Source organism: Schistocerca cancellata, chromosome 4 (assembly GCF_023864275.1).
Source record: "Schistocerca cancellata isolate TAMUIC-IGC-003103 chromosome 4, iqSchCanc2.1, whole genome shotgun sequence".
Classification (NCBI taxonomy): Eukaryota; Metazoa; Arthropoda; class Insecta; order Orthoptera; family Acrididae; genus Schistocerca; species Schistocerca cancellata.
In genome coordinates this window covers 24,640,651-24,712,739 of record NC_064629.1, presented here as the reverse complement: position 1 = coordinate 24,712,739, position 72,089 = coordinate 24,640,651, and positions in this window count along the sequence as shown.

The window sequence follows — 72,089 nt, the reverse complement described above, 5'->3', positions numbered from 1 at the left end:
TCAATGAATCTTGTCTGTATTCGTTAATTTTATCTTCTAAAAAAGAAGAAGCAAAAAAATTTAGAAAATGGGTTACTCATGAAGTTTTACCAGCAATTCGCAAACATGGTGAATATAAGATTAGAAAGGAGATGATTGACGCTTATAAATATCAAATAGAATCTATACATGAAATATGTAAATTGGATAATAAACAAATCGAAAATTTAAGAGAAACAGTTAATATGGCTTTTGATGTAATAAACACATGAAATAGAGCAACAGATACACTATTACCTCACGTTGTTCCACAAACAAACAATAAAAATGTAAGACCAACTTTTGTAATTTTGAAGATATTTGATGATGAATGTGATTATACTTACTATGTCATTAGAACACAGTGAAAATATTTGCAGAAACAACTATATAAAATTGAAAATAGACATCCAAATTGTGAAGAAATGTTAAGATTGAATTATAAACCTAACTCAATAAATTTCTATCAACGAATGAAAGAAAATTTGAAAATTGCTAGCTATCGAAATTAGTTCAATACTTTGGATACCCATACACAAGATGAATTGGTTAATGATAGCAGCCTAAGACTACTTTAGCTGTCGCTCTTCAGACTGAATTGATATAATTTTAATTTACTAATGTTGATAATGAAGATAAAGTAAAATATGGAGATTTTTTAAGACCCGACTTGGAGGTGGGTCTAACTTATAATGAAAAATGAACTAAAACAATGTAAAAGCAGTAAAGAACGGATTACACATAAAGAAATTAAAATTACAATTTCTTATTGATTTACAAAAGTCGATGGTCGGAAAATCTGACCACCAATTTTCGGCCTTTTAAAGTATTCGTAGACAATACAAATTTCATCACCTTTAAAATTATATAAATAAGTTACAGCCTCAACAGTATATTGATTTATGAAATTAGAGACTGATCTTCATCATCAAGATAACATACATTTATAAAATGTGAAATGGTTAATTTTCGCATTCGTACTGTACAAAACATTTATATAGAAATAATTTTTAATACAAGTTACACTTATTGCCTGGTCTAACTTATAAAATAACTTTATCGTTATTTACCTAACTATTGTCTGAATTATGAAAACCTATCCATTTAACATAAACTTTATTATCTTTCTTTTTTAAAACTTTTTCAACTAAGTATACAACTGGATATTTTGTTTTCGGTAGCTCTTGTTCATAAAACTTACCTTTGACATTTTTTAATTTATATGTAATTGGATTAGAATGAATAACAATTTCAAATATTTCTGTTGAGCAATTTGCTGTATATCCTTTTTCTAAAAGACCTTTAAGTTTACTAATTCTGACTTTATCACCTTTTTTAAATTTATCCTTATCATTAGGGATAATGATGTCTATCTTATAGTTCTTTTCATTAACTTATATTGGTTTCATTTTTATAGTGTTATTGCATTCATCAATTAGATGATTAACTAAATGTAACCATTTATAATTTTCTTGTAAAGTCAATTTCTTCCACATCTTATCTTTAAGTGTTCTGTTAAATGCTTTTAATTCTTAAAAAGATGAATATTGGTTAATGTTATATTTTTCATTAATTCTTTAAATTATTTGTTATAAAATTCTTTACCATTATATGTCTGTAGATTTTTTGGATTCCTAGGGGTAAATATTTCTTTGAATGCATCAGCCACATTCTTACGTGTTTTATCTTTAACTGGAACAGCCCAAGCAAATTTCGAAAATACATCGATAACAGTCAATAATTATTTGTATCGTCTATTTATCTTCGAAATTCCTTTCAACTTGCCCGAATCCATTTTGACTAAGTCGGCTTGCCATAAACCATCTATACCAAGAGAAATTACATTTCTTCATGTAACATTTTTCTCATTGGTTTATGCAATTTCTTCACGAATAATACCACTTACAAATTTTTTTTGCCAAATTTACTTTTCTTCGTTTTACAAATTGTAAAAATGCCTTCAATTCTTTGTCTTTCATTGTTAGTTGTTACTCTATGTGGATTATGTGTCTCAGTAATTTTTTTACATTTCAAGCAATAAATGTGATAGTCACGTGAAGTGTGGTTGTCCATTTATATATACTTAAAATTTATTAAACATTTAAATTATTTCACCAAATACAATTATATTTACAGCCATAGGAACAGTTTTAACAGAATATTTCAATCTTACAGTTAGAAAATTTGATTTGTGAACCTTTTTGATGGATTATTATTATTTATTTGATATAGCTTATCAGCTACACTTACCCTAATATCAAAATTCAAGTTTCTCTTTATATTCTTACAATTAATTACTTATCATATACTTTATCTTTAAGATTGCTTAACTGTTGTAAGTATGGAGTTAAATTTGTTTTTGAGAAATAATCAGAAAAAGCTTTTTCTTTTTCCTTTTTTGAGAAACAATCTGAAAAAGCTTTTTCTACTTTCATGAAATTCTTAATAGTTATGTCGTTATTTTGATTAATCTGATTCATTTTTTCATTAAACTGCATATTGGTAACATAGTTACAAACTTGTGTTAAAATGCTTGTATGTCCTGGTTTTATAACAAAATCTCATAGTCCATTATCAAAATAATGTTTGTTAACTACATCTTTGGCATCAATTAGATCATTTACATTCTACATTTAAAGCCAATATAACCTTTAGTTACTTTAAAAATAGCATTAAAATCTTTTTGAAATTTTTTAATTGCATTAGTTATCTTTGGATCAAATTGTTTAATCATATTTTCAATTTTTTCTAGATCGAATGTAAATATATTAACTACTTGTTCATTTTGATGTAGCTTATGTCCAAAAATGACCATTTATTAAGTCTCAAATATTATTAAAATCAAAATTATCACAGAATAGTTTCAAAACAAACAGACACAAATGGCCACATATTACTTCATCGAAATTTTGTATTCTATTGCTATTATAGTACAGATCAGTTTTTCCTAAATAGTTAACTAATTAGTTTGGTATATTGCCACCAAATGAATCAAAAACAAATTTCAAATGTTTAGCTTTATGATAACAAATCCAATGAGTACTAACATCATCAGAAGTATCTAAATTTACTATGCCACATTCATATTCTCTTGGATGATTTGGTATTTCATCAATTATGTATACTCCACGAAAGTGTTAATTTTTAATTGTTAGTAAATTCTTCTATTTCAAAATTACTTTATGCATTAGGATATTTATCAATTATTTTTTTGGAATTTTTCTTGTTTTCTTTATTCCACTATCAACAGCTTTTTTCTCCATTTCCAAGTTGTGTCCTTTTGTTCTTCTAATTCTTAATCAGCTTTCTTCTTATGTATAACTGCATTTTCAATTGGTGCAGATCCACCAGCTAAAGAACCAATTGTTGCTAAATAAGGTAATGCAGCTAATAATAATAGAAGAGATCCTCCTTCATGTTGTGTTAATCCTTTGCCTTCTTTCTTTTTTGTCAGATATTCAATATTTTTTAACAACAGGAATACCTAATGTAATAAGTAAATTTCCACCAGTTTTTTTATCTTTCTTATGTTTTTGTGGCTCAGTTAAAAATGGTTCAATTGCATTTAATTGTTCATTATTAACTTTAATTTAATTGATTTTGGTTTAGTTTTGCCACTAGGTAGCAAACTATAATCAAATTTAAAGTTATTCATCTATATAGATTAAAAATTTAATAAATTATAAACTCCCCATCCATTGTCATCCACGCCTAAGCCCATTCCTAATTTTCGTTTCCCATACATTATTCCTCTAACTGCTGTTTTTCACCTAAAGAAGCATCACTTGCATGCATTCTTTCTTTTGCAACTAATGGAAGGTCTTTATCAGCTCTATGTCCATTTTATAAATCTTTATTATTTCTGTAAGCAATGTTTTTGCAAGCTTCATCTAATGGATTTGTACCTTTGTCACCTTTAGCTAATCTTTCTTCAAGTTTAGTAAATGGCCCAAAGTAATTAAATCTTGGTAGATGCATCTCAGGCCTTGGAACATTATTTAAATTCAAATTAACTGATCCTTTACCATGTTTTTCGCTCTTCCAAAATACATGAGGAAGATTATTCAAAATTCTAATCAAGTATGGAATTCCTTTTGGATTGTTGACAACGAAATCACTAAATTTATTAGTCAGCATTTGCATTATTCCAACTTTTTCATTGTGATAATTCTTATTTCCAGCTAATTCTTCACCATGAATTACAGCTAATCTATCAATTAATTGTCTAACATCATTCATCCAGACATATTCAACTGATTTTTCATACATTTTTTAACTAAGCCCTCACTACTTTTTTCAACTGAATCTCTTTTATCAAATGTTTATATTTATTACCATTACTTGATTTTGTTTGCATTTTTTTAGTTAAAAGATTCATTAATCAATCAGTTCCTTCATATGTCCTATCACCAATTGTTAATTTATCACCTTCAAAATTTACAGGCAATCTAACAACAAATTTAAATGTACCAACAGGCTGTAATCCAAAAACTTTATCTTCACTACGATTGATGTAATCTAACATTCTTTCACTTATGTTTATTTTTTTAAATATTTGTCTTTTAACTGTTTTCTTTCTTCATGATAATTATCTAACAACTTTGTTATTTGTGACTGGCTTAATGTATAATCTCTTCTATCACTTTCATAATGTTTAATTGCTACAATATCGTTATATTGATCAAAATAATAAGGAACTATTTGTTTTACAATTTCTCTATTTTCTTCAATTGCTTTCAATACATTGTCACCTAATCCTTCAATCTCTTGATTTACTTGTTAAATGGCATCGATAACTTGTTGATCTTCTTTTTTAAAATTTTTATACTATGTTCTTGATTGTTTGTTTTTCCATTTTCTAAACTCTTCTTTTAACTCTTCTTTTACTCTCCGGTTCTGTCTGGCCTTTATTAACAATTTCTAGATCGTACTTTTCAAACATTTATTTAAGGATATAAACATTAATTTATGTTATGTTGTTAAGAAATTATGTATTTTATTTTTAAACTTACCTACATTTGATTTTCTAGTCATGTCTATTGTGAAAAAACCAAACTCATCATTCCAACATTTACTACACATTTTTTTTAAATTATTAAACCATAAATCTCCACCAACGAATTCGTGATAAATATGATTTAAATTTGTATCATCTTGTCTAAATATATTTAAAAAATTTACATTATCTCTTACTAATTGATTTGGTAAATTTGAATAAGTTTGAGCTATGTGAAAACAATCTATAGCTTTGTGTCTGCCGCTAGTAAAATATTCTCTTACAATATCTTGATTATCTAGAATATAATCATCAAATACAACAACTGAATTATCTCACATTTATCTAATGCAATGATTTCTTCAGTATTTCCGATGAATGTAGCTATTTTTTCATTATGCTTATCTTCAATTTTTTCACATCTTTTCATAATTTCCAAGTATTAATCTAAAGTTTTTGAATAAACATACAAGTGATTAATTTTATTCCAGGTCAGCCATCCTGGATCTAGAATATAATTATCAATCATTAATGATGTTTTTCCACATCCACTTGGTCCAATTATTGCACATCTAATAGAATTTGGTAAAAGTTTACCATGTTTGTTTTTCAACTTCTTTTCTGGAAGTCTTATATTTGGTTCCCAATCGGTTTTGATCATTTATTAATTAAAATTTTAATAGTAAATAAGTGGATTGACGCATTCTAAAAACAGATTTGGCTGCCGGCTGTTTCATCGTAGTGATAAATCATCTATTCTCGAAAAAAGATTATCTATTCTTATACGGGACTGTTTTAGTAGTGTTTCATTAGTTGTTTTTTATTCAACTTTCCTAACTCCAAATATTACATTGAGAAATAATAAACTTTATTGTGATGGAGAAACAATAGAAATTCCTGTAGGTCAGTATAGTTTGAAAAACTTGGAAAAATTTATTCATTCGAAGAAACCAAATATCCATATTAAAGCCAATAAAATTTTAAATAGAATTGTTATTGAAAGTGACATAAAATTGTATATGGATATAAAAGATAGTATTGGTAGTGTGCTTGGATTTAGTAATCAAGTTGTTGAAGCTAAAGAAAAGGCTATGGCTAAAGATGTTCCTAAAATTATTCCATTTGAACTAATCAAAATAAATTTCAATCTTGCTGATGGAATGTATGTAAAACATAGTGATCATTTTCACAGAGAAACTATTATTATTGCTTCATTCAAGCCTAATGCAGAATTTGGTGGACGAATAATTCATGAACCGAATTATCCCATAAATATACCAAATTTTGACATCATTCAAGACTTAGAAATTACTAAAACTGACGAAAACGATAATTTAATTGACTTTAATGTTAGTTGTGTGATAGTTATTTTAGAAATTTGCTGATGCTAATATTTTTTATTCTTATATAAATCAGCGATAGCTAAAACAATCTTGGACTGCGTCATGTACAAAATCGAAAGTTATCAGTTTTATCCATTCCCTGTGAATGAAAAGACTAAAATATATTTGAATCTCCCCCACAAGAACACGGACATTAATATAAATATTGAAGATGTTTGGTTCATCCAAATCATGCTCAATTGTACATGAAATTTAGTATTATTGGAACTGATGGTACAGACTATCCAACTTATGATGGTAAATCCAATAAGAAATTAATTCATAATTATGTAGCAAAACTGTTCGATGCTATCATCATAAAGAAAGGTAACAATATTTTGTCTAGAATGGAATTGCCTTTTATTTCTTCATCGGCTCTTCTTCGATTGAGTTCGACTATAGCAAATGAGTTAACCATGGAAGGGCATAATCTTAATAATGGAAAGATAAAAAGTAAGAAAAATGAAGTACTTTATCCATTAGAATTATTTGGTGGATTTTTTAAAGATTATAAAGAAACGATGTGGGAAGGAGATTAAACAATTATTTTTACATGGTCATCTAGTGCTGGAGATTATATTTTTCGTTGGTCAGATCAGAACCAAGCTGGAGTTGAAGATGTAATTACACTTCCAAAAGAGGGAAATCTTGTTGTAGAATCAATGGAAATTCGTGTTCCTGTTGTTAAATTTGAACCAAAATATTCGAGTGAATTATAACAAGATAGACTTAAATATCCAAAAATTCTCATATCTTTCTTTGAACCACAGAGTGTAGAGATTGCTGGATTAGATGGAAAAAGAAATTTTGAGTTAGATATTACAAATTTCTATAACTCTACAGAATTCGATATGCCTTATTTCATCTTCGTGGTTTTCCAGACAAAAAGCAGAAATAATCAGTTAGTTGACTCTTCCTTATTCCACCATGTTAAATTCCAGAGTATCTATACTAAAAATGGAAGAAACGAGACATTTCCACAAGAAATGAGGAATCCAGATCTACCACATAATTATTTAAAAGCTTATGACACTTTCTTAAATTTTAAGAGAACTACACAATTGAATGGATATGTTAATGTGAGTCCATTCAGCTTAATTGAAAATTATCCTGCCTATGTTATAAATATGTCTAGAAGAATGAATGTGTTAGCTACACAGAAAACTACAATGAAGCTGTGTGCAAATTATAATGATAAAATTCCGAAAGATACGCTTATGTATGTGGTAATGAATGGTAAAAGTAATTTGACATATGATTCACAGCATAGAATTTTAGTTCAAAATTTTTAATTGGCTTGCAGCCATTTAAAAAAAATTTTAGTGGCTAGTGTGCACAGATTGGCAATTTATAAGATGATGAAACACGTGAATATTGAATAACCTGCAACTGCGCTGAAGTGGCAAAGTTACTACTCACTGCAGGGTTACTGTAACCCTTCGATTGCACTTTGAATATGAAACACAGAAATTTTATAGGGCTTGAATACAAAAGGCACAATGCCGACTACTGTCCAGGGGGAAGTACCGCATCAAACAGTGTGTGTTGGAACATTTCCTGGGAGATCAGTAGTAGATTCCGATGCAGCACTGCAGGTTTCCTGTAACCCTTGGACCTTCAAATAGATGATAAAACACAGAAATTGCATTGGGGATTAAATAAAAAAAGGTACAATGCCGACTTCTGTCCAGGGGGACTAATGCTTCAAACATTCTGTGTTGGAAACTTACCTGGTAAGGCCAGTATTAGATTCCGATGCATTACAGCAGGTTTGCTGCATCCCTAGGACCATCACATTGAGGATGAAATACAGAAATTGCATCGGGATTGAATACAAAACACATAATGCCGACCACTGTCTAGGGGGAGTAACGCTTCAAGCGGTCTGTGTTGGAACCTTTCTTACGAGTTCAGTAGTAAATTCCGATTCACTACAGCTGGTTTACTGTAACCCTTGGTAATTCACGTTGACGATAAAACTCAGAAATTCTGTCGGGATTGAATACAATAGGCACAATACTGACTTCTGTCCAGGGGGTGTAACGCTTCAAACAGTCTGTGAATTGAACCTTTCCTGGGAGTCCAGCAGTAGGTTTCGATGTACTGCTGCAGGTTTACTGTAAGCCTTGGACCTTCACATTGCCGACAAAACACAGAAATTGCATCGGGATTGAATAGAAAAGGCACAATGCCGACTTGTGTCCAGTGGGGAGTAACGCTTTAAACAGTCTGTGTTGGAACCTTTCCTGCGAGTTCAGTAGTAGATTCCGATGAACCACTGCAGGTTTACTGTAACCCTTCGATCTTCACATTAACGATGAAACACAGAAATGGCTTAGGGACTGAATACTAAAGGCCCAATGCCCACTTATTTCTAGGGGGAGTAACGCTTAAAACAGTTTATGCCTTTTATCTTTTCCTTGGAGACAAGTAGTAGATTCCGATGTACCACTGGAGGTTTACTGTAAACCTTTGACATTCACGTGGACGATGAAAGACAGAAATTGCATCGGCATTGAAAACAAAAGATCCAGTGCCGACTTCTGCCTGAGGGAGTACCGCTTCAAACAGTCTGTGTTGGAACATTTCCTGGGAGATCAGTAGTAGATTCCAGTGCAGCACTGCCGGTTTACTGTAAACCTTGGAACTTTACATTGACGATGAAACACGGACATTGCATCCGAATTACATAGAAAAGGTATAATGGCGACTTTTGCCCAGAGGGAGTAAAGCCACAAACAGTATGTGTTGAAACATTTAGTAGAGGATACCGATACACCACTGCAGTTTTACGGTAACCCTTGGACCTCCACATTGACGATGAAATACAGAAATGTGAATTGAATACTAAAGGCCCAATGCCGACTTCTGAACAGGGGGAGTAACGCCACAAACAGTCTGTGTTGGAACATTTCCTGGGAGATGAGTAGTAGTTTCTGATGCACCACTGCACGTTTACTGTAACCCTTAGACGTTCACTTTGAAGATGAATCACAGATATTGCATCGGGATTGAATACGAAAGGCACCAAGCCGACTTGTGTCCAGGAGGAGTAACGCCTCAAACAGTCTCTGTTATGAACCTTTCCTGGGAGTCCAATAGCAGATTCCGATGCACCACTGCAGGTTTACTGTAACCATTGGACCCTTACTTTGACCATGAAACACAGAAATTGCATCGGGGTTGAATACAAAAGGCACAATGCCGACGACTGTTCAGGGGAAGTAACGCCTCATACAGTGTGTGGTTCGAGCCTTTCCTGGGACTCCAGTAGTATAATCCGATGCGCCAATGTAGGCTTACTGTAACTCTTAGAGCTTTACATTGTCGATGAAACACAGAAATGGCATCGGGATTGAATAGAAATGGTATAATGCCGACTTTTGTCCAGAGGGAGTAACGTCACAAACAGTACGTGTTGGAACATTTGCTGGGGGACAAGTAGTGGATTCCAATACACCACTGCAGGTTCACTGTAACTCTTGGACCATCACATTCACAATGAAACACAGAAATTGAATCTGAATTGAATACTAAAGGCCCAATGCTGACTTCTCTCCAGGGGGAGTAAAGCTACAAACAGTCTTAGTTGGAACATTTCCTGGGAGACGAGTAGTAGACCCCGATCACCACTGCAGGTTTACTGTAACCCTTGGACCTTCACATTGGCGATGAATCACAGAAATTGGATCGGGATTGAACACAAAAGGCACAAAGCCGATTTCTGTCCAGGGAGAATAACGGCTCAAACAGTCTGTGGTTTGAATCTTTCTTGGGAGGCCAGTAGTAGTTTTCAATGCACTGCTACAGGTCTACTGCCACACTTTGTCGTTCAAATTGACGACGAAACACAGAAGTTGCATCGAGATTGAATACAAAAGGCACAATGCCGACATCCGTCCAGTGGAAGTAACGCTTCAAACAGTCAGTGTTGGAAACATTCCTGGGAAACCAGTATTACATTCTACATCTACATCTACATTTATACTCCGCAAGCCACCCAACAGTGTGTGGGGGAGGGCACTTTACGTGCCACTGTCATTACCTCCCTTTTCTGTTCCAGTCGCGTATGGTTCGCGGGAAGAACGACTGTCTGAAAACCTCCGTGCGCACTCGAATCTCTCTAATTTTACACTCGTGATCTCCTCGAGAGGTATAAGTAGGGGGAAGCAATACATTCGATACCTCATCCAGAAACGCACCCTCTCGAAACCTGGCGAGCAAGCTACACCCCGATGCAGAGCGCCTGTCTTGCAGAGTCTGCCACTTGAGTTTGCTAAACATTTCCGTAACGCTATCACGGTTACCAAATAACCCTGTGACGAAACGCGCCGCTGTTCTTTGGATCTTCTCTATCTCCTCCGTCAACCCGATCTGGTACCGATCCCACACTGATGCGCAATACTCAAGTATAGGTCGAACGAGTGTTTTATAAGCCACCTCCTTTGTTGATGGACTACATTTTCTAAGGACTCTCCCAACGAATCTCAACCTGGTTTCCGCCTTACCAACAATTAATTTTATACGCATGATCTTTCCACTTCAAATCATTCCGCACGCATACTACCAGATATTTTACAGAAGTAACTGCTACCAGTGTTTGTTCCGCTATCATGTAATCATGCAATAAAGCATCCTTCTTTCTATGCATTCGCAATACATTACATTTGTCTATGTTAAGGGTCAGTTGCCATTCCCTGTACCAAGTGCCTATCCGCTGCAGATCTTCCTGCATTTCGCTACAATTCTCTGATGCTGCAACTTCTCTGTATACTACTGCATCATCCGCGAAAAGCCGCATGGAACTTCCGACACTATCTACTAGGTCATTTATATATATTGTGAAAAGCATGGCACGCCAGAGGTTACTTTAACGTCTGTAGACGTCTCTCCATTGATAAAAACATGCTGTGTTCTGTTTGCTAAAAATTCTTCAATCCAGCCACACAGCTGGTCTGATATTCCGTAGGCTCTTACTTTGTTTATCAGGCGACAGTGCGGAACTGTATCTAACGCAATCCGGAAGTCAAGGTAAATGGCATCTACCTGGGAGCCTGTATCTAATATTTTCTGGGTCTCATGAACAAGTAAAGCGAGTTGGGTCTCACACGATCGCTGTTTCCGGAATCCATGTTGATTCCTACAGAGTAGACTCTGGGTTTCCAAAAACAACATGAGACTCGAGCAAAAAACATGTTCTAAAATTCTACAACAGATCGACGTCAGAGATATCGGTCTATAGTTTTGCGCATCTGCTCGACGACCCTTCTTGAAGACTGGGACTACCTGTGCTCTTTTCCAATTATTTGGAACCTTCCGTTCTTCCAGAAACTTGCGGTACACGACTGTTAGAAGGGTGGCAAGTTCTTTCGCGTACTCTGTGTAGAATCGAATTGGTATCCCGTCAGGTCCAGTGGACATTCCTCTGTTGAGCGATTCCAGTTGCTTTTCTATTCCTTGGACACTTATTTCGATGTCAGCCATTTTTTCGTTTGTGCGAGGATTTAGAGAAGGAACTGCAGTGCGGTATTCCTCTGTGAAACAGCTTTGGAAAAAGGTGTTTAGTATTTCAGCTTTACGCGTGTCATCCTCTGTTTCAATGCCGTCATCATCCCGGAGTGTCTGGATATGCTGTTTCGAGCCACTTACTGATTTAACGTAAGACCAGAACTTCCTAGGATTTTCTGTCAAGTCGGTACATAGAATTTTACTTTCTAATTCACCGAACGCTTCACGCATAGCCCTCCTTACGCTAACTTTGACAGCGCCTAGCTTCTGTTTGTCTGAGAGGTTTTGGCTGCGTTTCAACTTGGAGTGAAGCTCTCTTTGCTTTCGCAGTACTTTCCTAACTTTGTTGTTGAACCACGGTGGGTTTTTCCCATCCCTCACAGTTTTATTCGGCACGTACCTGTCTAAAACGCATTTTACGATTGCCTTGAACTTTTTTCATAAACACTCAACATTGTCAGTGTCGGAACAGAAATTTTCGTTTTGATCTGTTAGGTAGTCTGAAATCTGCCTTCTATTACTCTATCTAAACAGATAAACCTTCCTCCCTTTTTTTATATTCCTATTAACTTCCATATTCAGGGATGCTGCAACGGCCTTATGGTCACTGATTACAGGGAATCAGTACTGTACTTACAGAGTCGGAAAGTTCGGGTCTGTTTGTTATCAGTAGGTCCAAGATGTTATCTCCACGAGTCGGTATCTGTTTCATTGCTCGAGGTAAGTTTCGGATGTGCACTCAGTATAATGTCACTCGATGCTCTGTCCCTACCACCCGTCCTAAACATCTGAGTGTCCCAGTCTATATCAGGTAAATTGAAATTTATGTGAAATGTATTCCAAAGTTTCTCTCAGTTGTTCTGCCACTAATGCTGCTGAGTCGGGAGGTCGGTAAAAGGAGCCAAATATTAACCTAGCTCGGTTGTTGAGTGTAACCTCCACCCATAATAATTCACAGGAACTATCCACTTCTACTTCACTACAGGATAAACTACTACTAACAGCGACAAACACGCCACCACCGGTTGCATGCAATCTATCCTTTCTAAACACCGTCTGCGCCTTTGTAAAAATTTCGGCAGAATTTATCTCTGGCTTCAGCCAGCTTTCCGTACCTATAACGATTTCAGCTTCGGTGCTTCCTATCAGCGCTTGAAGTTCCGGTACTTTACCATTGCAGCTTCGACAGTTTACAATTACAATACCGATTGCTGCTTGTTCCCCGCATGTCCTGACTTTGCCCCGCACCCTTTGAGGCTGTTGCCCTTTCTGTAATTGCCCGAGGCCATCTAACCTAAAAAACCGCCCAGTCCACGCCACACAACCCCTGCTACCCGTGTAGCCGCTTTCTGCGTGTAGTGGACTCCTGACCTATCGAGCAGAACCCGAAACCCCACCACGCTATGGCGCAAGTCGAGGAATCTGCAGCCCACACGGTCGCAGAACCGTCTCAGCCTCTGATTCAGACACTCCACTGGGCTCTGTCCCAAAGGTCCGCAGTCATTCCTGTCGACGATGCTGCAGGTGGTGAGATCTGCTTTCATCCCGCTAGCGAGACTGGCAGTCTTCACCAAATCAGATAGCCGCCGGAAGCCAGAGAGGATTTCCTCCTATCCATAGCGACACACATCATTGGTGCCGACATGAGCGACCACCTGCAGATGGGTGCACCCTGTACCCTTCATGCCATCCGGAAGGGCCTTTTCCACATCTGGAATGACTCCCCCCGGTATGCACACGGAGTGTGCATTGGTTTTCTTCCCCCGTCTTGCTGCCATATCCCTAAGGGGCCCCATTACGCGCCTGACGTTGGAGCTCCCAACCACCAGTAAGCCCACCCTCTGCGACCGCCCGGATCTTGCAGGCTGAGGGGCAACCTCTGGAACAGGACAAGCAGCCATGTGCGGCCGAAGATCAGTATCAGCCTGAGACAGAGCCTGAAACCGGTTCGTCAGACAAACGGGAGAGGTCTTCCGTTCAGCCCTCCGGAATGTCTTTCGCCCCCTGCCACACCTCGAGACGACCTCCCACTCTACCACAGGTAGGGGATCAGCCCCAATGTGGGCAGTACCCCGGGCAGCCACAGTCGTAGTCCGATCGGGGGATGCGTGGGACGAGCTGGCCGTCCCCGACAAACCCTCATCCGGACCCCCACAGTGATGCCCATTGGCAACAGCCTCAAGCTGTGTGACCAAAGCCAACACTGCCTGAAGCTGGGAGCGAAGGGATGCCAACTCAGCCTACATCCGAACACAGCAGTTGCAGTCCCTATCCATGCTAAAAACTGTTGTGCAAAGAACGTCTGAACTAATCTACAGAGAGCACAAACAAATCGACACAAAATTTAAACGGTTATTAAAATACAAGATTGCCTAGTAAATGCAGTAATACTGCTACTTGCGCACTGCTGACACACTGGTTGGCGGCGGAAGGAGACTACGCGATTTTACACTATTCAGGTACTAAAAACGCGATGCTACAACTCTCAAATACTATAATACGCCCGAAATTTATGAATTAAACAATGCAAGTACCAAAAACATGCAAAGAAATTAGGAATTAAACTATGTAACAAATAAGTGAGCTAGGAGTATACGACTTTCTGCTGGCAGCTGCTTATCCAACGGCGGCAGGGAGCACACAGGTGCTTCCGATGCACCAAGCCAGGTTTACTGTAACCTTTGGACCCTCACTTTCAGGATGAAACACAGAAATTGCATAGGGGTTGAATACAAAAGGCACTATGCCGACTACAGTCCTGTGGGAAGTACAGCTTCAAACAGTCTGTGTTCGAAAATATACTGAGTGATCGGTAGTAAATTCCCATGCATCACTGCAGGTTTACTGTAATCTTTGGACCTTCACATTGACGATGAAACACAGAAATTGCATCGGGATTGAATACAAAAGGCAAAATGATAACTTCTGTCCAGGGGGAGTAACGCTTCAAATATTCTGTGCTTTTGAACCTTTCCTGGGAGGCCAGTAGCAGATTTCGATGCACTGCTGCAGGTCTACTGTAACACTTGGACCTTCACATTGACGATGAAACACAGAAATTGCATTGGGATTGAATACAAAAGGCACAATGCTGACCACTGACCAGGGGGAGAAACGGCTCAAACAGTCTATGATTTGTTCCTTTCCTGGGAGTCTAGTAACTGATTGCGATGCACCACTGCAGGTTTACTGTAGGCCTTGGACCTTCGCATTGAAGATGAATCACATTAATCGCATCGGGATTGAATACAAAAGGCACAATGCTGACTTGTGTCCAGGAGGGGTAACGCATAAAACAGTTTGTGGTTCGAACCTTTCCTTCGAGTCAAGTAGTAGATACCGACAAGCCACTGCAGATTTACTGTAAACCTTTGACCTTCACATTGACGATGAAACACTGAAATTGGATCTTGATTGACTACAAAGGGCCAAATGCCGACTTCTGCCTGAGGGAGTAACGCTTCAAACAGCCTGTGTTGGAAATATTACTGGGAGACCTGTTTAAATTCCGATTCACCAAGGTATGTTTACTGTAAACCTTGGACCTTCACCTTGAGGATGAAACAAAAATTTCATCGGGATTGAATACAAAAGGCACTATGCCGACAACAGTCCAGGGGAAGTACCGCATCAAACGGTCTGTGTTGGAACATTTCCTGGGAGATCAGTAGCAGATTCCCATGCAGAACCGAAGGTTTACTGTAACAGTACGACCTTCACATTGACGATTGATTACAAAAGGCACAATGCCGACATCCGTCCAGGGGTGGTAACGCTTCAAACAGTCTGTGTTGGAAACTTTACTGGGATACCAGTATTAGATTCCGATGCACCAATACAGCTTTACTGCAGCTCTTGGACCTTCGCATTGACGATGAAAGACACAAATTGCATCGGGATTGAATAGAAAAAGCACAATGCCGGCCACTGTCCGGGAAGAGTAACGCTTCAAACGGTCTGTGTTGGAATCTTTCCTGCGAGTACAGTAGTACATTCCGATGCACCACTACAGGTTTACTGTAACCCTTCGACCTTCACATTGACGATGAAACACCGAAATTGCATCGGGATTGAATATAAAAAGCACAATGCCGACTTCTGTTCAGGGGAAGTAACGCCTCAAACAGCCTGTGGTTTAAACCTTTCCTGTTTGTCCAGTAGTATATTCCGATGCACCACTGCAGGTTTACTGTAACCCTTAATCCTTCACATTGACGACGGAACACAGAAGTTGCATCGGGGTTGAATACAAAAGGCACAACTCCGACTACTGTCCAGGGGGTGTCTGTCTTTAAACAGTCTGTGGTGGAACTATTCCCGCGAGTTCAGTAGTAGTTTCCGATGCACCACTTCAGGTTTACTGTAACCACTGGACCTTCACATTGACGATGAAACACAGAAATTGAATCTGAATTGAATACTTAAGGCACAATGCCGACTTATGGCCAGGGGGAATAACGCTACAAACAGTCTGTGTTCGAACATTTCCTGGGAGACGAATAAGAGATTCTGATGCAAAACTTCATGTTTACTGTAACCGTTGGACCTTCACTTTGAAGATGAATCACAGATTGAGTAAGAACGGCATAATGCCGACTTGTGCGCAGCAGGTGTAACGCCTCAAACAGTCTGTGGTTTGAACCTTTCCTGGGAGTCCTGTAGTAGATTCCGATGCACCACTGCAGGTTTACTGTAAAGCCTGGAACTGGACATTGATGACGAATTACAGAAATTCCCTCGGGATTGAATACAAAAGGCACAATACCGACTTCTGTCCAGAGGGAGTAACGTTTTAGACAGTCTGTGCTTTGAACCTTTCTTGGGAGGCCAGTAGTAGATTTCGATGCACTGCTGCAGGTTTACTGTAACATTTTGACCTTCACGTAGACGACGAAACACTAAAAATGGCATCGGGATTGATTACAAGAAGAACAATGAAGACTTCTGTCCAGGGAAAAACTACCGCTTCAAACAGTCTGTGTTGGAACATTTCCTGGGAGATCAGTAGTAGATTCCAATGCAGCGCAGCAGATTTACTGTAACCTGTGGACCTTCACATTGACGAAGAAACGCAGAAAATGCATTGGGGATTGAATACAAGGGGACCATGCCGACTTCCGTTCAGGGGGAGGAACGCTTCAAATTGTCTGTGTCGGAAACTTCACTGGGAGACCAGTATTAGATTCCGATGCACCAAGACAGGTTTACTGTAACCCTTGGACTTTCATCTTGACGATGAAAAACAGAAATTGCATTGGGATTGAATACAAAGGCACAATGCCGACCACTGTCCAGGAAAAAGAAAGCTTCAAACGGTCTGTGTTGGAACCTCTCCTGCGATTTCAGTAGTAGATTCAGATGCACCACTGCAGATTAACTGTAACCCTCTGACCTTCACATTGACGATGAAACACAGAAATTTCATTGAATGGAAAAGGCACAATATCGACTTCTGTCCAGGGGGAGTAACAATTTAAACAGCTTGTTTAGGAACATTTACTGCGCGTTCAGTAGTAGATTCCGATGCACCAATGCAGGTTTACTGTAACCCTTGGACCCTCACTTCGACCACGATACATAGAAATAGTATTGGGATTGAATACAAAAGGCACAATGCCGACGTCTGTCCAGGGGGAGTCTGGCTTCAAATAGTCTGTGCTTAGAACTTTTGCTGGGAGACCAGTATTCGTTTCCGATTCAACACGGCAGGTATACTGAAACACTTTGACCTTCACTTATATGATGAAACACAGAAATTGAATCGGGATTGATTACAAAAGGCAAAATGCCGACATCCGTCCAGGTGGAGTAACGCTTCATACAGTCTGTGTTGGAAACATTCCTGGGACACCAGTTTTAGACTTCCATACACCAGGCAGGTTTACTGTAACCCTTCGACCTTCACTTTCAAGATGAAACACAGAAATTGTATCGGGATTGAATACAAAAGGCACAATGCTGACTACAGTTCTGGGGGAAGTACGGCTTCAAACAGTCCACGTTGGAACATTTCCTGGGACACAAGTAGTTGATTCAGATACACCACTGCAGGCTTACTGTAACCCTTGTACCTTCACATTGACAATGAAACACAGATATTTAATCTGAATTGAATACTAAAGGGGCAATGCCGACTTCTGTCCAGGGGGAGTAACGCTACAAACAGTCAGTGTTGGAACATTTCCTGGGAGACGAATAGTAGATTCCGATGCGATACTGCAGGTTTACTGTATCCCTTGGACCTTCACTTTGAAGATGAATCACAGATATTACATAGGGATTGAATAAGAAAGGCACAATGCCGACTTGTGAGCAGGAGGAGTAACGCCTCAAACAGTCTCTGCTATGAACCTTTGCTGGGAGTCCAATAGTAGATTCCGATGCACCGAGGCAGGTTTACTGTACCCTTTGGGCCTTGACTTTGAGGTTGAAACACAGAAATTGCATCGGGATTGAATACAAAGAGCACATTGCTCACTACAGTCCAGGGGGACGTAACGCTTCAAACAGTCTGTGTTGGTACATTGCCTGGGAGATCAGTAGTAGATTCTGATGCAGCACTGCAGGTTTACTGTAACCCTTTGACCTTCACATTTACGATGAAACAGAGAAACTGCATTGTGATTCAATACAAAAGGCACAGTGCTAACTACTGTCCAGGGAGAGTAACGCGTCAAACATTCTTTGCTTTGAACCATTCCTCGGAGTACAGTAGTAGATTGCGATGCTCCACTGCAGGTATACTGTAAACCCGTAGACCTTCAAATTGACGACGACACACAGATATTGCATCGGGATTGATTACAAAAGGAACAATGCCGACTTGTGTCCAGGGGTACTAACGCTTCAAACAGTCTGTGTTGAAAATTGTCCTGGAAGAGCAGTACTAGATTCCGGTGCACCAAGGCAGGTTTACTGAAACACTTTGACCTTCACATGGACAAGGAAACACATAAATTGCATCGAGATTGAATACAAAAGGACCAATGATGACTTCTGTCCAGAGGGAGTAACGCTCCAAACAGTCTGTGTTGGAAACTTTCCTGGGAGACCAGTATTAGATTCCGATGTACCAAGAAAGGTTTACTGTAACCCTCGCACTTTTACATTGACGATGAAACACAGAAATTGCATCTGGATTCAATAAAAAAGGCGCAATGACGACCACTGTCCAGGAAGAGTAACGCTTCAAACGGTCTGTGTTTGAACCTTTCCTGCGATTTCAGTAGTAGATTCCGATTCACCACACCAGGTTTACTGTATCCCTTGGACCTTCACTTTGACGAAAAAGCACAGAAATGCCATCGGATTAAATACAAAAGGCACAATGCCGACTTCTGTCCAGTTCGAGTAACGCCTCAAACAGTGTATGCTTTGAAACTTTCCTGGGAGTCCGGTAGAAGATTTCCACGCACCACTGCAGGCTTACTGTAACCCTTGGACATTCACATTGACGATGAAGCAGAGAAATTGCATCGGGATTGAATACACAAGTCACAATGTCGACTTCAGCCCAGTGAGAAGTAACGCCTGAATCAGTCTGTGCTTTGAACCTTTGCTGTGAGACCAGTATTAGATTCCGATTCAACACGGCAGGTTTGCTGAAACCCTTGGACCTTCACACTGACGATCATACACAGATATTACATCGGCACTAAATACAAAATGCACAATGCCGACATCCGTCCAGGGTACTAACGCTTCAAACAATCTGTGTTTGAACCTTTCCTGGGAGACCAGTATTACATTCCGAAGCACCTCTGCGTCCGCAGCTCGTGGTCGTGCGGTAGCGTTCTCGCTTCCCACGCCCGGGTTCCCGGGTTCCATTCCCGGCGGGGTTAGGGCTTTTCTCTGCCTCGTGATGACTGGGTATTGTGTGCTGTCCTTAGGTTAGTTAGGTTTAAGTAGTTCTAAGTTCTAGGGGACTGATGACCATAGATGTTAAGTCCCATAGTGCTCAGAGCCATTTGAAGCACCTCTGCAGGTTTACTGTAACGCTTCGACCTTCACGTTGACTACGAAGCACAGAAATTGCATCGGGTTTGACACAAAAGGCACAATGTCGACATGTGTCCAGGTGGAGTAACGCATCAAACAGTCTGTGCTTTGAACATTTGGTGGGAGATCAGTATTAGAATCCGATTCAATACCGCATGTTTACTGAAACCTTTGGAACTTCGCATTGACGATCATACACAGATATTGCATCGGGAATGAATAAAAAATGCACAATGCCGACTTCTGTTTAGGGGAATAACGCTTAAACAGTCTGTGCTTTGAACCTTACCTTGGAGTCATGTAGTAGATTCCGAAGCACAACAGCAGGTTTACTGTAACCCTTGGACCTTCACATTGACGACGAAACACAGAAATTCGATCGTGATTGAACACAAAAGGCACATTGCCATCTTCTGTCCAGGGGGAGTAACACCTCAAACATTGTATGTCTTGACCTTTCTCCTGTGAGTCCACTAGATGATTCCAATCCGCCACTGCATGATTACTGTAACCGGCTGACCTTCACATGGACGATGAAACACAGAATTTACATCGGGATTTAACACAAAATGTCCCATGCTGATTTCTGTCCGGGGGAAGTAACGCTCCAAGGAGACTGAGCTTTGAACCTTTCCTAGTAGACCAGTATTAAATTCCGATCACCACGGCTGGTGTACTGCAACTATTGGACCTTCACATTCACGATGAAACACAGAAATTTAATCGGAAATGAATACCAAAGCTCCAATGTCGGCTTCTGTTCAGGTTGGTTAACGCAAGAAACATTGTATGCTTTGAACCTTTCCTTGGAGTCAAGTAGTTGATTGCAAATAACTACTGCAGCCTTACTGCAACCCTTGGACCTTCACATGGACGATGAAACACAGAAATTGCATCGGGATTGAATAGAAAAGGCATAATTCCGACTTCTGTCCAGAGGGAGTAACGCATCAAACAATATGTGTTTTTCCATTTCCTGGGAGTCAAGTAGGGGATTTCTATGCACCACTGCAGATTTTCTATCACCCTTTTACCTTCACATTGGCGATGAAACACAGAAATTGAATCGGAATTGAATACTAAAGGCCCAGTGCTGACCTCTGTCCAGGGGGAGTAACGCAACAAACAGTCTGTGCTTTGAACTATTCTCCTGAGTCAAGTAGTAGATTCCGATGCACCATTGCAGGATTACTGTAACACTTGAATCTTCATATGGACGATGAAACACAGAAACTGCATCGGGATTTAACACAAAATGCAAGATGCCGACTTCAGTCCAGGGGTTGTAACGCTTTAAACAGTGTGTTTTGGAACCTTTCCTGCGAGTTCAGTAGTAAATTCCTATGCACCACTGCAGGTCTAGTGTAACCCTTAGATCTTGACATTGACAATGAAATACAGATATTGTACCGGGTTTGAATACAGATGGCACATTGCCGACTACGGCCAAGGGGGAGTAACGCTTCAATCTGTGTGTGCTTTGAACCTTTGCTGTGAAACCAATATTATATTCCGATTCAACACGGCAGGTTTACTGAAACCCTTGAACCTTCACACTGACGATCACACACAAATATTGCATCGGGATTGAATACAAAATGACCAGTGCCGACGTCTGTCCAGGGTACTAACGCTTCAAACATTGCGTGCTTTGAATCTTTCCTCGGAGTCCAGTAGTAGTTTTCGGTGGACTGCTGCAGGTATACTGTAACCACGCCTACCTTCACACTGAAGAAAAAAAACTGAAATTGCGCGGGGATTGAATACAAAAGGCATAAGACGACTTCTGTCCATAGGGAGTAACGCCTATGTCTTCGAACAATTCCTAGGAGACAAGTAGATGATTACGATGCACCACTGCAGGTTTACTGTAACCCTTGGACCTTCACATTGGCAATGAAACACAGAAATTGAATCCGAATTGAATACCAAAACCCAAATGCTGACCTCCGTCCAGGGGGAGTAACGCATCAAACAGTCTGTGCTTTGAAACTTTCCTTGCAGCCACGTAGAAGATTCCAATGCAACACTGCAGGTTTACTGTAACCCTTGGACCTCCCATTAACGATGAAACACAGAGATTGCTTCGGGGTTGAATACAAAAGGCACAATGGTGACTTGTGTCAAGTGGGAGTAACGCCTGAAACACTGTATGCTTTGAACCTTTTCTGGGAGTCCGGTAGAAGATTCCGAAGCACCACTGCAGGTTTACTGTAACCCTTGGACCTTCACATGGCCGATGAAGCACAGAAATTGGATCGGGATTGAATACAAAATGGACAAGTGCGACTTCTGTCCACGGGGAGTAACGCTTCAAATCGTCTGTGTTGGAAATTGTTCTGGGTGACAAGTATTAGATTCCGGTGCACCAAGGTAGGTGTACTGTAACACTTGGATATTCACTTTGACGATGAATCACAGAAATAGCATCGGTTTGAATACAAAAGGCACAATTCCTTCCATTGTCCAGTGGTAGTAACGCCTCAAACAGAGTATGCTTTGAACCTTTCCTGGAATTCCGGTAGAAGATTCCGATGCACCACTGCGTCTTTACTGTAACCCTTGAAACTTCACATGAACGATGAAACACAGAAATTGCATCGCGATTGATTACAAAAGGAACAATGCCGACTTCTGTCCAGGGGGGGTAACGCTTCAACAGCCTGTGATCTGAACCTTTCCTGAGAGCCCAGTACTAGATTCCGAAGCACCACTACAGGTTTGCTGCAACCCTTCAACCTTCACATTGACGATGAAACACAGATATGTAATCGGAAATGTATATTAAAGGCCCAATTTGGACTTCTGTCAAGGTGGAGTAATGCATGAAACAGTCTGTGCTTTGAACCTTTTCCTTAAGTTGTAGATTCCATAGCACCACTGCACGTTTACTGTAACACTTGGACCTTCACATTGACCCTGAAACACATAAATTATATCGGGATTTAACACAAAAGTTACATGTCGACTTCTGACCAGGTGTTGTAACGCTTTAAACAGTGTGTTATGCAGCCTTTCCTGCGAGTTCAGTAGTAAATTCCGGTGCACCACTGCAGGTTTACTGTAACCCTCGGACCTTACACTGACGATCAAACACAGATATCGCATCGGGATTGAATATAAAATGCCGACTTCTTCCCAGGGGAATTACGCATCAAACATTCTGTGTTTGAACCTTTCCTGGGAAACGAGTATTATATTCCGATGCACCACGGTAGGTTTACTGTAATCCTTGGACCTTCACATTGACGATGAAACATAGAAATTGTATCCGGAATAAAACCAAAGGCTCAACGGCCACTTCCGTACAGGGGGAGTAACACTTCAAATAGCCTGAATTGGAACACTTCCTGGGAGACCAGTAGTAGATTCCAATGCGCCACTTCAGGTTTAATGTAACCCTTTGACTTTCACGTGGACGATGAAACACAGATATTGCATCAGGATTGAATACAAAAGGCCCAGTTCCGACTTCTGTCCAGGGGGAGTAACACATCAAACATACTTTCGTTTGAACCTTTCCTTACAGCCACGTAGAAGATTCCGATGCAACATTCAGGTTTACTGTAAGCCTTGGACCTCCCATTAACGATGAAACACAGAATTTGCTTCGGGATTGAATAAAAAATGGACAATGGCAACTTGTGTCCAGGTGGTGTAACGTTTAAAACAGTCAGTGTTGGAACCTCTCCTTGGAGTCCATTAGTGGATTCCGAGGCACAAAGACAGGTTTACTGTAACCCTGGAAACTTCTCTTTGGCGATGAATCACAGAAATTGCATCGGGATTAAATACACAAGCCACAATACCGACCTATGTCCAGGGGAGAAACGCCTCAAACTGTCTCTGGTTTGTACCTCTCCTTGGAGTCCAGTAGCACATTCCGGTGCACCACTGCAGGTTTACTGTAATCCTTGGATCTTCACATTGACGATGAAACACAGAAATTGCATCGGGATTGAATATAAAAGGCACAAAGTTGACTTCTGTCCAGGGGGAGGAACGCTTCAAACATTCTGTGTTTCGAACCATTTATGGAAGTCCTGTAGTAGTTTCCGAAGCACCACTGCAGGTTTATGTAACCCTTGGAACTTCACATGGACCATGGAACACAGATATTGCATAGGGATTAAATACAAAATTCACAATGCCGACTTCTGTCCTGGGGACTAACAATTCAGACATTCGGTGTTGGAACATCCGCTGGCAGACTAGTGTTAGATTCCAGTGCACCATGGCAGGTTTACTGCAAGTGTTGGACCTTTACATGGGCGATCAAACAAAGATATAGCATCAGGATTGAATACGAAATTCACAATGCCGACTTCTGTCCAGGGGACTATCAGTTCAAACATTCTGTATTACAACCATTCCTGGGAGACTAGTACTAGATTGCGATGCACCACTGCAGGTTTACAGTAACACTTGGACCTTCACATTGACCAAGAAACATCGAAATTGCATAGGTATTAAATAGAAATGCAATTCCGATTTCTGTAAAGGGGGAGCATCGCTTGAAACAGTCTGCGCTTAAAACATTTGCTGGGAGACCAGTATTAGATTCCGATTCAACGCGGCAGGTCAACTGAAACCCTTTGACCTTCACATAGACGATGATACACAGAAATTGCATCGGAATTGAATACAAAATGCACAATGCTCACTTCTGTCCAGGGGGAGTAACTCTTCAAACCCTCTGTGTTGGAACCTTTTCTGGGATACCTGTAGTAGATTCCGAGGCACCTCAGCAGGATTACTGTAACAATTTTACTTTCACTTTGACGACGAAGCAGGGAAATTGCATGGGGACTGAATACAAAAGGCACAATGCCGACTTCTGTCCAGGGGACTAGCGCTTCAAACAATGTGTTGGAACCTTCTCTGGGAGACCAGTATAAGATTCCAATGAACCACGGCTGGTTTACTGTATCGCTTCGACCTTTAGCTATACGATGAAACAAAGCTATTGCATCGGGATTGAATACAAAGGCACAAGGCCGACTTCTGTGCATGGAGTGTAACGCTTTAAACAACTCTGTGTTGGAACATTTATTGGAAGACAAGTAATTGATTTCAATGCACCAATTCTGGTTTACTGTATCCGTTCGACATTCAAATTGACAATGAAACAAAAAAAATGCGCCGGAATTGAATACTAAAGGCCCAATGCTGTCTTCAGTCCAGGGGGAGTAACACATCAAATAGTTTGTGCTTTGAACCTTTCCTTGGAGTGAAGTAGAAGATTCCGATGCGTCACTGAAGGTTTGATGTAACCCTTTGAATTTCACATGGACGATGAAACACAGAAATTGTATCGGGGTTGAATACAAAACGCCAAATACCGACTTCTGTCCAGGGGGAGTAATGCGTCAAACGGTCTGTGTAAGAACGTTTCCTGGGAGACATGTAGAATGTTCTGATGCACCATTGCTAATTTACTGTAACCCTTGGATCTTCAGATGGACGATGAAACACAAAAATTGCACCGGGATTGAATACAAAAAGCACTAGGGCGACTACTGCCCAGGGGGAGTAACGCTTCAATTAATCTGTGTAGGAACATTTCATGGGAGACTAGTAGTAGATTCGGATGCACAACTGCAGGTTTACTCTAACCCTTGGACCTTCATGGTGACGATGAAACACAGATATTGAATCGGGATGGAATACAAAATGCACAATGCCGACTAATGTCCAAGGGGAGTAAGGCTTCAGACAGTCTGCGATAGAACAATCCTGCGAGTTCTGTAGTGAATTACGATGCACCACTGCAGAATTACTGTTACCCTTTGTCCTCAAAATTGACGATGAAACACAGAAATTGCATCGGGACTGAATATAATAGGCCAAATGCCGACTTCTGTACAGGAGGAGTAATGCTTTTAAACAGTCAGTGTAAGAACATTTCCTGGGAGATCAGTAGTATATTCTGAGGCACCACTGCAGAATTACTGTAACCCTTGGACCTTCTCATTGACGATGAAACACAGTAATTGCATCGGAATTAAATGATAAAGGCCCAATGCCGACTTCTGTCCAGGGGGAGTAACGCATCAAACACTCTGTTCCTTGAAACTTTCCTTGGAGTCAAGTAGAAGATTCCGATGCGTCACTGAAGGTTTGATGTAACCCTTGGACCTTCTCATTGGCGATGAATCACAGAAATTGCATCGGGATTAAATACGCAAGGCACAAAGCCGACCACTGTCCAGGAGGAGTAACGCCTCAAAAAGTCTATGTTTATACATTTCCTGGGACTCCAGTAGGAGTTTCCGATGCACCACTGCAGTTTTACTCTGACACTTGGACCTTCAAACTGACGATGAAACACAGAAATTGCCGACTTCTGTCCAGGGCGAGTAACGATTTAAACAGTTTGTGTAGTAACCTTTGGTGCGCGTTCAATAGTAGATTCCGATACACCACTGCAGGTATACTGTAACCCTCGGACCTTCACATTGACCACGAAACATCGAAATTGCATCGGGACTGAATACAAACGTCACAATGCCGTCTTCTGTCTAGAAGGGGTATCCAACTGTCTGTGCTTAGAACGTTTTCTGGGAGACCAGTATTAGATTCCGATTCAACACGGCAGGTCAGTTGAAACCCTTTGACATTCACATTGACGATGAAACACAGAAATTGCATCGGAATTGCATACAAAATACACAAAGCTAACTTCTCTCCAGGGGGTGTAACGTTTCAAACACTGTGGGTTGGAACCTTTTCTGGGAGTCCTGTAGTAGATTCCGAGGCACCTCAGCAGGATTACTGTAACAATTTTACTTTCATTTTGACGACGAAGCAGGGAAATTGCATGGGGACTGAATACAAAAGGCACAATGCCGACTTCTGTCCAGGGGACTAGCGCTTCAAACAATGTGTTGGAACCTTCTCTGGGAGACCAGTATAAGATTCCAATGAACCACGGCAGGTTTACTGTATCGCTTCGACCTTCAGCTATACGATGAAACAAAGCTATTGCATCGGGATTGAATACAAAGGCACACGGCCGACTTCTGTGCATGGAGTGTAACGCTTTAAACAACTCTGTGTTGGAACATTTATTGGGAGACAAGTAATTGATTTCAATGCACCAATGCTGGTTTACTGTATCCCTTCGACATTCAAAATAGGGGTGAGCCCATAGCTACACCGTCGATTTGTTCATAAAAGCATCCTAGAAGAACGCGTGGCACCTGATATATGTGAGCTTGTGCGCCACTGTCTGACGACCACCTATTTCAAGTGGAGAGGTCAATTTTATGAACAAATCGACGGTGTAGCTATGGGCTCACCCCTATCGCCTATCGCAGCAGAAATCTTCATGGAGGCATTTGAGGAAACAGCCCTCCAGTCCTCACCATTACGTCCAAATTGTTGGCTTCGATATGTCGATGATACTTTCGTCATTTGGCCCCACGGAGAAGAGGAGTTACAGAACTTCCACAAGCACCTTAACCAACAGCATAGGAAAATTCAGTTTACAATGGAAACAGAGAAGAATGGGGTGCTGCCTTTTCTCGACGTGGAAGTTTATCGAAAACCTGATGGTAAACTTGGCCACAAAGTGTACAGGAAACCAACCAGTACGGACAGGTACCTTCACGCCTCCTCCCACCATCACCCCACGCAGAAGAAGTCCGCCCTGCACACGCTAACGAAGAGAGCGTACAGGATAAGCGACGAAGAACATCTGAAGACAGAACTTGAACGCCTCAGGTCCATCTTCGGAACTAATGGCTATGGGAAGCAGATGATAGACAGCACCATGTCGACAAGGGAGAAGACTAATAGGGAAGAGGAGAAGGAGGCACAGAGCATTGCTGTGTTACCATATGTACAAGGGGTCACCGAACGTATTGGCAAAATTCTACGAAAAGCCGACATCAAACCAATTTTCCGAAGCAGAAACAAAATATCAGACATGCTCGGTTCTACCAAGGATGCAGTTGACAAACTACACACAGCTGGCGTGTATGAAATTGGTTGTGCGTGTGGATTAGTCTACATAGGTGAGAAGGGACGTCCGATTAGCACAAGGCTCTCGGAACATGAAAGATATATCCGCCTGAAACAACACACTAAGTCAGCAGTGGCGGAACACCAAGACGAGTGCGGGAAACCAATATTTTTTCAAGAAGCCCGCGTCCTGGCGAAACAGCCTCTCACTTTCAAAAGAAAGATTAGAGAGGCGATAGAAATAGCCAAAAGACCCGTCAACATGAATAGAGAGGACGGGTACAAGCTTCCGAGGTCTTGGCTGCCTGCAATAGCAGGGCTAGGGTGCGGCGGCAGAGCCGTGGCGGCTCATGCAGACACGCGGAGAGCCGCAGTAGTGGTCGCGAGCACACAAAGCAATGACACGCCGCAGCCGGCTTCTGGACAGCATGTAAACAGTGTGACGTCACAGCCATCACCTGTTCGCTATTCGTCCGTCTCCTCCAATGGGATGGATTAATATAAAGACCAATAGAAAACAGCTATTTCAGCCAATGACAGATAATAAAGGAAACACCAATGAAGCATACCTTTCACCCCTCCTCCTCCTCCTTTTACAGCCAATCAAGTAACGACACGGTTTTCTCGTGCAGCTATTTAAGGAACCAAGTGTGTTTCATTGAGCAGTTTAACGCAAGGCCCTGATGAAGGCTAGCTGCAACGCTGGCCGAAACGTTGGCGCATTTTAAATTATGACGATGCGGTCTGATACCCTGAAGAATTTTATTGAAGCATGAAACATTGTATGCTTTGAACCTTTCCTTGGAGTCAAGTAGTAGATTGCAAATAACCACTGCAGGCTTAATGCAACCCTTGGACCTTCACATGGACGATGACACGCAGAAATTGCATCGGGATTGAATCCAAAGGTCCAATGCCGACTTTTGTCCAGAGGGAGTAATACTTCAAACAGACTGTGTTTTGAACCTTTCCTGGAAGTCCTGTAGTAGATTCCGATGCAGTACTGTACGTTTACTGTAACCTTTTGACCTTCACATGGACGATGAAACACAGAAATTGAATCGGAATTGAATACTAAAGGCCCAGTGCTGACCTCTGTCCAGGGGGAGTAACGCAACAAACAGTCTGTGCTTTGAACTATTCCCCTGAGTCAAGTAGTAGATTCCGATGCACCATTGCAGGATTACTGTAACCCTTGAATCTTCATATGGACGATGAAACACAGAAACTGCATCGGGATTTAACACAAAATGCAAGATGCCGACTTCAGTCCAGGGGTTGTAACGCTTTAAACAGTGTGTTTTGGAACCTTTCCTGCGAGTTCAGTAGTAAATTCCTATGCACCACTGCAGGTCTAGTGTAACCCTTAGATCTTGACATTGACAATGAAATACAGATATTGTACCGGGTTTGAATACAGATGACACATTGCCGACTACGGCCAAGGGGGAGTAACGCTTCAATCTGTGTGTGCTTTGAACCTTTGCTGTGAAACCAGTATTAGATTCCGATTCAACACGGCAGGTTTCCTGAAACCCTTGGACCTTCACACTGACGATCATACACAGATATTGCATCGGGATTGAATACAAAATGACCAGTGCCGACGTCTGTCCAGGGGACTAACGCTTCAAACATTGTGTGCTTTGAATCTTTCCTCGGAGTCCAGTAGTAGTTTTCGGTGGACTGCTGCAGGTATACTGTAACCCCGCCTACCTTCACACTGAAGACAAAAAACAGAAATTGCGCGGGGATTGAATACAAACGGCATAATGACGACTTCTGTCCATAGGGAGTAACGCCTGTGTCTTCGAACAATTTCTAGGAGACAAGTAGATGATTCCGATGCACCACTGCAGGTTTACTGTAACCCTTGGACCTTCACATTGGCAATGAAACACAGAAATTGAATCCGAATTGAATACCAAAACCCAAATGCTGACCTCCGTCCAGGGGGAGTAACGCATCAAACAGTCTGTGCTTTGAAACTTTCCTTGAAGCCACGTAGAAGATTCCGATGCAACACTGCAGGTTTACTGTAACCCTTGGACCTCCCATTAACGATGAAACACAGAGATTGCTTCGGGATTGAATACAAAAGGCACAATGGTGACTTGTGTCAAGTGGGAGTAACGCCTCAAACAGTGTATGCTTTGAACCATTCCTGGGAGTCCGGTAGAAGATTCCGAAGCACCACTGCAGGTTTACTGCAATCCTTGGACCTTCACATGGCCGATGAAGCACAGAAATTGGATCGGGATTGAATACAAAAAGGACAAGTGCGACTTCCGTCCAGGGGGAGTAACGCCTCAAACAGTGTATGTCTTAAACTTTCTCCTGGGAGTCCACTAGATGATTCCGATGAGCCACTGCAGGTTTACTATAACCCTTTAACCTGCACATGGACAATGAAACACAAAAATTGCATGAGGAGTGAACACAGAAGGTTCTATACTGATTTCTGTCCGGGGAAAGTAACGCTTCAAACATACTGAGATATCAACATTTTCTAGGAGACCAGTATTAAATTTCATTCCACCTCTTGACGTTTCCCTGTAACCCTTGGACCTTCACATTGACGATGAAACATAGAAATTGCATCGGGATTAAAACAAAAGGCTCAACGGCCACTCCTGCAGAGGGGGAGTAACACTTCAAACAGCCTGAATTGGAACACTTCCTGGGAGACCAGTAGTAGATTCCGGTGCGCCACTGCAAGTTTAATCTAACCCTTTGACTTTCACGTGGACGATGAAACACAGATATTGCATCAGGATTGAATACAAAATGTCCAATTCCGACTTCTGTCCAGGGGGAGTAACACATCAAACATTCTTTCCTTTGAACCTTTCCTTGCAGCCACGTAGAAGATTCCGATGCAACATTCAGGTTTACTGTAAGTCTTGGACCTCCCATTAACGATGAAACACAGAAATTGCATCGGGATTGAATATAAAAGGCACAAAGCTGACTTCTGTCCAGGGGGAGGAACGCTTCAAACATTCTGTGTTTCGAACCATTTATGGAAGTCCTGTAGTAATTTCCGAAGCACCACTGCAGGTTTACTGTAACCCTTGGAACTTCACATGGACCATGGAACACAGAAATTGCATCGGGATTTAATACAAAATTCACAATGCTGACTTCTGTCCAGGGGACAATCAATTCAAACATTCTGTATTACAACCTTTCCTGGGAGACTAGTACTAGATTGCGACGCACCGCTGCAGGTTTACAGTGACACTTGGACCTTCACATTGACCAAGAAACATCGAAATTGCATCGGTATTAAATACAAATGCACAATTCCGATTTCTGTCCAGGGGGAGTATCGCTTCAAACAGTCTGTGCTTAGAACATTTGCTGTGAGACCAGTATTAGATTCCGATTCAACGCGGCAGGTCAACTGAAACCCTTTGACCTTCACATTGACGATGATACACAGAAATTGCATCGGAATTGAATACAAAATGCACAATGCTCACTTCTGTCCAGGGGGAGTAACTCTTCAAACTCTCTGTGTTGGAACCTTTTCTGGAATTCCTGTAGTAGATTCCGAGGCACCTAAGCAGGATTACTGTAACCATTTTACTTTCACTTTGACGACGAAGCAGGGAAATTGCATGGGGACTGAATACAAAAGGCACAATGCCGACTTCTGTCCAGGGGACTAGCGCTTCAAACATTGTGTTGGAACCTTCTCTGGGAGACCAGTAGAAGATTCCAATGAACCACGGCAGGTTTACTGTATCGCTTCGACCTTCAGATATACGATGAAACAAAGCTATTGTATCCGAATTGAATACTAAGGCACAAGGCCGACTTCTGTCCATGGGGTGTAACGTTTTAAACAACTCTGTGTTGGAACATTTATTGGGAGACAAGTAATTGATTTCAATGCACCAATGCTAGTTTACTGTATCCCTTCGACATTCAAATTGACAATGAAACAAACAAAAATTCGCCGGAATTGAATACTAAATGCCCAATGCCGTCTTCAGTCCAGGGGGAGTAACACATCAAACAGTTTGTGCTTTGAACCTTTCCTTGGAGTGAAGTAGAAGATTCCGATGCGTCACTGAAGGTTTGATGTAACCCTTTGAATTTCACATGGACGATGAAACACAGAAATTGTATCGGGGTTGAATACAAAACGCCAAATACCGTCTTCTGTCCAGGGTGAGTAATGCTTCAAACGGTCTGTGTAAGAACATTTCCTGTGAGACATGTAGTATATTCTGATGCACCATTGCTAATTTACTGTAACCCTTGGATCTTCAGATGGACGATGAAACACCAAAATTGCACCCGGATTGAATACAAAAAGCACTAGGGCGACTACTGCCCAGGGGGAGTAACGCTTCAAACAATCTGTGTAGGAACAATTCATGGGAGACTAGTAGTAGATTCCGATGGACAACTGCAGGTTTACTCTAACCCTTGGACCTTCATGGTGACGATGAAACACAGATATTGAATTGGGATGGAATACAAAATGCACAATGCCGACTAATGTCCAAGGGGAGTAAGGCTTCAGACAGTCTGTGATAGAACTTTGCCTGCGAGTTCTGTAGTAAATTCCGTTGCACCACTGCAGGATTACTGTATCCCTTTGTCCTCAAAATTGACGATGAAACACAGAAATTGCATCGGGACTGAATATAAAACGCCAAATACCGTCTTCTGCACAGGGGGAGTAATGCTTTTAAACAGTCAGTGTAAGAACATTTCCTGGGATATCAGTAGTATATTCTGATGCACCACTGCAGAATTACTGTAACCCTTGGACCTTCTCATTGACGATGAAAGACAGAAATTGCAACGGAATGGAATACAAAAGGCACAAAGCCGACTAATGTCCAAGGAGAGTAAGGCTTCAAACAGTCTGTGATTTGAACATTTCCTGGGAGTCCAGTAGTAGATTCAGATGCACCACTGCTGGTTTACTGTAACCCTTGGAATTTATCATTGACGATGAAACACAGTAATTGCATCGGAATTAAATGATAAAGGCCCAATGCCGACTTCTGTCCAGGGGGAGTAACGCATCAAACACTATGTTCCTTGAAACTTTCCTTGGAAACATGTAGAAGATTCCGATGCAACACTGCAGGTTTACTGTAAGCCTTGGACCTTATCTTTGGCGATGAATTACAGAAATTTCATCGGTACGCAAGGCACAAAGCCAACCACTGTCCAAGAGGAGTAACGCTTGAAACTGTCTATGTTTGTACTTTCCCTGGGAGCCCAGTAGCACATTACGGTGGACCACTGTAGGTTTACTCTAACCCTTGGATCTTCACATTGACGATGAAACACAGAAATTGCATCGGGATTGAATATAAAAGGCACAAAGTTGACTTCTGTCCAGGGGGAGGAACGCTTCAAACATTCTGTGTTTCGAACCATTTATGGAAGTCCTGTAGTAGTTTCCGAAGCACCACTGCAGGTTTATGTAACCCTTGGAACTTCACATGGACCATGGAACACAGATATTGCATCGGGATTAAATACAAAATTCACAATGCCGACTTCTGTCCTGGGGACTAACAATTCAGACATTCGGTGTTGGAACATCCGCTGGCAGACTAGTGTTAGATTCCAGTGCACCATGGCAGGTTTACTGCAAGTCTTCGACCTTTACATGGACGATCAAACAAAGATATAGCATCAGGATTGAATACGAAATTCACAATGCCGACTTCTGTCCAGGAGATTATCAGTTCAAACATTCTGTATTACAACCATTCCTGGGAGACTAGTACTAGATTGCGATGCACCACTGCAGGTTTACAGTAACACTTGGACCTTCACATTGACCAAGAAACATCGAAATTGCATAGGTATTAAATAGAAATGCAATTCCGATTTCTGTAAAGGGGGAGCATCGCTTGAAACAGTCTGTGCTTAGAACATTTGCTGGGAGACCAGTATTAGATTCCGATTCAACGCGGCAGGTCAACTGAAACCCTTTGACCTTCACATTGACGATGAAACACAGAAATTGCATCGGAATTGAATACAAAATGCACAATGCTCACTTCTGTCCAGGGGGAGTAACTCTTCAAACCCTCTGTGTTGGAACCTTTTCTGGGATTCCTGTAGTAGATTCCGAGGCACCTCAGCAGGATTACTGTAACAATTTTACTTTCACTTTGACGACGAAGCAGGGAAATTTCATGGGGACTGAATACAAAAGGCACAACGCCGACTTCTGTCCAGGGGACTAGCGCTTCAAACATTGTGTTGGAACCTTCTCTGGGAGACCAGTATAAGATTCCAATGAACCACGGCAGGTTTACTGTATCGCTTCGACCTTCAGATATACGATGAAACAAAGCTATTGCATCCGAATTGAATACTAAGGCACAAGGCCGACTTCTGTCCATGAGGTGTAACGTTTTAAACAACTCTGTGTTGGAACATTTATTGGGAGACAAGTAATTGATTCCATTGCACCAATGCTAGTTTACTGTATCCCTTCGACATTCAAATTAACAATGAAACCCAAAGAAATGCGCCGGAATTGAATACTAAAGGTCCAATGCCGTCTTCAGTCCAGGGGGAGTAACACATCAAACAGTTTGTGCTTTGAACCTTTCCTTGGAGTGAAGTAGAAGATTCCGATGCGTCACTAAAGGTTTGATGTAAACCTTTGAATTTCACATGGACGATGAAACACAGAAATTGTATCGGGGTTGAATACAAAACGCCAAATACCGATTACTGTCCAGGGTGAGTAATGCTTCAAACGGTCTGTGTAAGAACATTTCCTGGGAGACATGTAGTATATTCTGATTCACCATTGCTAATTTACTGTAACCCTTGGATCTTCAGATGGACGATGAAACACAAAAATTGAACCCGGATTGAATACAAAAAGCACTAGGGCGACTACTGCCCAGGGGGAGTAACGCTTCAAACAATCTGTGTAGGAACAATTCATGGGAGACTAGTAGTAGATTCCGATGGACAACTGCAGGTTTACTCTAACCCTTGGACCTTCATGGTGACGATGAAACACAGATATTGAATTTGGATGGAATACAAAATGCACAATGCCGACTAATGTCCAAGGGGAGTAAGGCTTCAGACAGTCTGTGATAGAACTTTGCCTGCGAGTTCTGTAGTAAATTCCGATGCATCACTGCAGGATTACTGTATCCCTTTGTCCTCAAAATTGACGATGAAACACAGAAATTGCATCGGGACTGAATATAAAAGGCCAAATGCCGACTTCTGCACAGGGGGAGTAATGCTTTTAAACAGTCAGTGTAAGAACATATCCTGGGATATCAGTAGTATATTCTGATGCACCACTGCAGAATTACTGTAACCCTTGGACCTTCTCATTGACGATGAAAGACAGAAATTGCAACGGAATGGAATACGAAAGGCACAATGCCGACTAATGTCCAAGGAGAGTAAGGCTTCAAACAGTCTGTGATTTGAACATTTCCTTGGAGTCCAGTAGTAGATTCAGATGCACCACTGCAGGTTTACTGTAATTCTTGGAATTTCTCATTGACGATGAAACACAGTAATTCCATCGGAATTAAATGATAAAGGCCCAATGCCGACTTCTGTCCAGGGGGAGTAACGCATCAAACACTATGTTCCTTGAAACTTTGCTTGGAGTCAAGTAGAAGATTCCGATGCACCACTGCAGGTTTACTGTAACCCTTGGACGTTCACATTGACGATCAAACACACAAACTGCATCGGGATTGTATACAAAAGGCACAATGGCGACTTGGATCCAGCGGGTGTAACGCCTCAAACAGTGTATGTCTTGAACTTTTTCCTGCGAATCCAGTAGAAGATTCCGATGCGCCACTGCAGGTTTAATGTAACCCTTTGACTTTCACATAGACGATGAATCACAGATATTGCACCGGGATTGAATATAAGAGGCCCAACGCCGACTTCTGTCCAGGCGGATTAAAGCTTCAAACTATTTGTGCTTTCAACCACTCCTGCAAGTCCTGTTGTAGACTCCGATGCACCAATGCAGGTTTACTGTAACCCTTGGACATTCACATTGACTATGAAACACAAAAATTGCATCAGAATTGGATACTAAATGCCGACTTCTGTTCTGGTGAAGTTACATATCATACATTCTGTCCTTTGAACCTTTCCTTGGAGTCATGTAGAAGATTCCGATGCAACACTGCAGGTTTACTGTAAGCCTTGGACCTTATCTTTGGCGATGAATTACAGAAATTGCATCGGTACGCAAGGCACAAAGCCGACCACTGTCCAGGAGGAGTAACGCTTGAAACTGTCTATGTTTGTACTTTCCCTGGGAGCCCAGTAGCACATTACGGTGGACCACTGTAGGTTTACTCTAACCCTTGGACCTTCACATTGACGATGAAACTCAGAAATTGCATCGGAATGGAATACTAAAGTCTTAATGCCGAGTCTGGAACCGCGCGACCGCTACGGTCGCAGGTTGGAATCCTGCCTCGGGCATGATATGATTGTGTGTGATGACCTAAGGTTAGTTAGGTTTAAAAGCTCAAAATTCTAGGGGACTGATGACGTTAGAAGTTAAGTCCCATATTACCCAGAGCCATTTGAACCATTTGAACCCAATGCCGACTTTTGTCCAGGGCGAGTAACGTATCAACCAGACTGTTCCTTGAACCTTTCCTTGGAGTCAAGTAGAAGATTCCGATGTAACACTGCAGGTTTACTGTAACGCCTGGACCTCAGAGTAACGATGAAACACAGAAATTGCTTCGGGATTGAATACACAAGGCACAATGGCGACTTGTGTCCAGATAGAGTAACGCTTAAAACAGTATGTGTTGAAACCTTTCCTTGGAGTCCAGTAGTGGATTCCGAGGCACCAATGCAGGTTTACTGTAACCCTGGGACCTTCTCTTGTGCGATGAATCACAGAAATTGCATCGGGATGAAATATACAAGGCACAATACCGACCTTTGTCTAGGGGAGAAACACCTCAAACAGTCTATGGCTTGTACCTCGCCTTGGAGTCCAGTAGCACATTCATATGCACCACTGCAGGTTTACTGTAATCCTTGAACCTTCACATTGACGATGAAACACAGAAATTGCATCCCAATTTAATATAAATGGTACAAAGCCGACATCTGTCCAGGGGGTGTAATGCTTCAAACAGTCTGTTCCTTGAACTTTTCCATGGAGTCAAGGAGAAGATTCCGATGCACCACCGCAGACTTACTGTAGCCCTTGGACCTTCACACTGACGATGAAACACTGAAATTGGACCGGGATTGAATACAAAAGGTTCAATGCCGACTTCTGTCCAGGGGGAGAAACGCCTGAAACAGTGTAGGTTGAGAACTATTTCCGGGGAGTTCAGTAGAAGATTCCGATGCGCCACTGCAGGTTTAATGTAACCCTTTGACTTTTACATGGACGATGATACACAGACATTGCATCGGGATTGATTACAAAAGGCACAATACCGACATCTGTCTAGGGCGAGTATCGCTTCAAAAAGTCTGTGTTTAGAACTTTTTCTGGGAGACCAGTATTAGATTCCGATTCAACACGGCAGGTCAACTGAAACACTTTGACCTTCACCTTGACGATGAAACACAGAAATTGCATCGGAATTGAATACAAAATGCACAATGCTAACTTCTGTGCAGGGGGAGTAACGCTACAAGCACTCTGTGTTGGAACATTTCCTGTGAGACAAGTATTGGATTCCGATGCACCAATGCTGGTTTACTGTATCCCTTGGACTTTCACATTGACAATGAAATACAAAAATTGTATCTGATTTGAATACTAAAGGCCCAATTCCGTCTTTAGTCCAGGGGGAGTAACGCATCGAACAGTCTGTGCTTTGAACCTTTCCATGGAGTCAAGTAGAAGATTACAATGCAACACTGCAAGTTTACTGTAACGCTTGGACCTTCACATTGACGATGAAACACAGAAATTGGATCATTATTGAATGCAAAAGGCACAATGCCGGTCTCTGTCCAGGGTAGCAACACTTCAAAATGGATATGTCATGAACTTTTTCCTGGGAGTCCAGTAGAAGATTACGATGTGCCTCTGCAGGTTTAATGTAACTCTTTGAATTTCACATGGACAATGAAACACAGAAATTGCATCGGGATTGAATATTAAATTCACAAATCCGACTTCTGTCAAGGGGGAGCAACTCTTCGAACATTCTGGGTTTTGGACCATTCCTGGAGGTCCTGTAGTAGATTCCGATGCACCACTGCAGGTTTACTGTAGCCTTTGGAACTTCACATTGATCACGAAACATAGAAATTGCATCCGAATTGAATACAAAGGCATAAAGCTAACTTCTGTCTAGGGGGAGTAATGCTTCAAACACTCTGTGTTGGAACCTTTCCTGGGAGTCCCGTAGTAGATTCCGAGGCACCACAGCAGCTTTCCTGTAACCCTTCTACTTTCACTTTGACGATGAAGCACAGAAATTGCATGGGAATTGAATGCAAAATGCACAGTGCCGACTTCAGTCCAGTGGAGTAACGCTTGAATAGGTCTGTGCTTGGAACCTATCCTGGGTGTCCAGTAATAGATTACGTGCACCACTGCATGTTTACCGTAACACTTTGACCTTCACATTGATGATGAAACACAGAAATTGCTCCGGGAATTAACAGAAAAGGCATAACGCCGAATTTTGTCCAGGGGGAGTAACGCCTCAAACAGTGTATGTCTTGAACTTTTTCCTGGGCGTCCAGTAGAAGATTCCGATGCGCCACTGCAGGTTTAATGTAACCTTGTGACTTTAACATGGACGATGAAACACAGATAATTCAGCGGGATTGAATACAAAAGGCCAAAGCTTCAAACAGTCTGATTTCAACGTTTCCTGGAAGTCCTGTAGTAGACTCCGATGCACCACTGCAGGTTTACTGTAACCCTTGGACCTTCACATTGAACATGAAACACAGAAATTGCATCGGGATTGAATACAAAAGGCACAATGGTGACCTGTGTCCTTGGAGTCCAGTAGTACAATCCGAGGCACCAATGCAGGTTTACTGTACCCCTTGGACCTTCTCTTTACCGATGAATCACTGAAATTGCATCGGGATTAAATACACTAGGCACAATACCGACCTTTGTCCAGGGGAGAAGCGCCTCAAACAGTCTATGTTTTGTACCTCTCCTTAGAGTCCAGTTGCACATTCAGATGCACCACAGCAGGTATACTGTAATCCTTGGACCTTCACATTGACGATGAAACACAGATATTGCATCGGGATTGAATACAAAAGGCACAATACCAACATCTGTCTAGGGCGAGTATCGCTTCAAAAAGTCTGTGTTTAGAACTTTTTCTGGGAGACCAGTATTAGATTCCGATTCAACACGGTAGGTCAGCTGAAACACTTTGACCTTCACCTTGACGATGAAACACAGATATTGCATCGGAATTGAATACAAAATGCACAATGCTAACTTCTGTCCAAGGGAGTAACACTTAAACAGGATATATCATGAACTTTTTCCTGGGAGTCCAGTAGAAGATTACGATGCGCCTCTACAGGTTTAATGTTCCCCTTTGAATTTCACATGGACGATGAAACACAGAAATTGCATCGGGATTGAATACAAAGGCACAGTGCTAACCTCTGTCCAGAGGAGTAATACTTCAAACACTCTGTATTGAAACCTTTCCTGGGAGTCCCGCAGTAGATTCCGATGCACCACAGCCGATTTCCTCTAACCCTTCTACTTTCACTTTATGATGAAGCACAGAAATTGCGTGGGAATTGAATGCAAAATGCACAATGCCGGATTTTGTCCAGGGGGAGTAACGACTCAAACAGTGTATGTCTTGAACTTTTTCCTGGGCGTCCAGTAAAAGATTCCGATGCGCCACTGCAGGTTTAATGTAACCTTGTGACTTACTGGATTATGGACGATTAAACACAGATATTGCATCGGGACTGAATACAAAATGCCCAATGCCGACTTCTCTCCAGGGGGAGTAATGCTTCAAACAGTCTTTGCTTTCAACGTTTCCTGGAAGTCCTGTAGTAGACTCCGATGCACCACTGCAGGTTTACTGTAACCCGTGGACATTCACATTGACAATGAAACACAAAAATTGCATCAGAATTGAATTCTAAAGGCCCAATGCCGACTTCTGTCCAGGGGAAGCAACGCATCAAACATTCTCTCCTTTTAACATTTCCTTGGAGTCAAGTAGAAGATTCCGATGCAACACTGCAGGTTTACTGTAACCCTTGGACCTTCACATTGACCATGAAACACAGAAATTGCTTCGGGATTGAATACAAAAGGCACAATGGTGACTTGTGTCCTTGGAGTCCAGTAGTACAATCCGAGGCACCACAGCAGGTATACTGTAATCCTTGGACCTTCACATTGACGATGAAACACAGAAATTGCATCGGGATTCAATACAAAAGGCACAATACCGACATCTGTCTAGGGCGAGTAACGCTTTAAACAGTGTGTGCTCAGAAACTTCCTTGCGAGTCCAGTTGTACATTTCGATGCACTGCCGAAGGTCTACTGTAACCCTTGGGCCTTCACATTGACGACAAAACAACGAAACTGTTTCCGGATTGAATAGGAAAGACCCAATGCCGACTTCTGTCTAGGGGGAGTAACGCATCAAACAGTCTATGTTTGTACCTTTCCTGGGAGTCAAGTAGCATATTCCGATGCACCACAGCAGGTTTACTCTAACCCTTGGACCTACTCATTGTCGATGAAACACAGAAATTGCATCGGCATGGAATACAAAAGGCACAATGCTGACTAATGTCCAAGGGGAGTAATGATTAGACCGCGTATTTTAGGTAAAAACCTACACTCCTGGAAATGGAAAAAAGAACACATTGACACCGGTGTGTCAGACCCACCATACTTGCTCCGGACACTGCGAGAGGGCTGTACAAGCAATGATCACACGCACGGCACAGCGGACACACCAGGAACCGCGGTGTTGGCCGTCGAATGGCGCTAGCTGCACAGCATTTGAGCACCGCCGCCGTCAGTGTCAGCCAGTTTGCCGTGGCATACGGAGCTCCATCGCAGTCTTTAACACTGGTAGCATGCCGCGACAGCGTGGACGTGAACCGTATGTGCAGTTGACGGACTTTGAGCGAGGGCGTATAGTGGGCATACGGGAGGCCGGGTGGACGTACCGCCGAATTGCTCAACACGTGGGGCGTGAGGTCTCCACAGTACATCGATGTTGTCGCCAGTGGTCGGCGGAAGGTGCACGTGCCCGTCGACCTGGGACCGGACCGCAGCGACGCACGGATGCACGCCAAGACCGTAGGATCCTACGCAGTGCCGTAGGGGACCGCACCGCCACTTCCCAGCAAATTAGGGACACTGTTGCTCCTGGGGTATCGGCGAGGACCATTCGCAACCGTCTCCATGAAGCTGGCCTACGGTCCCGCACACCGTTAGGCCGTCTTCCGCTCACGCCCCAACATCGTGCAGCCCGCCTCCAGTGGTGTCGCGACAGGCGTGAATGGAGGGACGAATGGAGACGTGTCGTCTTCAGCGATGAGAGTCGCTTCTGCCTTGGTGCCAATGATGGTCGTATGCGTGTTTGGCGCCGTGCAGGTGAGCGCCACAATCAGGACTGCATACTACCGAGGCACACAGGGCCAACACCCGGCATCATGGTGTGGGGAGCGATCTCCTACACTGGCCGTACACCACTGGTGATCGTCGAGGGGACACTGAATAGTGCACGGTACATCCAAACCGTCATCGAACCCATCGTTCTACCATTCCTAGACCGGCAAGGGAACTTGCTGTTCCAACAGGACAATGCACGTCCGCATGTATCCGGTGCCACCCAACGTGCTCTAGAAGGTGTAAGTCAACTACCCTGGCCAGCAAGATCTCCGGATCTGTCCCCCATGGAGCATGTTTGGGACTGGATGAAGCGTCGTCTCACGCGGTCTGCACGTCCAGTACGAACGCTGGTCCATCTGAGGCGCCAGGTGGAAATGGCATGGCAAGCCGTTCCACAGGACTACATCCAGCATATCTAAGATCGTCTCCATGGGAGAATAGCAGCCTGCATTGCTGCGAAAGGTGGATATACACTGTACTAGTGCCGACATTGTGCATGCTCTGTTGCCTGTGTCTATGTGCCTGTGGTTCTGTCAGTGTGATCATGTGATGTATCTGACCCCAGGAATGTGTCAATAAAGTTTCCCCTTCCTGGGACAATGAATTCACGGTGTTCTTATTTCAATTTCCAGGAGTGTATTTTGTTCCTGAGTACCTATTTGCTTGAAAATTTGTACTTAAGCGTTTCATGACTAAGTAAAGTGAATACCGTTAGTTCTATAGGACCTAAAATTCCGTATTTCGACGTTGACGCCTAATTTTGGCTATTTCGGCATCAAAATCCTAAAAAGTACCTATTTCGTTAATCTGACATAGAGTTCTTGTGTTTTCAAAGATTAGAAAAAGGAAGTAAACTTAGGGATTTACGTCTCGTCGAAGGCGAAGGTCGTTAGAGACTGTTTACAATTCCTTTGCTTGCCTTACTACCAACAGCACTCGGCACGGTTGGATGGTCATCCATTAAAGTACCCGCCGACCGCGACAGTGCTTAACTTCGGTGAGCGAATGGAAACCGGTCAAAGATTTGAGATACACATTAGAATCGAATGTGGGAGTACTAAATGTTATATTTGAAAATATTTCTTTCGTAGGATTCTGGCCAGCTGTGTATTTTCGCAAAGAATCGGTTTCATAGGCCTTAAGCTGAGCACGGATTAAAAAATCACAATGTTAATCGTAGACGCCCTCTATAGCTAAATTACTGCCCTTCGCGCATTTTCTCGCTGCTGTCTACAGGCAGTCCTATCAAACTACTCTGTTTCGTGAAAGGTATTATACGTGAATTTTCCGGTTCGAAAAATCATTTGCCAGTAGTGACATGTTTTCACCTGAAGCACCGGTAGATTCCATTCGCTTGTTCTGAAGGGGCGGCCATCTGTCAGGTGCCATATGTCCAGCAACTTGTACGGTACTTCCCCTACTGCTCCCATGCACCGCAGTAAAAGGTAAAAAAAGAAGAGATCATCGTTCACTTTCTCCCAGCGAAAACAAATCAGTACATTGTACAGCGACCGACGTGTTAAGTGTTACTGACGTTCTAAGTGCAAAATAAATTCTAGTTTCTGTGTGAGAATACTACGCCATGCCGAAAACAGCTATTTCAAAGTTTACTCATATAAAGCAGTGGCTGCAATATTTTCCGCATTATACAACAGATGGGAAAATTATTTTGTGCCAAGCATGCAACAAGGAGGTTAGTTGATGTTTCTCTTAGACTTCTTATTTTCCTGTCACTTAGGATTCTTTTTGATCGATATCCTTTAGTAATACGAAATACTCTTTATAAGCGATTCCAAACTGCATTTCCCTTTTCTCTCGTATTAGGTTTCGAGTGTTAAGAAATCTCACTTAACTCAGCATGCAGATGGAATCGCACATAAAGCTAATGTTGAACGAAAGTCAAAAGTGAAGCAAACTCTTTTAACTAGTAAATCTGGTGAATCTTCTGAAAAAAAAAACAAGTTCTGCAGTGATTTGTGTCATACACTTGTGGCAGCAAACATCCCCTTTCGGAAACTAGAAAACCCTATTTTCAGATGTTTCCTTGAGAAGTACGAGGTGCATTCAAGTTCTAAGGCCTCCGATTTTTTTTCTCCGGGCTGGAAAGAGATAGAAACATGCGCATTGTTTTAAAATGAGGCCCCTTTCATTGTCAATACGTCCCAGAGAAGGCAGCACCGTACGGCAGATGGAATTTTACCGCCAGCGGCGAGAATGAGAACTGTTTTAAATACTTAAAATGGCGACGTTTTCCTTACTTGAACAGCGTGCAATCATTCGTTTTCTGAATTTGCATGGCATGAAACCAATTGAAATTCATCGACAGTTGAAGGAGACATGTGGTGATGGAGTTATCGATGTGTCAAAAGTGCATTCGTGGGTGCGACAGTTTAATGAAGGCAGAACATCGTGTGACAACAAACCGAAACAACCTCGGGCTCGCGCAAGCCGGTCTGACGACATGATCGAGAAAGTGGAGGGAATTGTTTTGGGGGATCGCCGATGACTGTTGAGCAGATCGCCTCCAGAGTTGGCATTTCTGTGGGTTCTGTGCACACAATCCTGCATGACGACCTGAAAATGCGAAAATTGTCATCCCGCTGGGTGCCACGAATGCTGACGGACGACCACATGGTTGCCTGTGTGGCATGTTGCCAAGCAATGTTGACGCGCAACGACAGCATGAATGGGACTTTCTTTTCGTCGCTTGTGACAATGGATGAGACGTGGATGCCATTTTTCAATCCAGAAACAAAGCGCCAGTCAGCTCAATGGAAGCACACAGATTCACCGCCACCAAAAAAATTTCGGGTAACCGCCAGTGCTGAAAAAATGATGGTGTCCGTGTTCTGGGACAGCGAGGCCGTAATCCTTACCCATTGCGTTCCAAAGGGCACTACAGTAACAGTTGCATCTACGAAAATGTTTTGAAGAACAAATTCCTTCCTGCACTGCAACAAAAACGTCCGGGAAGGGCAGCGCGTGTGCTGTTTCACCAAGACAACGCACCCGCACATCGAGCAAACGTTACGCAACAGTTTCTTCGTGATAACAACTTTGAAGTGATTCCTCATGCTCCCTAATCACCTGACCTGGTGCCTAGTAACTTTTGGCTTTTTCCAACAATGAAAGACACTCTCCGTGGCCGCACATTCATCAGCCGTGCTGCTATTGCCTCAGCGATTTTCCAGTGGTCAAAACAGAATCCTAAAGAAGCCTTCGCCGCTGCCATGGAATCATGGCGTCAGCGTTGTGAAAAATGTGTACGTCTGCAGGGCGATTACGTCGAGAAGCAAAGCCAGTTTCATTGATTTCGGGTGAATAGTTAATTAGAAAAAAAATCGGAGGCCTTAGAACTTGAATGCACCTCGTACTGCCATCAGTCTATTCCTGCAGAGTCAACTTTACGTAAGAATTATGTGGATTCAGCTTACAATGCTGCATTGCACAGAATCCGAGAAGATGTTGGATAATCTTGTATATGGATGACTGTGAATAAAACTACTGACAGTCTTGGCCGTTACATTGCAAACCTGATTATTGGCAAGCTAGATCCAGAGGTTCCATCCAGGGCTCATTCAATTTACTTAAAATAGCTTGCAAAAACTAACCAACAGACAATAGCACAGTTTGTGAACAATGGGCTTAAGGTGCTATACCCAAACGGAGAGGATGAGAATAAGGTGCTTGTGGCCGTCACTGATGCTGCTGCATATATGATAGCAGCGTTTCAACTATTGAAAGTATTCTACCCATTGATGCGGCACGTAACTTGTGTAGTGCATAGGATCAACCGCATAGCAGGGCAAGTAAGGCTACAATTTCCTAAGTAAATAAAGTACTATAGATAGTGAATAAAATTTTTGTTAAGGCACCATCAAGAATACAGGCATTCAAAGAACAGCTTCCAGGTGTCCCATTGCTGCCAGAGCCTGTTGTCACCTGCTGGGGCACTTGGCTGATAGCAGCAGAATACTATAGTACGCATCTCTCAGCTGTCCAGAAGGTGGTTGAAAATATACCGGAGGATGCTGCATCCGTAACTGCAGTGATGGAGTTACTCAAAGATTCTTCTTTAAAACGGGACTTATCTTACATTAGGGGCCCACTACACATTTATGGCAAGAATAATTTCACAATTAGAAGGCTCAGGGAGACCTATCTACGACAATATTTCTTGCTTGAAGAAGTCAAAATGAAAATTAATGAAGCGCCAGGTAAAGTAGGGGAAAAAGTACGTGCAAAAATGCAAACGGTTTTGCAGAAGAACACTGGCCTGAAGGAGTTGTGTGCAGCTGGCGACATACTTAGTGGAAAACCAGAAACCTGACAGCAGCATTCCTGTCCAACATGTGCCGAAAATGAAGTACGCCCCTGTCACATCTGTTGATGTAGAACTTTCTTTTTCAGCGTATAAATTGATTCCGACTGATAGCGCCACAGTTTTTCACTAGAAAACCTAGAAAAGATTTTATTATTTATTGAGAAGCTAACTATGGTAAGATTATCTGAAACTACGAGTGTATTAATTAAACCATTGACTCATCGTTTTTGACGGAGATCTTTATCTTGCAGGAACTCAAAAACATTTGGAGTTATGTTCAACATTAATGTTGTAGATTGCTGTGCTCTGTAACTGTGTAAATGTTCATACTGTCAACACTGTGTATTTTAATTTATTTTTATTTTCTCTGCATCATTTTTATTAGAGACTATTTTAGGTTTTATATAGCCTAAATGAACTATGAAGGAGCCTATTTTAGGTGCCTAAAACACACTTTTTAAGACCTAAAAATCCATGGTCTAGTAATGATTAAAACACTCTGTGATGGAACCTGGCCTGCGAGTTCTATAGTAAATTCCGAGCGCCACTGCAGGTTTAATGTAACCCTTTGACTTTCACATGGAAGATGAAACACAGATATTGCATCAGGATTGAATACAAAAGGCCCAATGCCGACTTCTGTCCAGGGGGGTAACTCATCACACAGTCTGTGCTTTGAACCTTTCCTTGGAGTCAAGTCGTAGATTCCGATGCACCACTGCAGGTTTACTCCAATCCCTGGACCTTCCCATTCACGATGAAACACACAAATTGCATCGGGACTGAATACGCAAGGCACAAGGCCGACCACTGTCCAGGAGGAGTAACGCCTCAGACTGTCTACGTTTGTACATTTCCTGGGAGTCCAGTAACAGATCACGATGGACCACTGCAGGTTTACACTAACCCTTGGACCTTCACACTGACGATTAAACACGGAAATTGCATAGGAATGGAATACAGAAGGCACAATGCCGACTAATGTCCAAGGAGAGCAAGGCTTCAAACAGTCTGTGATTTGAACATTTCCTGGGAGACCAGCAGTAGATTCAGATGCACCACTGCAGGTATACTGTAACCCTTGGAATTTCACATTGCCGAAGAAACACAGAGATTGCATCGGAATTGAATACAAAAGACACTATGGCGAATTCTGTCCAGGGGGAGTAACGCTTCAAACAGTCTGTGCTCTGAAACTTTCCTGCGAGTCCATTTATAATTTTCGATGCACAGCCGCAGGTCTACTATAACCCTTGGACCTTCACATTGACGACAAAACAACGAAACTGTTTCCGGATTGAATACAAAAGGCCCAAGGGGGACTTCTGCCCAGGGCGAGTAGCGCTTCAAACAGTCTGTGTAGTACATTTCCTGGGAGACCAGTAGTATATTCTGATGCACCACTGCAGGTTTACTATAAGTCTTGACCTTCTCATTGACCATGAAACACAGTAATTGAATCGGAATTGGATACTAAAGGACTACTGTCGACTTCTGTCCGGGGGGGGGGGGGGTAACTCATCAAACAGTCTGTGGTCTGTACTTTTTCTTGGAGTCAAGTCGTAAATTCCGATGCACCACTGCAGGTTTACTCTAACCCCTGTACCTACCCATTGACGATGAAACACAGAAATTACCTATTAAGACCATAAAGACCTACCACATTGCGATATTTGAATCCATCGCATGCTTTCACCACAAGTGCTTGGGCTCACAGACTGAACATACAGACTACCAAGACAATTGCAAGACGAGGTCACCGTAGTGTACTCCTGAGAATGAGTGGAACCTTCAACACCGCGTCACTAGAGACACTTTACGTTGTGATGGGGACCTGCCCTATAGACGTAACAATACGTTACAGAGCTGCACTTTACTGGTTTAAGAGGGACATGGTCGATAAAGTCACCGAAATTACGGGAACCAACATTATGAACAAAACCCAAATGAAACAATGGTGGATTCAAACATGGCGGAGAGAGTGGGATACATCCGAGTACACTCTTTCTTTGCAGATGTACACGGAAGACTACAACTGAAACATGTCGACCCAAGCCGGGGGATGGTCAATTTCCTGCCAGGCCACGGACTGTATCCGGTACATTTAAACTGTATGGGACTAACTAACGATGAAGTATGTGTACGCGGAGAAATTGGGACAGCAGACCGTGTCACACTGCTGTGCAACACGCTAGCACAAGATAGACCTATACAGAATGACAATGCTATCGCAAGAATAATACATAATCCCGATAACTGGAACACAATAAATGGCGTAGCCGATATTGTATCGAACACTCTGGACGAAGAATACAAGCGCCAAAACCGATATGGAAGGAGGCGTAGACATGCACAAACAACACAACAAACCACATGGGAGGAAACAAACACGACCTTAGATTCCGAAACCGAGAAAGGAACACTAAGTGAACATAACTCAGAAGGGATCAACGTGTAAGGCACCAAAACCAACAATGTATGACACTGCATGCCACAACATAGTCACAAACAACACAACAATCATAAAACAAATAAACACCGGCACCACATACTAAGACTGTAGTAATAAGGTAATGTCACTCGGGAGGAGAAGGCTCGAAGAACTTTTATTCCCAGGGGACTCCTCCACAATTGCATCCTACATAGTGTTTGAAGTATACTGCACACAAGCAGTAATGTATTGCTCGTCTTATTGTTTGCAGACAGAAGAATGTTCTCTTCTCTATTCAAAGCTATAATCAATGAATTCCAAATTGCAGAAATGTATTAAGTTATTTAAGTAATAATGCATTCAGGTAGCAATGAACTATATTCTACTTCAAATAACAAGTTACAACATAAAATTCATGTATTCCATGTAATAAGTTCTCAATCAGGATTTAACCTGTATAATCTGTGCAAACATACATTAGCGCAAACCATTTCAGACGATAATAGCTAGAGGTTGTACCGAGACCTTCTCATCTGAAATACACTCCTGGAAATGGAAAAAAGAACACATTGACAGACCCACCATACTTGCTCCGGACACTGCGAGAGGGCTGTACAAGCAATGATCACACGCACGGCACAGCGGACACACCAGGAACCGCGGTGTTGGCCGTCGAATGGCGCTAGCTGCGCAGCATTTGTGCACCGCCGCCGTCAGTGTCAGCCAGTTTGCCGTGGCATACGGAGCTCCATCGCAGTCTTTAACACTGGTAGCATGCCGCGACAGCGTGGACGTGAACCGTATGTGCAGTTGACGGACTTTGAGCGAGGGCGTATAGTGGGCATGCGGGAGGCCGGGTGGACGTACCGCCGAATTGCTCAACACGTGGGGCGTGAGGTCTCCACAGTACATCGATGTTGTCGCCAGTGGTCGGCGGAAGGTGCACGTGCCCGTCGACCTGGGACCGGACCGCAGCGACGCCAAGACCGTAGGATCCTACGCAGTGCCGTAGGGGACCGCACCGCCACTTCCCAGCAAATTAGGGACACTGTTGCTCCTGGGGTATCGGCGAGGACCATTCGCAACCGTCTCCATGAAGCTGGGCTACGGTCCCGCACACCGTTAGGCCGTCTTCCGCTCACGCCCCAACATCGTGCAGCCCGCCTCCAGTGGTGTCGCGACAGGCGTGAATGGAGGGACGAATGGAGACGTGTCGTCTTCAGCGATGAGAGTCGCTTCTGCCTTGGTGCCAATGATGGTCGTATGCGTGTTTGGCGCCGTGCAGGTGAGCGCCACAATCAGGACTGCATACGACCGAGGCACACAGGGCCAACACCCGGCATCATGGTCAGTGTGCTCCCTGCCGCCGTTGGATAAGCAGCTGCAGCAGCAAGTCGTATACTCCTAGCTCACTCTTTTGTTACATAGTTTAATTCTTAATTTCTTTGCGTGTTTTTGGTACTTGCATTGTTTAATTCATAAATTTCGGGCGTATTATAGTATCTGAGAGTTGTAGCATCGCGTTTTAGTACCTGAATAGTGTAAATTCGCGTAGTCGTCTGTCATCTGTTTTCGATTTGAACGGCCAGTGTCGGTTGGTCAGTCAGTGTGCTCCCTGCCGCCGTTGGATAAGCAGCTGCAGCAGCAAGTCGTATACTCCTAGCTCTACCACATAAATTTCGGGCGTATTATAGTATTTGAGAGTTGTAGCATCACGTTTTAGTACTCGAATAGTGTTAAATCGCGTAGTCTCCTTCCGCCGCCGAGCAGTGTGTCAGCAGTGCACAAGTGGCAGCATTACTGCATTTACTAGGCAATCTTGTATTTTAATAACCGCTTCAATTTTGTCGTTTTGTTTGAGCTCTCTGTAGATTAGTTCAGACGTTCTTTGCACAAGTTTTTAGCATGGATAGGGACTGCAACTGCTGTGTTCGGATGCAGGCTGAGTTGGCATCCCTTCGCTCCCAGCTTCAGGCAGTGTTGGCTTCGGTCACACAGCTTGAGGCTGTTGCCAATGGGCATCACTGTGGGGGTCCGGATGAGGGTTTGTCGGGGACGGCCAGCTCATCCCACGCATCCCCCGATCGGACTACGACTGTGGTTGCCCGGGATACTGCCCGCATTGAGGCTGATCCCTCATCTGTGGTAGAGTGGGAGGTCGTCTCAAGGTGTGGCAGGGGGCGAAAGACATTCCGGAGGGCTGAACGGAAGGCCTCTCCAGTTTGTCTGACGAACCGGTTTCAGGCTCTGTCTCAGGCTGATACTGATCTTCAGCCTGACATGGCTGCTTGTCCTGTTCCAGAGGTTGCCCCTCAGTCTGCAAGATCCGGGCAGTCGCAGAGGGTGGGCTTACTGGTAGTTGGGAGCTCCAACGTGAGGCGCGTAATGGGGCCCCTTAGGGATATGGCAGCAAGGGAGGGGAAGAAAACCAAAGTGCACTCCGTGTGCATACCGGGGGGAGTCATTCCAGATGTGGAAAGGGTCCTTCCGGATGCCATGAAGGGTACAGGGTGCACCCATCTGCAGGTGGTCGCTCATGTCGGCACCAATGATGTGTGTCGCTATGGATCGGAGGAAATCCTCTCTGGCTTCCGGCGGCTATCTGATTTGGTGAAGACTGCCAGTCTCGCTAGCGGGATGAAAGCAGAGCTCACCATCTGCAGCATCGTCGACAGGACTGACTGCGGACCTTTGGTACAGAGCCGAGTGGAGGGTCTGAATCAGAGGCTGAGACGGTTCTGCGACAATGTGGGCTGCAGATTCCTCGACTTGCGCCATAGGGTGGTGGGGTTTCGGGTTCCGCTGGATAGGTCAGGAGTCCACTACACGCAACAAGCGGCTACACGGGTAGCAGGGGTTGTGTGGCGTGGGCTGGGCGGTTTTTTAGGTTAGATGGCCTCGGGCAAGTGCAGAAAGGGCAACAGCCTCAACGGGTGCGGGGCAAAGTCAGGACATGCGGGGACCAAGCAGCAATCGGTATTGTAATTGTAAACTGTCGAAGCTGCGTTGGTAAAGTACCGGAACTTCAAGCGCTGATAGAAAGCACCGAAGCTGAAATCGTTATAGGTACAGAAAGCTGGCTGAAGCCAGAGATAAATTCTGCCGAAATTTTTACAAAGGCACAGACGGTGTTTAGAAAGGATAGATTGCATGCAACCGGTGGTGGAGTGTTCGTCGCTGTTAGTAGTAGTTTATCCTGTAGTGAAGTAGAAGTGGATAGTTCCTGTGAATTATTATGGGTGGAGGTTACACTCAACAACCGAGCTAGGTTAATAATTGGCTCCTTTTACCGACCCCCCGACTCAGCAGCATTAGTGGCAGAACAACTGAGAGAAAATTTGGAATACATTTCACATAAATTTTCTCAGCATGTTATGGTCTTAGGTGGAGATTTCAATTTACCAGATATAGACTGGGACACTCAGATGTTTAGGACGGGTGGTAGGGACAGAGCATCGAGTGACATTATACTGAGTGCACTATCCGAAAATTACCTCGAGCAATTAAACAGAGAACCGACTCGTGGAGATAACATCTTGGACCTACTGATAACAAACAGACCCGAACTTTTCGACTCTGTAAGAGCAGAACAGGGAATCAGTGATCATAAGGCCGTTGCAGCATCCCTGAATATGGAAGTTAATAGGAATATAAAAAAAGGGAGGAAGGTTTATCTGTTTAGCAAGAGTAATAGAAGGCAGATTTCAGACTACCTAACAGATCAAAACGAAAATTTCTGTTCAGACACTGACAATGTTGAGTGTTTGTGGAAAAAGTTCAAGGCAATCGTAAAATGCGTTTTAGACAGGTACGTGCCGAGCAAAACTGTGAGGGACGGGAAAAACCCACCGTGGTACAACAACAAAGTTAGGAAACTACTGCGAAAGCAAAGAGAGCTTCACTCCAAGTTTAAACGCAGCCAAAACCTCTCAGACAAACAGAAGCTAAACGATGTCAAAGTTAGCGTAAGGAGGGCTATGCGTGAAGCGTTCAGTGAATTCGAAAGTAAAATACTAGGTACCGATTTGACAGAAAATCCTAGGAAGTTCTGGTCTTACGTTAAATCAGTAAGTGGCTCGAAACATCATGTCCAGACACTCCGGGATGATGATGGCATTGAAACAGAGGATGACAAGCGTAAAGCTGAAATACTAAACACCTTTTTCCAAAGCTGTTTCACAGAGGAAGACCGCACTGCAGTTCCTTCTCTAAATCCTCGCACAAACGAAAAAATGGCTGACATTGAAATAAGTGTCCAAGGAATAGAAAAGCAACTGGAATCACTCAACAGAGGAAAGTCCACTGGACCTGACGGGATACCAATTCGATTCTACACAGAGTACGCGAAAGAACTTGCCCCCCTTCTAACAGCCGTGTACCGCAAGTCTCTAGAGGAACGGAAGGTTCCAAATGATTGGAAAAGAGCAAAGGTAGTCCCAGTCTTCAAGAAGGGTCGTCGAGCAGATGCGCAAAACTATAGACCTATCTCTCTGACGTCGATCTGTTGTAGAATTTTAGAACATGTCTTTTGCTCGAGTATCATGTCGTTTTTGGAAACTCAGAATCTACTATGTAGGAATCAACATGGATTCCGGAAACAGCGATCGTGTGAAACCCAACTCGCTTTATTTGTTCATGAGACCCAGAAAATATTAGATACAGGCTCCCAGGTAGATGCCATTTTCCTTGACTTCCGGAAGGCGTTCGATACAGTTCCGCACTGTCGCCTGATAAACAAAGTAAGAGCCTACGGAATATCAGACCAGCTGTGTGGCTGGATTGAAGAGTTTTTAGCAAACAGAACACAGCATGTTGTTCTCAATGGAGAGACATCTACAGACGTTAAAGTAACCTCTGGCGTGCCACAGGGGAGTGTTATGGGACCATTGCTTTTCACAATATATATAAATGACCTAGTAGATAGTGTCGGAAGTTCCATGCGGCTTTTCGCGGATGATGCTGTAGTATACAGAGAAGTTGCAGCATTAGAAAATTGTAGCGAAATGCAGGAAGATCTGCAGCGGATAGGCACTTGGTGCAGGGAGTGGCAACTGACCCTTAACATAGACAAATGTAATGTATTGCGAATACATAGAAAGAAGGATCCTTTATTGTATGATTATATGATAGCGGAACAAACACTGGTAGCAGTTACTTCTGTAAAATATCTGGGAGTATGCGTGCGGAACGATTTGAAGTGGAATGATCATATAAAATTAATTGTTGGTAAGGCGGGTACCAGGTTGAGATTCATTGGGAGAGTCCTTAGAAGATGTAGTCCATCAACAAAGGAGGTGGCTTACAAAACACTCGTTCGACCTATACTTGAGTATTGCTCATCAGTGTGGGATCCGTACCAGATCGGGTTGACGGAGGAGATAGAGAAGATCCAAAGAAGAGCGGCGCGTTTCGTCACAGGGTTATTTGGTAACCGTGATAGCGTTACGGAGATGTTTAACAAACTCAAGTGGCAGACTCTGCAAGAGAGGCGCTCTGCATCGCGGTGTAGCTTGCTCGCCAGGTTTCGAGAGGGTGCGTTTCTGGATGAGGTATCGAATATATTGCTTCCCCCTACTTATACCTCCCGAGGAGATCACGAATGTAAAATTAGAGAGATTAGAGCGCGCACAGAGGCTTTCAGACAGTCGTTCTTCCCGCGAACCATACGCGACTGGAACAGGAAAGGGAGATAATGACAGTGGCACGTAAAGTGCCCTCCGCCACACACCGTTGGGTGGCTTGCGGAGTATAAATGTAGATGTAGATGTAGATGTAGGCGTGGGGAGCGATCTCCTACACTGGCCGTACACCACTGGTGATCGTCGAGGGGACACTGAATAGTGCACGGTACATCCAAACCGTCATCGAACCCATCGTTCTAACATTCCTAGACCGGCAGGGGAACTTGCTGTTCCAACAGGACAATGCACGTCCGCATGTATCCCGTGCCACCCAACGTGCTCTAGAAGGTGTAAGTCAACTACCCTGGCCAGCAAGATCTCCGGATCTGTCCCCCATTGAGCATGTTTGGGACTGGATGAAGCGTCGTCTCACGCGGTCTGCACGTCCAGCACGAACGCTGGTCCAACTGAGGCGCCAGGTGGAAATGGCATGGCAAGCCGTTCCACAGGACTACATCCAGCATCTCTACGATCGTCTCCATGGGAGAATAGCAGCCTGCATTGCTGCGAAAGGTGGATATACACTGTACTAGTGCCGACATTGTGCATGCTCTGTTGCCTGTGTCTATGTGCCTGTGGTTCTGTCAGTGTGATCATGTGATGTATCTGACCCCAGGAATGTGTCAATAAAGTTTCCCCTTCCTGGGACAATGAATTCACGGTGTTCTTATTTCAATTTCCAGGAGTGTAGCTGCATGACTGTGATTATAAGTTCCATACATTTATAGTAGGGGCGTTTTTTGCTCGGGGAGAAGTGAGAACGAATCATTTAGTATTTAATAGCTACGCAATTTCTACGTTAAATCTTCAATGTGAGGGTGTGAGGGTTATATAAACCAGCTACATGACGGCCAGGAGTGGTTCCAAACGTTGACAGTAGGGGCGATACTCGCTCGGCGAGAAGTCGGCAAGGATGCTTCATTATTGAAGAGCGACGTAATATTCTGTTAAATCGTACATGTGAGGGTGCGAACGTTAAAGTAAATTGGCAGTGGTGCTTCCGAAAAAAGCTACATTAATGCCAGGAGATGTTACATACGTTGACCGTAGGCACCTTACTCTTTTGGGGAAAAGTCGTAATGGATCCCTTGTTAAGCATTCAATTCGCTGTAACCTCAGAGAAATCTTTATATATTATCTTCTTCATACTGTTTTAAAAAAGCTTTAGCAACGATATACCAATAACACTGTAACAATGAGAAGTCTTTGCTATTAGATTCAGTAGTATCTGACCCACCTTACATTTCATGGCGGTGGATTATACTGTACTGAAAGTGAAATAAATAAATAAAAATAAACACTCCCAAGAGAAGTTCCATACGTTGACCATAGGGTCAGAATGGACCCTATAGTATTGAAAAGCGACATAATTTCTGTTTTGAATCGTCAGTGTGAGGGTGCCAGGGTTACAGTAAACTGGCAATGGTGCATCTGAAAAAGATACACGACTCCCAGGAAAAGATCAATACGAAGACCAAGGCGCGTAACTCCCTCTGGGAGAAGACAACATGGATCCTTTAGTATTGACAAGCGACGCAATTTCTGTCTTAAATAGTCAATGTGAGGGTGCGAGGATTACCGTAAACTGACAATGGTGCATCGGAAAAAAGAAACATGACTACCAGTAGAAGTTCCATACGTTTACCTTACACCCGTTACTTGCTCGGGAAGTAGTTCGGCATGGATCCTTTAGTATTTACTAGTGACGCAATTTCTGTGTTAAATCATCAATGTGAGGGTGCGAGGGTTACCGTAAACTTACAATGGTACATAGGAAAGAAGCTACATGACTCCCAGGAGAAGTTCCATATATTTACCTTACACGCGTTACTTGCTCGGGCAGTAGTTCGGCATGGATCCTTTAGTATTTACTAGTGACGCAATTTCTGTGTTAAATCACCAATGCGAGGGTGCGAGGGTTACCGCTAACTGGCAATGGTGCATAGGAAAATAGCTACGTCATTCCCATGAGAGGTTCCATCTGTTGACCGAAGGGTGTTACTTGCTTGGGGGAAATCGGAATCGTGCACTTAGTATTGAATAGCGACGAAATTTCTGTGTTAAATCGTCAAAGCGAGGGTGCGAGGGTTACCTAAATTGTCATTGGTACATCGTAACAAAGCTACATCACTCCCAGGAGAAGTTCCATACGTTGACCATAGGCATGTTACTCGCTCAGGGAGAAGTCTGCATATGTCATTTAGTCTCGAATAGCGTGCAATTTATCTGTTAAATCGTCAATGTGCGGGTGCGAAGGTTTCAGTAAACTTCCAGTGGTGCATCGGAAAAAAAAGTTAAATGACTCCCATGAGAAGTTCCATACGTTGACAATAAGCGTGTCACTCGCTCGGGGAGAAGTATGCATATGTCATTTAGTGTCGAATAGCGTGCAATTTATCTGTTAAATCGTCAATGTGCGGGTGCGAGGGTTTCAGTAAACTTCCAGTGGTGCATCGGAAAAAAGCTAAATGACTCCCAGGAGAAGTTCCATATGGTGAGCATAAGCGCGTTAGTCGCTCGGGGGAAGTCGGAATTGATCCTATAGTAATCACTAGCAACGATACTTCTGTGTGAAATGGTCAATGTGAGAATGCGAGGGTTAAATAAACTGGCAATGGTACATCAGAAAAAAGCTACATTACTCCCAGGACAACTTCCGTAAGTTGAGCTTATATGCGCTACTCGCTAGGGTAGAAGTCGGCATGGATCTTTTAGTATTGACTAGTAAGGCAATTTCTGTGTTAAATAACCAATGTGGAGGTGCGAACGTTACCGTAAACTGACAAGGGTGCATAGGAAAAAAGATAGATTACTCTCGTACATTGAATGAAGGGTGTTACTTGCTCGTGGGTGGTCGGCATGGATCCCTTAGTATTGAATAGGGACCCAATTTATGCGTCAAATCGTCAATGTGAGGATGCGAGGGATACAGTAAATTGGCAGTGGTTCATCGGAAAAGAGATACATGATACCCAGGAGATGTTCCACGTTTTGACTGTTGGAGCATTACATGATCTGGTAGAAGTCGTTATGGATACTTTGGTAGTCAATAGAGACTATTCGTATTCGTAAAGGTACGAGAGTTAGAGTAACCTGGCATTGGTGCATGTGAAAAAAGCTATATTACTCAAAGCAGAAGATCCATACGTTAACCGAAAGATGTAACTCGCTCTGGGAGAATTCGGCATGGATACCTTGGTATTGAATACTGACGTTATTTCTGTGTTAAATTGTGAATGTGAGGGTGCAAGGGTTACAGTAAACTGGCAGTGGTGCATCGGAAAAAAGCTACATGACTCCCAGGAGAAGTTATATACATTGCTCGTAGGCACATTACTCGCTCGATGAGAGGGCAGCATGCATCCTTTAGTATCGAATATCGATGAAAATTCTGTGTTAAATCGTCTTTGTGACAGTGGAAGGGTTACAGCAAACTGGCAGTTGTACATCGGAAAATAGCTACATGACTCCCAGGAGAAATTCCATACGTTGATTGTAGGCACTCGTTGGGGACAAGTTCGCATGGGTCCTTTAGTATTGAATAGTGACACAATCTCTGTTTTGAATCCTCAGTGTAAGGGTGCGAGGATTACAGTAAACTGGCAGTGGAGCATCGGAAAGAAGCTTCATGACTCCTAGGAAAAGTCCCATACTTTGATCGTTGCCACGTTACTAGCTCAGAGGGAAGACGTCATGGATTCTTTAGTATTGACTAGCAAAGCAGTTTCTATCTTAAATCGTCAATGTGAGGGAGTGAGTATTACCGTAAACTGGCAATGGGGCATCAGCAAAAAGTTACATGACTCCCAAAAGAAGTTCCATACGTTGACCAAAGCCGCGTTACTTGCTCGCTGTGAAGTTGGTATGGATAATTTAGTTTTGAATAGCGACCCTATTTCTGTGATAAATCGTCAATGTGACGGTGTGAAGGTTACAGTAAATTGGTAGTGGTTAATCGGAAAAAAGATACTTGACTCTCAGGTGAAATTCCATACGTTGACCGTAGGTGCGTTGCTTGCTCTGGGAGAAGTCGGCATCCATAATTGAGTATTCAATAGCGACGCCATTTCTGAACCAAATAGTGATGTGAGGGTGCGAGGGTTAATTTAAACTGACGGGGGTGCACCGGAAAAAAGCTACATGACTCCCAAGACAAGTTCCATACCTTGACCATAAGCGTGTTCCTCTCACGGGGAGAAGTCGACATGATTTAGTACAGGAGAGCAACGCAATTTCTGTGTAAAGTCGTAAATGTAATGGTGCGAGGGTAAAAGTAAACTGGCAGTGGTGCATCGGAAAAAAGCTACATGGTTCCCAGGAGTTTTTCCATACGAGGAGCGTAGATGCGTTACTCGCTTGGGGAGAAGCTGGCATGGTTAATTCAGTATCGACTATCGACGCAATTTCTGAATTAAATCGTCAATGTGAGTGTGGGAGTGTTACAGTAAACTGGGAGTGGTGCATCAGAAAAAAGGTACATGAATTCCCGGAGCTGTTACATACGTTGACAGCAGGTGCATAACTTGCTACGAGAGAAGTTGGTACCTCTATTTTAGTATTGAATAGTAAAGAAATTTCTGTGTTAAATCGTCAATGTGAGTTTGCGAGGACTACAGTAAAAAGGCATTGCTGCATCGTAAAACACATACATGACTGACAGGAGAAGATCCATGGGTTGACCGTAGGCGCGTTACTCGTTCTGGGGGACGTCGGCATCAATAATTGAGTATTGAAATCCACGAAATTTCTGTATTAAATAGTGATATGAGGGTGCCAAGGTAACAGTAAAGTGGCAGTGGTGCATCGGAAAAAGCTACATGACTCTCAGGAGAGTTCCACACGTTGACCGCAGGCGCGTTACTCTCTCGGCGAGAAGTCGTCATTGATCTTTTAGTACTGAATAGCGAAGCAATTTCTCTGTTCATTCGTCAATTTAAGGGTGCGAGGGTTACAGTAAACTGGCAGTGGTACATCGGAAAAATTTTAAATGACTCCCAGGAGAAGTTCGACACGTTGACCGTAATCGCGTTAATCCCTCGGGGAAAAGTCGGCATGGATCCTTTAATATTGAATAGCGACACAATCTCTGTGTTAAGTCGTCGATGTGAGGGTGCGAGAGTGACAGTAAACTGGCAGTGGAGCATCAGAAAAAAGATACTTGACTCCCAGGAGAAGTTCCATAAGTTGACCGAAGGGTGTAACACGCTCGGGGAGAAGTCGGCAGGGATGATTTAGTATTGAATAACGACGCAATTTCTGTATTAAATTGTCAATGTGAGGGTGCGATGGTTACAGTAAACTGCCAGTGGTGCATCGGAAAAAAGTTACACGACTCCCAGGACAAGCTCCATACGTTGACCATAGGTACGTTACTCTCTCTATGAGAATTCGCCATGTACTCTTTAGTACTGAATAGCGACGCCACTTCTGTGTTAAATCGTCAATGTGAGGCTCGAGAGTAACAGTAAACTGGCAGTGGTGCATAAAAAAAGAAAACCTTGACTCCCAGGTGATGTTCCATTCGATAACGGTAGGTGCGTTACTCGTTCGAGAAGTCCGCAGGGATCCTTCAGTGTCAAATAGCGTGCAATTTCTATGTTTAATCGTCAATGTGAATGAAAGAGGTTTACAGTATACTGGCAGTGGTGCATCGAAACAAAGATACTTGCTTTCAGTAGATGTTCCATACGTTGACCATAGGCACGTTACTAGCTCTGGGAGAAGACGGCATCCATATTTGAGTACTCAACAGCGACACAATTTCTGTATTAAATAGTGATATGAGGGGGCGAAGGTAACAGTAAAGCGGCAGTGGTGCATCAGAATAAAGCTACATGACTCCAAGGAGAAGTTTCATGCGATGAAAGTAGACGCGTTACTCGCTCGGGAAGACAGCATGTCGAAGAACCTGCAATTTTCTTGTTAATTCGTCAATGTGGGTGTACGAGGGTTACAGTAAACTTTCTGTGGTGCATGCCAAACAAACTCCATTCCTCAAAGAAGAAGTTCCAATCGCTGACCGAAGGGTGAAACTCGCTTGGGGATGTATGGAACTTCTCATGGGAGTCATGTAGTTTTTTCCGATGCACCATTGCCAATTTACTGTAACATTCGCATCCTCACATTCGACAGTTCAAAACTGAATTTGTGTCGCTATTCAATACTATAGGACCCACGAAAACTTATCCCGGTACGAGTAACTCGCTTACGGCCAACGTATGGAACTTCTCATGAGAGTCGTACAGCTTTTCTCTGATGCAGCACTGCCACTTTAATATTAACTTCGCACCCTCATATCACGATTTAATGCAGATGTGGCGTCGCTATTCAACACTTAATTATCAATGGCGACTTCTCCCAGAGTGAGTAACGCGCCTATGGTCAGCGTATGGAAATTCTCCTGAGGGCAAGTATCTTTTTTCCGATGTAATACTGCCAGTTTCCTGCAACCATCGCTCACTCACATTGACGATTAAACATAGAAATTGCACGCTATTCGACACTAAAGGTTCCATGCCGACATCTCCTCGAGCGATTAACGATACCACTGTCAAAATATGGAGCTTCTCCTTTGAGTTGTGTAACATGTTTCCGATGCAGCACTGCCACCTCATTGTAACCCTAGCACCCTTACATTGACGATTTAATACAGTAATTACGCTGCTATTCAATACAAATACATCCATGCCAACTTCTCCCTGAGAGAGTTTCACCCTTCATCAACGTATGGAATTCCTACTTTGAGTAATACAGTTTTATTCCAATGCACCACAGCCAGTTTACTGTAACTCTCGCACACCAACATTGACGATTTAACACTGAAATTGCACGCTATTCGACACTGAAGGATCCATGCCGAAGTGGATCAATGTGTGGGAGCGACAATCACCGTAAACTGGCAATGGCGCATCAGAAAATACCTACATGACTCCCAAAAGAAGTTCTATACGTTGACCGTAGATGCGTTACTCGCTCGAGGTCCATTAGTGTCCAATAGTGTGAAATTTCTGTGTGAAATCGTCAAAGTGAGGGAGCGAGTGTTACAGTAAACTAGAAATAGTGCATCGGTAAAAAGCTACAGGACTCCCAGGAGCTGTTCCTTACGTGGACAGTAGGTGCATTACTTGCTCGGGGAGAAGTTGGTATGGATAATTTAGTATTGAATAGCGACGCAATTTTTGTGTTAAATCGTCAGTGTGAGGTTGGCGAGCTCTACAGTAATAACGCAGTGCTGCATCGGAAAAAACCTACATTACTTCCAGGAGAAGTGCCATGCAGTGAATGTAGACTCGTTACGCGATCAGGGAGACTTCGGCGAGGATCCTTTAGTGTCGAATAGCGTGCAATTTCCATGTTAAATCGTCAATGGGGGTTTGCGAGGGTTACAGTAAACTGACTGTGGTGCATTGGAAACAAGCTGTGTTACTCTCATGAGAAGTTCCATACGTTGACCGTCGACGCGTTACTCGCTCGGTGATAAGTCGTCATGGGACGATTAGTATTGAATAACACAACAATTTCTGTTTTGAAGCGTAAGTTTGAGATTGCGAAGGTTAGAGTAAACTGGCAGTGCTGCATCTGAAGAAGATATATGACTTCCAGGAAAAGATCCATTCGCTGACCGTAGAATCGTTAATCGCTAGGGCTAGATGTCAGCGTGGGACATTTAGTGTCGAATAGCGTGCAATTTCTGTGCTTAATCGTCAATGTGAGGGAGTGATGGTTACAGAAAACTGGTAGTATTACATCGGAAAGAAGATACGTGCTCTCAGGAGAAGTTTCATACACTGACCATAGGCGCGTTACTCACTCTGGAAGAAGTCGGTATTAGTAATTAAGTGTTGAATAGCGACCCCATCTCTGTATTAAATCGTGATATGAGGGTGCGAAATTAACATTAAACTGCCAGTGGTGCATCGGAAAAAAGCCATATGACTCTCATGAGAAGTTCCATATGTTGACCGTAGACGCGTTACTCTCTCGGCGAAAAATCATCATTGATCATTTAGTATTGAATAACGACGCAATTTCTCTGTGAAATTGTCAATTTGAGGGTGCGAGGGTTAATGAATGTAAGCTGGCAGTGGTACACGGGAAAAAAGCTACATGACTTCCAAGAGAAGTTCCATACGTTGGCCGTAGGCACGTCACTCGCTCGCTGAGAAGACGTCATGGATCCCTTAGTATTGACTAGCGACGCAATGTGAGCGAGGAGAATTACCTTAAACTGGCAATGGTGCATCGGAAAAATGTTACATGGAGAAGTTCCATGCGTTGGCCGTAGACGCGTTCCTCGTTCGGGGAGATGTCAACAGCGATCCCTTAGCGTCGAGTAGCGTACAATTTCTCTGTTATATCGTCAATAAGAATGTGCGAGGGTTACAGTATACTGACAGTGGTGCATCGGAATAAAGCTAAATGACTCCCAGGAGTATTTCCATACGTTGACCGTAGGCGCGTTACTAGCTCGGGGAGAAGTCCTCATGGATCCTTTAGTATTGAATAGGGACGTGATTTCTGTGTTAAATCGTCAATGTGATGGTGCGAGGGTTACAGAAAACTGGCGGTGGTGCATTAGAAAAGAGCTACATGTTTCCGAGGAGCTGTTTCTCGCCGGCCGGAGTGGCCGTGCGGTTCTAGGCGCTACAGTCTGGAAGCGAGCGACCGCTACGGTCGCAGTTTCGAATCCTGCCACGGGCATTGATGTGTGTGATGTCCTTAGGTCAGTTAGGTTTAATTAGTTCTAAGTTCTAGGCGACTGATGAGCTCAGAAGTTAAGCCACACACTAAAAAAAAAAAAAGGAGCTGTTTCTCATGCTGACTGTAGGTGTCTTACTTTCTCGGAGAGAAGTTGGTATGGATAATTTAGTGTTGAATAGCGACGCAGTTTCTGTGTTAATCTGTCAATGTGAGGTAGCGAGGGCTACAGTAAGAAGGCTGTGCTGCATCCCAAAAAACCTACATGACACCCAGTAAAAGTTCCATACGTTGACCGTATTCGCGTTACTCGCTCGGGGAGATGACAGCATGGATCCTTTTGTGTCGAAAAGCGTGCAGTTTCTGTGTCAAATCGCCAATGTGAGCGTGCGAGGGTTACAGTAAAGTGACAGTGGTGCGTCGGAAAAAAGCTGCATTACTCAAAGGAGAAGTTCCATACGTTGACCGAAGAGTTTAACTCGCTCGGGAAGATGTCTTCATGGATTTCATTAGTATTTTAGTTACGGAATTTCTGTATTACATCGTCAAAGTGAGGACAAGAGGGTTACAGTAAACTGTCAGTGGTGCATTGAAAAAGAGTTCGGCTACATGACTCCTAGGAGAAGTTCCATACCTTGAACATTGGTGCGTTACTGGCTCAGGGCGAATTCGGCATCCATCCTTCAGTATTGAATAGCAATGCTATTTCTGTGCTAATCGTCATTGTGGGGGTGCGAGGGTTACAGTAAACTGCCAGTGGAGCATCGGAAAGAATCTACATGACTCACAGAATAAGTTCCATACGTTGACTGTAAGCTCAATACTCACTCGGGGAAAAGTGGGCATGGACCCTTTAGTATTGAATAGGGATCCAATTTCTGTGTTAAATCGCACTCTGAGGCTTGCGAGGGCTGCAGTATAAAGGCACTGGTGCATGGGAAAGGAGATAATTGACTCTGAGGAGAAGTTCCATAACTTGGCCATAGGTGCATTACTGGATTCGGTATGGATATTTTAGTGTTGAATAGCAATGCTATTTCTGTGCTAATCGACATTGTGGGGGTGCGAGGGGTACAGCAAACTGGCAGTGGTGCATCGGAAAAAAGGAACATTACTCAAAGGAGAAGTTCCATACGTTGAACGAAAGGTGAAACTCGCTCGGGGAAAAGTCGGCATGGGTGCATTAGCATTGAACAGCGACGCAATTTCTGTATTAAACCGTCAATGTGATAGTAGAAGGGTTGTAGTAAATTGGCAGTGGTGCACTGGAAAAAAGTTACACGACTTCCAGGAGAAGTTCGATACGTTGACCGTAGGTGCATTACTCGCTCTGTGAGAAAACGGCATGGCCCTTATTGCATTGAATAGCGACAACATTTCTGTGTTAAATCGTCAATGTGTGGCTGCGAGGGTTACAGTAAACTGACAGCGGTTCATCTGAAAAAAAAATACTTGGCTCCCAGTAGAAGTTCCATACGATGACCATAGACACGTAACTTGCTCGGGAAAAGTTGACATTGATCATCGGAAAAAAGATATACTACTCTCATGAGAGGTTCCATGTGTTGAAAGAAGTGTGTTACTCGATCTGGGGAAGTCGGCATGGATCCTTTCGTCTTGAATAGCGAAGCAATTTCTGTATTAAAATCGTCAATGTGAGTGAGCGAGGATTACCTTAAACTGGCAATGGTGCATCGGAAAAAAACTATATCATTCCTAATAGAAGTTCCATTCGTTGAACGTAGGCCCGTTACTCGCTCGGGGAGAAGTCGGCATGGATCGTTAAGTATTGAATACGAACGGAATTTCTGTGTTAAATCGTCAGTGTGAGGGTGCGAGAATACAGTAAACATGCTGTGGAGCATCAGAAAAAACTACATGACTACCAGAAGAAGTTCCATACGTTGACCATAGGTCCATTACTCGCTCGGAGAGATATCAGCATGGATCCTTTTGTGTCGAATAGCGTGGAATTTCTGCCTGAAAGTTTCGAAGTGAGCGTGCGAGAATTACCTTAAACTGGCATCAGAAAAAAGCTACATGACTCCCAAGTGAAGTTCCATACATTGACCGTAGGCGCGTTACTCATTCTGGGAGATGTCGGCATCAATAATTAAATATTGAAAATCGACAGAATCTGTGTATTAAATCGTGATATGAGGTTGCGAAGTTAACAGTAAACTGGCAGTGGTGCATCAGAAAAAAGCTACATGACTCTCATGAGAAATTCGGTATGTTGACCGTAGGCGCGTTACTCGCACTGGGATAAGTCTGCATGGATCCTATAGTATTGAATAGCGCCACAAATCCAGTTTTGAATCGTCAATATGAGGGTGCGAAGGTTACAGTAAACTAGCAATCGTGCATCTGAAAAAGCTACATGACTCCCTGGAAATGCCCCATACGTTGACCGTAGGTGCGTTACTGGCTCTCGGAGGAGAAGTATTGACTAGCGACGCAATTTCTGTCTGAAATCTTCAATGTGAGCGGGGGAGGATTACCTTAAACTGGTAATGATGCATCGGGAAAAAGCTACATGACTCCCAAGTGAAGTTCCATACGTTGACCGTAGGAGCGTTCCTCGTTCGGAGAGATGTCAGCAAGGATAATTTAGTGTCGAATAGCGTGCAATTTCTCTATTGTATCGTTAATGTGATGTTGCGAGTGTTACAGTAAACTGGTAGCGGTGCATCAGAAAAAGCTACATGACTCCCAAGAGTTGTTCCGTATGTTGACCGTAGGTGTATTACTTGCAATGTGAGGTTTGCGAGGGCTACATTCAAAGGGCAGTGGTGCATCGGAAGAGAGATAATTGACTCCGAGGAGATGTTCCATACCTTGACCATAGGTGAGTTACTGGCTCGGGGAGAATTCGGTATGGATCCTTTAGTATTGAATAGTGACGCCATTTCCGGGTTAAAACGTCAGTGTTACGCTGTGAGGGTTACAGTAAACTGGCAGTGGTTCATCTGAAAAAATATACTTGGCTCCCAGTAGAAGTTCCATATGATGACCATACACACGTTACTCGTTGGGGAGAATTTGGAATCGATCATTTAGTTGTGAGTAGCGACGCAATGTTAAATCGCCAATAGGAATGTGAAAGTGATACAATAAACTGGCAGGGGTGCATCGGAAATAGCAACATGTCTCGTAGGAGCTGTTCCATACTTTGATCGTACGTGCGTTACTTGCTCGGGGAGAACTTGGTATGATTCTTTTAGTATTGAATAGCGACGCAATTTCTCTGATTTTGATGGAAACTGGCTGTGGTGCATCGGAGAGAAGCTACATTCCTCTCATGAGAGGTTCCATACGTTGAAGGAAGGGTGTTACTTGATCGGGGGAAGTCGGCAAGGATCCCTTCGTCTTGAATAGCGTAGCAGTTTCTGGGTTAAATCGTCAGTGTGAATGTGCGAGCGTTTGAGTAAACTGGCAGTTGTGCATCGAGAAAAAGCTATATGACTCAAAGGAGAAGTTCAGTACATTGAGTGTAGGAACATTTCCCGCTCGGGGTGATGTCAACATGATTTTTTAAGTATTGAATATCGAAGGAATTTCTGTGTTGTATCCTCTATGTGAGGATACTGGAAACTGGCAGTGGTGCATCGGAAATAAATCTACATTACACCCATGAGAGGTTCCCTACGTTGACTGTAGGCGCGTTACTCGCTCGTCGATTAGTAGACATGGATCCTATAGTATTGAATATCGACACAAATTCTGTTTTGAATCATCAATGTGAGGGCTCGAAGGTTACAGTAAACTGGCAATGGTACATGTGCAGAAGGTACATGATTCCCTGGAAAAGTTCCGTACGTTGACCGTAGGCGCGTTACTCGTTCAGGCAGAAGTCGGTATGGATCCTTTAGTATTGACTAGCGACGCAATTTATGTATTAAATCGTCAATGTGTGGCTGCGAGGGTTACAGGAAACTGCCAGTTGTGCATCAGAAAAAAGAAACTTGACTCCCAGGAGGAGTTTCATACGTTGACTGTATCGGTGTTACTCGCTCGGGGAGAAGTCGTCATCGGTTATTTAGTATTGAATAGCGTTGCAATTTCTGTGTAAAATCGTCAATGTGACGGTGCGAGGGTTATAGTGAACTGGCATTGGTGCGTCGGAAAAAAGGTTCTTGACTCCCAGGAGAAGTTCTATACATTGATCGAGAGCGCGTTACTCGCTCGTGGAGAAGTCGGCATGCATCCTTTAGTATTGAATAGCGATTCAATTTCTGTGTTAAACCGTAAATGTTATTGTGTGAGGGTTACAGTAAACTGGCAGTGGTGCATGGGAAAAACGATGCTTGACTCCCAGCAGCAGTTCCATACGATGACCATAGGCACGTTACTCGTTCGGGGAGAAGTAGATCGTTTAGTATTGAGTAGCGACACATTTTCTGTGTAAAATCGCCAATGTGATTGTGCGATGGTTCCAGTATACTGGCAGTGGTGCATTGGAGTAAAGCTAAATGACTCCTTGGACTTGTTCTATACGTTGACCACAGGTGCGTTATTCGCTTGGGGAGAAGTTGGCATGGATAATTTAGCATTGAATAGCGACACAATTTCTGTGTTTAATCGTCAATGTGAGGGTGCGAGTGCTATAGTATAAAGACAGTGCTGCACGGATAAACCCTACATGACTCAAAGGAGGAGTTTCATGCATTTACCATAGACGGGTTACCTGCTCGGGGAGGCACTGGCATGGATCATCTAGTATTGAATAACGACGCAATTTCTACGTGAAATCGTCAGGGTGATGGTGCTATGGTTACAGTAACTGGCAGTAGTGCATCGCAAAAAAGCTACATGACTCCCAGGAGAAGTTCCATACGTTGACCGTAGGCGCGTTACTCACTTTGGGGGGAGAAGTCAACATGATTCTTTTAGCATTGAATGGCGACGCCATTTCTGTGTTTTTTCCTGAATGTGAGTGTGCGTGGGATACTGGAAACTGGCACTTGTGTATCAGAAATAAATCTACATTACTCCCATGAGAGGTTCTATGCGTAGACTGCAGGCGCGTTACTCACTCGTGGAAAAGTTGTAATCAGTCCTTTAGTATTGAATAGCTACTCATTTTCAGTGTTAAATTGTCAATGTGATGAGGCGTGGGTTACAGTAAACTGGCATCGGTGCATCGGAAAAACGATTGTTGACTCCCAGATTAAGTTCCACACGATGATCGTAGGCGCGTTACTCGCTCGGGGAGAAGTCGTCATCGATCGTTTAGTATTGAGTAGCGACACAATATCTGTGTTAAATCGTCAATGTGAGGGTGCGGGTGTTACAGTAAACTGGTAGCGATGCATGGGAAAAAAGCTACATTACTCAACGGAGAAGTTCCATACGTTGACCGAAGTTTGTAACTCGTCGGATAGAAGTCGGCATGGATGCATTAGTATTGAATAGCGACGAAACTGCTCCAATAAATGATAATGCCACTGTTACATCATTGCATTCTGTTATGGTGATGTTAAATATTTGAAATAACTGTGAAGCAACAATCAATTTAGAACTTTCGGTAAAACTCTGAATATCAGTGTGCAGTTTCCAGTTTATAATTTTTTCTGTGATATCACACACGAAATTCTTATAAAGACGTATATGACATAGTACAGCATGCATTATACAATAAGGCGTAAGTTATTTTCAGGACACGAGATATTTGTCTTTGAAATCATTCAAAACCAAACGTGTTCAAATAGTTCATGCAAACGAGAATATGTCCATATTTAAATGTACTTTTTAAGGAAATGTTTTTATTGTAGATTTAATTTACAGAGATGATCTGCCTTTGACATAAAAGTAAAGGCGTCTACATTGCAATATGTTATTTTCGTACTTATGTACTCGCATGTCTGGAAGATGTTTTATGTTGATCGTGACAAACTGCATTTAGTGCACATGTCTTTGCATGTCATCTCCTCAATCGTGAGACATGGTGCAGTAAACTGAGTAAAACAAGAGCATATTTACATTTCATAGAAGGTGGTTTAAATTGTACATAACGTTGAGCCCCTTGTTTCTGTGTTTCATTCTACTACTCAGAAAAATTGTTCAAATGGCTGTAAGCACTATCTGATGTCATCAGTCCCCTAGACTTTAGAACTACTTAAACCTAACTAACCTAAGGACAACACACACATCCATACCCAAGGCAGGATTCGAACCTGCGACCGTAGCAGCAGCGCGGTTCCGGACTGAAACGCCTAGAACCGCTCGGTCACAACCACCGGCTTCTACTACTCATACTCCAAGTGAATTCTGTGTGCAGTAATGTGAATGACTGAATAAGAACTTCAATAACTAAATATCAATAGTATCGTGCTAGTACGCAGTTGTATCAGTGCATGTGGCGTCTTAAGAAGACGCGCGGACGGATACATTTCGACGCAGTGAGTAGAAGCGCTGACGGCGACCTCTGGTGGTGTCCTTAGCGACGCCCGTAGGAAAGCAGGGAGTCGTGGATGTCGCGATGTTTGTGGAGGTGCATTGGCGGCCAGTTTGAATGACTCTTCTTCCACGGAAATGTGAGCGGCATACGGTCGACATAGACGCCGTCGATAGTGCATAGAACACCGCCGATGGCTGGCGTACCATCAATAGCGCGAAGTGCAGAGTCTGATCCGTAACTGTCTTACTTTCGTGTCTCTATCACGCATACCAGTTTTGTTTTCGTAAGACAATGAGCGAGGTGCCATCATATACGTAATTTTTAAAGTCTAAATTAACCCACTGAAATTACTCAATTCTTCAATTTCATTGTTTGATTGCACAAAAGTTTTAGTGGCCGATAGCTTTCTCGAAGAACAATAACTATGGATGGGGAACATCTAACACTACATGTTGAAGCATGAGAGAAATTCAGTGACTGACACTTGATTCTGTGGCTCAGTGTAGCCACCTTTCAACCACCCATTGTTGACTAGATCTCATAGAGCTAACAAATTGCAGGGAATTTGATGAAAACGTTTCAGTCGTTGTTCCAAATACCTGAAGTCCCAGAAATTTTCTACGGTATTAAGATCGGGTGATTTAGCTGGACTGTCAGAGTGTGTTAAGGGTGGGTGAGTAGTCGTCAAACAAGGAACGTGTGCGTACAAGCCTGTGAACACGCCACGAAGGTGTAGAAGAAAGGGCAATACTTGGTTACCAAGAATGTTGCAATAAACACCTCGGTCCGTGTCCATGGTAACTTGAAGATTGTCCCATGGTATGGTAAGAAAACACCCCAAACGTCATAGAATCACCTCCGGTCTCCACTACACCCGCAACCTACTATAGGTTAGAAGCTTGAATGTGCCGTTGGGGCATTAGAAGCTGTATACATACCCCACAATCCACCATTCGGTGCATGCTAAAGGATACCTTGTACCACTATTACTCACTGCCATTCCTGTTCCACTCGTGACTGGAGAGAGGTAAACACGACTGTCTATATGCCTCCGTTCGTGCTCTAATTTCTCTTATCTTATCTTCGCTCTCCTTACGCGAAATGTACATTGGCGGCAGTAGAATTGTTCTAGAGTTTAGCCGTAAATGGTGGTTCTCTAAATTTTCTCAAAGGTGTGTCTTGAATATAATGTCGTCTGCAGTCCAGGAATTCCATTTCAGTTCACGAAGCATTTCTGTAACACACAAGGATCAATCGAACACGCAGGTAACAAATCTAGCAACACACATCTGAATTGCCTCGGTGACTTCCTTTAGTACGACCAGGCGGGGATACGAAACACTCTAACATTACTCAAGACCCAGCGGTATCGGTAGCCGCTGTGTTAACGCAACCTCTTCCGGGACGGCTAGGAATACAGGCCGCGGTCCGAATCGGCACGCCGCATTAATGACGAGGGATCAGTGTGGCGGCCAGCCTCGATGTGGGTTTTAAGCGGTTCCCCACTTCCCATTGGCTGAATACCGGGCTGGTTCTCTCCTAACGCCTCAGATACTCTCTGCCCAGACATTTAGAACACTTTTTCACACTTGCACACAGAATTTACTTTACATGCATGTAGATTGGATACACTGCTTCTGTCCTGACGGGTGAATAGGAGAATGATGACCTCAGCTGTTTGGTCTACCTAAACAGTTCTGCGAGCAGTAATACTGTGTCAATGTAATTGCATATAGGAGGCACAGAAAGCACAAGAAGCCGCCTCAGAATCAGTTATGTTTCTTTCATTTTTAGAAATAAAGAGTTCTATTAATCTGAAAGTGTTTTGTACAGATGATTTTGGATTTATCCCACTAGCCATAGCAGCTTGTGTTCTTCCTTGTCTGTGTCGGTGCTGACTCCCACAATAGCCATCACAACATCTGGCGCCACGGATTATAGAACCAACTCTGCCTTCGCTCTTCACCGCTCCGTCCTGCACGTCACTAATATTTCACTCTTTTATTTCAGAGGAGCGTTGCTACTAATTGTGCTCATTCTTGCAGACTGGCCGCAACGCTTCCGCTATTTGTGTATTTACATTGTTTTTAATTATTTTATTGTAGCGAATCTTTTGTTCATATGGCCTTTAGCCCGCCTCCTATACCACCTGCGCCTACGCCTCCCGCTGCTGCTGGCCTTTATCTAATGCAGTTGATTCAGTTTCAGAACCCCCAAATGGCCGTCCAGCAGCTCATTAATGCACTAGCCGCTGCCGCACCAACACCACAACAGACAGCCACATCCGTGGCACAGCCTCCGTGAGCTCCACCATTCCGAGGCTTCAATGAACAACAAGAGGAATCCATCGAGTGGTACGCTCAGTTCAACGTTCATTGTGATAGACATCTAGTCTTATTTCTTGTCGACGGCCGGCAAGTTATTCCCGACTAGTAGACCAGAGTTGCCAGTTTTTCAAGATTTACTTTCCAGCCTCACTAAGCATTACGAGGATCAGGCACAGGTGGCTGCAGCTCGTTACAAGTTCTCTCGATTGCGGAAAAAGCCAGAACACACAGACCGTCAGTGGGTCACTGACCTTCAGGATTTGACACGACAGTTTCGTTCACAATGTAGCTGTGGACACTACTATAGTGACGCAACGATTCGTGATGCAATTATGTACAATGTGCCAGACAGTAGGATTCTTGAACAAATTCTTGAAGATTCTGTTCCTACATTGAAAAAAAGTGTTACATATTATTGAAAACCAGGACTTGTGTGATAGCGGCGTGGAAAACTTTCAGGTAGCTGCCGTCTCCAGTGTAATGAAAAGTGACAAACAGGTATGGCTTTGCGACCGACCACCATGCACAAACGGGCCACTGTGCCATGGACAGAGTAAACAAGTGTCAATGTGTGCGTCTGCTGTGAAATCTGTTGTGACTTGGCAAGACAGCCAAGCCACTATGATTGGTAGCCGAAAGGCACGCGTTAAGCTCACGCAGGCCGGCGTGAGGTCTGGAACATTTAAGGAAGTTAGGCTTTAGCAAAAAAAGGTCGTAGCTGTTGGAATACTTAACTTTAAT